General features: G+C 50.0%; 1 protein-coding gene and 1 non-coding gene across 2 annotated transcripts; one reads left to right on the forward strand and one right to left on the reverse strand.

Moving 5' to 3' along the window:
- Positions 1-3,882: 3,882 nt before the first annotated feature.
- LOC120381453 (zinc finger protein 271-like) lies at positions 3,883-44,422 on the forward strand (the record flags this gene model as incomplete). The annotated part of the gene is made up of 2 exons (XM_039499656.1): positions 3,883-4,799; positions 43,858-44,422. Coding segments are annotated over 2 exons (1,482 nt in total), but the record flags the coding sequence as incomplete, so codon positions are not given.
- On the reverse strand, positions 11,192-11,263 carry TRNAA-UGC. Its single transcript has one exon. It is a non-coding gene; the product is annotated as a tRNA-Ala (tRNA).
- Positions 44,423-71,657: the final 27,235 nt, after the last annotated feature.

Raw genomic sequence — 71,657 nt, forward strand, 5'->3', positions numbered from 1 at the left:
TTTCCCTGGTGCTGCTGTTCCGTGAATAGTGGGGTTGTGAGTGGGGCAGCAGGTCCTGAGTGTTGGACTCTTGCTCTTTCAGGGGCCGGTGACCTTCGAGGAGGTGGCTGTGTATTTCACCAAGGAGGAATGGGCTCTGCTGGACCCCACTCAGAGAGCCCTCTACAGGGATGTCATGCAGGAGAACTATGAGACGGTGACCTCGCTGGGTAAGGAGTCCTGTCCCCTGGGTTATTAGAAGCTGTGGGGTCTCTGAAGAACCTGAGCAGTAATAACTTTATACCTTTATTCGTCATACAAGTTTTGACAAGTTTCCTTGCCCCGCCCCTTTTTTTGCCTTATCTCCCACCCACTAGTATCATTTTTGGACATGTGCCTTTTTGGTGCTGTCAGTCATTTTAAAATTGTATTGAATGTATCCTTATTGGCTACATTCATAACTACATTAATCACTGTAGCTTTCATGCCTTTTCCTCATTTTAAGAGGAAAATATGCTTCCTGTAGAATTCTAAATTGAGTAAATAGGTGTGTGACTCATGCCTGGCTTGTGTGACAGTCAGATGAGTTCTTTTAGGAGAGCGTGTAATGTTGCCGTTCAGGATCCCATGGGTGAAGGGATAAGCGAGCCGTGGGAGGGACGGAGATGGGGGGTAGTAGATATGCCAGGACATGGGGCGGGTGTGTGCAGGGTTAGAGCTAAGAAGCAGCAGGGAGGTAGGAGGCTGTGAGAGACGAGGAGAAAATACAAGAAGTTCTCAAGGTGCCGGGAGGTGGTGCTGGCTGAGAGTAATGGGAAGAAGCGGAGGGGAGTGTGGGGGAGGGGCACCCAGGAAGTGGGGTGGGTGGGTCAGTGGGAGGGAGGAGAGGTTTGGGGATTTCGAGCTGTGGGGGATCCCAGACCTTTAACCCCAAATCCCTACCAAAGCCTTATTGCTTTAGAGCCTCCACTCCAGTTTTATTTCTGTTCAGTTTCACTTTATTATACATGTTTTCCCTCAAATATTATTATTTTAACTCTTGACCTCCCTCTCCCACTCATTACCCCCCTCCTCACATAACCTCCCCATCTCCTATGCACAGCGACCCCGGCCACCGATCCTGAGTCCTTGCTGCATCCTCCCTCCCAGAGCAGGGCCCCTACCCAGGCACAAATGGGCACTTTGTTGATGATGTCACAGGATGGTATAGTCTGTACAATTTTTACACCTATAAGATTATATATTCCAAAGCCCTTCACACCAGTCGGGCTTATCTCTATACGCCAATACAGTTTGTTCCCTTCCCAGCTCTGATGCCGCAGAGCCTGGCCTGTGTCCCTGTTCCCGTTCTCCCCCTAACCAACATTCGACATTCATGGGGCCTCATCTGAAGGACTGTGTCCAGTTTTGGGCACAACACTATAAGAATGATGTGGAAAAATTGGAAAGCATCCAGCGGGGGGCAACAAAAATGGTTAGGGGACTGGAACACATGACTTCTGAGGAGAGGCTGAGGGAACTGGGATTGTTTAGTCTGCAGAAGAGAAGAATGAGAGGGGATTTGATAGTTGCTTTCAACTACCTGAAGGGGGGTTCCAAAGAGGATGGATCTAGACTGTTCTCAGTGGTAGCAGATGACAGAACAAAGAGTAATGATTTCAAGTGGCAATGGGGGACGTTTAGGTTGGATATTAGGAAACACTATTTCACTAGGAAGGTGGTGAAGCCCTGGGATGGGTTCCCTAGGGAGGTGGTGGAATCTCCTTCCTTAGAGGTGTTTAAGGTCAGGCTTGACAAAGCCCTGGCTGGGATGATTTAGTTGGGGTTGGTCCTGCTTTGAGCAGGGGTGGGACTAGATGACCTCCTGAGGTCCCTTCCAACCCTGATATTCTATAATTCCAATTTCCTTCCCCCCTCCTGTTTGACCCCATTTATAGAGTAATATTCTCAGCTATACCTGAACCAATCATTGTGCTGAAATTTAACTAACCAATTCTAACATATTGTGACTAATTCTCTAACCCAGGCGTCGGCCCCCTTTCAGAAGTGGTGTGCTGAGTCTTCATTTATTCACTCTAATTTAAGATTTCATGTGCCAATAATACATTTTAACGTTTTTAGAAAGTCTCTTTCTATAAGTCTATAATACATAATTAAACTATTGTATGTTAAGTCAGTAAGGTTTTCAAAATGTTTAAGAAGCTTCATTTAAAATTACATTTAAAATGCAGAGCCTTCTGGACCGGTGGCCAGGACCTGGGCCGTGTGAGTGCCACTGAAAATCAACTCGTGTGCCGCCATAGGTTGCCTACTCCTGCTCTAACCAATTATAAACCAGTACCCTAATTAACTTACACCTGGCAACATTAATTATACAGGAGAGAGAAACAATTAGAGAACCAGACTGATTAACAATGTAAAAGTGGTGGCCATAAAGATAAAGCAATACAGAAATGAGGGTTTCACAACCACAACCATTGATAAGTGATTTCTTGCCAGACACAGTGCTATCAAATTAAGGTTTCTTTAACCATCTTAAGCTCCGGACAGGATTGTCTTCCTAACAGCCCAGTAGCACCTTATTTCAGTGTGACTGGTTTGGGATGTGAGGATGTGACCCTTCACTTCCCAGCTTATGGCTGCCCCTGCTGCTTAGCCAAAGGCCTTAGCCTAAGAACAAGGCCTCAGGCTATCCTAGTGAGAGAAGGCCCAGACACAGGCAGACTGTGATTTTGATTCTTTGTTTTCATACTCCTGTAACTAGCTAAGTGATAAAAATACACCTAAGTTCTTTAAATATAGGCTTTGCAGGCAGGCCTGAATATCGCCATTCTAACAGAGGGTTCTACCCCTTCCCCCATGCTGCGTCTGTCTTGTCTATTTAGACTGTAAATTCTTCAGAGCATGGGCCATCTACTATTCTGCATTTGTACTTTGCCTAGCACAACGGAGACACACTGTTAGTTGGTCCTTAGACACTCAGGTAAAGCATATGATTAATAATAATAATAATTCTTCTGCCACTGGGAGCCAAGGAAGCTGATCTTGGGATGTTACTGCTTAAAAATGATCTGAGCTTAAAACCATGGACTATTCTTTGTGACAAGTATCCCACAAATTCCACTGACCTTCCTGGTTTTCTTTGCCTGGTATAGGGTTTCTAAATTGCAAACCTGATGTGGTCTCACAGCTGGAACAAGGGGAAGAGCCGTGGGTCCCGGACCTCCAGGGTTCTGAGAACGAAGTGCTCCCAAGAGCTGCCTGCAGAGGTGAGGACTTGGTTAAAGCAAGTCAAAAACTGTCCGTGAATACAGGAAACATTTGGGATGCCCTACAAAGACCCTGTGAGCTCTCCAAGTTCAGGATTGTTCCCTGCAGATGTGGAATAATTAGGCAGATGTCACTCATGGCTTCCCACCTATCCTGACTAACAACTGGCAGCAGATCCCTACCTGATCCCACTTTCCCCTGCATGTTCTGGTGAAATGCAGACCAAAACTGATCCCTTCCTCTCTCCTCTGGGGAAAATCAGCTCCTTATAGGTTTGATCTCTCCTGCACATATTTTGGTTTGTTCATCCCTTTTTAAATTCCTGTCTCTGAGATTTCCTTTCTCTCAGGCACAGAGAGTGACCTATGTCTGGATTCTCTCTGTCTCCCATCAGGTGATAGAATGGTGCGTGAGAATGAGGAGCAGAAACCCCAGCAGGAAGATGCTGAGCAACGAGAACCATATGAGACATTATCAGGAAGACCCAAAGGGAATGTTTCCAGGAGTTGTGCACTCCGAGACAAAGTAAAAGCCTCTGAGACTCAGCAGAGGCCAGAGGAGAACTTCAGTAGCCACTCAGACCTTATTACACATGAGAGAATCAACTTGGAAGAGACACACTACACATGTCATGAGTGTGGGAAAAGCTTCAGTCAGCGCTCACACCTTATCAGACATCAGAGAATCCACACAGGAGAGACGCCCTACATGTGCGCTGAGTGCGGGAAAAGCCTCAGTCGGCGCTCATACCTTATCACACATCAGAGAATCCACACAGGGGAGATGCCCTACACGTGCTCTGAGTGCGGGAAAAGCTTCAGTTGGCGCTCAAACCTCATCACACATCAGAGAATCCACACAGGGGAGATGCCCTACACGTGCTCTGAGTGCGGGAAAAGCTTCAGCCGGCGCTCAAACCTTATCGCACATCAGAGAATCCACACAGGGGAGATGCCCTACACGTGCTCTGAGTGCGGGAAAAGCTTCAGTCGGCGCTCACACCTTATCACACATCAGAGAATCCACACAGGAGAGCAGCCCTACACGTGCGCTGAGTGCGGGAAAAGCTTCAGTTGGCGCTCAAACCTTATCACACATCAGAGAATCCACACAGGGGAGACGCCCTACACATGCGCTGAGTGCGGGAAAAGCTTCAGTCGGCGCTCAAACCTTATCACACATCAGAGAATCCACACAGGGGAGACGCCCTACACGTGCTCTGAGTGCGGGAAAAGCTTCAGTTGGCCCTCTGCCCTTATCAGACATCAGAGAACCCACACAGGGGAGACGCCCTTCACGTGCGCTGAGTGCGCGAAAAGCTTCAGTCTGCGCTCAATCCTTATCACACATCAGAGAATCCACACAGGGGAGACGCCCTACACGTGCGCTGAGTGTGGGAAAAGCTTCAGTCGGCGCTCTGCCCTTATCAGACATCAGAGAATCCACACAGGAGAGCAGCCCTACACGTGTGCTGAGTGCGGGAAAAGCTTCAGTCGGCGCTCAAACCTTATCACACACCAGAGAATCCACACAGGAGAGACGCCGTACACATGCTCTGAGTGCAGGAAATGCTTCAGTCAGCGCTCAAGCCTTGTCACACATCAGAGAATCCACACATGAGAGACGCCCTACACATGCTCTGAGTGCGGAAAAGTTTCATTGAGCACTCAGACTTTGTCAGACATCGTAGAATCCACAGTGGAGAGAGACTCACACATGCTCTGCATTTGGGAAAAGCTTCAATCAGATGTCATTCCCTATTAGATATCAGAAAATCCAAATCGGAGAGAACTGTAAGAAATGCCTTTATTAGGGCTTCCCAAAGATTTGTTTTTTAAAAAATCAGATTTGCTAATTCCAATATAGTGATCTTTGCACCATCTTCACTGTGGTCTCTCGGCTCTGCCAGATGAGTTGCCTGCTTCTGCCTTTTGCAGCTCACCCTTCTTTGGGGTCAGTCCTGTGATCTTTTCTATCAGCTCCTTCCCTTTTGACTTGTAAGAGCGTGTGTCCCTCCAGCCAGGAATTTCATCAGCTCCAGGTGGGGGAGAGAGGGTTGATGCCAACAAGCTACCCTGAGGCAAAGTTACCTGTGCCTTACATCCACTAGGACTGTACATGGAATTGGGTGCTCAAGTTAGTGATTTTGGTGTAAAAAGACAATTATAGTTGTAGAGCAGAAGCAGCCCAGGGAGTGAACCTAACAGACAATGATCAAGTGATCTCTCTCCTGCCATCCATCTCCATCCTCTGACAAACAGAGGCTAGGGACACCATTCCTTACCCATCCTGGCTAATAGCCATTAATGGACTTAACCTCCATGAATTTATCCAGTTTTCTTTTAAACCCTGTTATAGTCCTAGCCTTCACAACCTCTTCAGGCAAGGAGTTCCACAAGTTGACTGTGCGCTGTGTGAAGAAGAACTTCCTTTTATTTGTTTTAAACCAGCTGCCTATTAATTTCATTTGGTGGCCCCTAGTTCTTGTATTATGGGAGTAAGTAAATAACTTTTCCTTATCTACATTCTCCACATCACTCATGATTTTATATACCTCTATCATATTCCCTCTTAGTCTCCTCTTTTCCAAGCTGAAAAGCCCTAGCCTCTTTAATCTCTCCTCATATGGGACCCGTTCCAAACCCCTAATCATTTTAATTGCCCTTCTCTGAACCTTTTCTAATGCCAGTATATCTTTTTGAGATGAGGAGACCACATCTGTACATAGAATTCAAGATGTGGGCATACCATGGAGTTATATAAGGGTAATAATATAGTCAGTCTTATTCTCTATCCCTTTTAATGATTCCTAACACCCTGTTTGCTTTTTGACCGCCTCTGCACTGCGTGGGCATCTTCAGAGAACTATCCATGATGACTCCAAGATCTTTTCCTGATTTGTTGTAACTAAATTAGTCGATCATATTTTATGTATAATTGGAGTTATTTTTCCAATATGCAGTACTTTACATTTATCCACATTAAATTTCATGTGCCATTTTGTTGCCCAATCACTTAGTGTTGTGAGATCTTTATTAAGTTCTGCACAGTCTGCTTTGGTCTTAACTATCTTGAGCAGTTTAGTATCATCTGCAAACTTTGCCACCTCACTTTTACCCCTTTCTCCAGATCGTTTATGAATAAGGTGAATAGGATTGGTCCTAGGACTGACCCTTGGGAACACCACTAGTTACCCCTCTCCATTCTGAGAATTTACCATTAATTCCTACCCTTTGTTCCCTGTCTTTTAACCAGTTCTCAATCCTTGAAAGGACCTTCCTTTTATCCCATGACAGCTTAATGTATGTAAGAGCCTTTGGCGAGGGACCTTGTCAAAGGCTTTCTGGAAATCTAAGTACACTATGTCCACTGGATCCCCCTTGTCCACATGTTTGTTGGCCCCCTCAAAGAACTCTAATAGATTAGTAAGACATGATTTCCCTTTACGGAAACCGTGTTGACTTTTGCCCAACAATTTATGTTCTTCTATGTGTCTGACAATTTTATTCTTTACTATTGTTTCAACTAATTTGCCCGGTACCGATGTTAGACTTACTGGTCTGTGATTGCCGGGATCACCTCTAGAGCCCTTTTTAAATATTGGCATTACATTAGCTAACTTCCAGTCATTGGGTACCGAAGCCGATTCAAAGGACAGGTTACAAACCATAGTTAATAGTTCCGCAACTTCACATTTGAGTTCTTTCAGAACTCTTGGGTGAATGCCATCTGGTCCTGGTGACTTGTTAATGTTGAGTTTATCAATTAATTCCAAAACCTCCTCTAGTGACACTTCAGTCTGTGACAGTTCCTCAGATTTGTCACCTACAATTTGGCAATGTTTATGCTCCTTTCTAGGATTTGACTTCCACTTTTTAAAGGAAGTCTTTTTGTCTCTCACTGCTGCTGTTACATGGTTGTTAAGCCCCGGTGGCTTTTTTTTAGTTCTTTTACTGTGTTTCTTAAATTGGGGTATATATTTAAGTTGGGCCTCTATTATGGTGTCGTTAAAGTGTCCATGCAGCTTACAGGAATTTCACTTTAGTCACTGTACCTTTTAAATTCTGTTTAACTAACCCCCTCATTTTTGTATAGTTCTCCTTTTTGAAATCAAATGCCACAGTGTTGGGCTGTTGAGATGTTCTTCCCACCACAGAGATGTTAAATGTTATTATATTATGCCGTTTATTTCGAGCAACTGCAGTTATTCGGGAGAGTACAGACAGGCAGAGTTTCCCCTCCCGAGGTAGGTCTCAGTTAGATAAACAATTAAGGCAAGCATTTATACCTTTTGTGACATACTGTAAGGAGCAACAACTGCATTTTGTTTGTACATATTCCTTTCTGATAGCTTACTTCTCTCAGCAATTTCTGCTACAATCTGCATTCTATTCTTATCTAACACAAGGTTGAAAACCAGCATCTCTTACAGTTCTTTTCTGCTCGCCCACGCCCTGCTTGGAAGTCTCCCGTTATTAGCTGTTAGTTAGCCTGGTTAATATCAAGTCCCTGAGAAAACACAGTTATACGAAGCAAAACGAAATCACAAACAGAAATGTCATTGGAAATTCAAAAATTAAAAAGGAAAATGCAATTCCCATCACTTCATTGTATCTGGGCCATTCCTGTATCGAGAGTACCCGCTAAGGGCCCTGTGTGCTTAAGGGAAACCTGGAGGAACTCATAGCAGAGCCTGAACATGAAACTCAACTGCTCCCAGGTGCCGCAGTAAAACCCTTTCCCTGCTGTGATGTTGATGATTTTATGAAAATATGCTAATGAGTGTGAATATAATGTAACTGGAACATGCTTCATGCAAAAGGTCTCTTGTGCAGTATAATTACAAAGCTTATTATCTACTGTGTGTGTTCAGCCTATTTGTATGAACCGATCTTTCCTGTATCTGAAGCTAGAAATATGAACTATAACTCTGAGGTCCTGTTGTAATGATGCAAAGTGTGGGCCATTAATAGTGGTTTGGACTCTTGATGGCTCCCATTAACCAGGACAATTGACTGGAGATGGCTCTGTCCTGCACCATCTGTGAGTCAGGCCAGGAACAATGAAGGCTTGGGGTCTCACAGGGCATGTGACCATGTCACCTGGTACAGGAATCCATCTTAAACCTGGGGCTTTTCCCCAGGAGAGAGACAAAAGATTCCTGCCTTGTACCAAAGCTGTTTAAGGGGGTGGAACAGAAGAAAGGTGGCTGCAGTCATGAGAAATCCCCTAGCTACCACCTGAGCTGGAACAAGGACTATACCAGGTGAAAAGATTGGGCCCAGACAAGAAATAAGTCTAGTCTGCAAAAGAAGCTTATTGGAAGATCTGAGGGTGAGATTTTATCTGTATTGAGTTTCATACTGTATTAGTCTTAGACTTGCATGTTTTTGTTTTATTTTGCTCTATGGAGAATACAAACTCCACAGAGAAGGAAAAGTTAATGCCTTAGAAAAATCTGTGTGTGTTAGAGTGTCTAGGAACCACTCTCCTATAGCTTCTTTTGTCTGATTTCCTTTAGAAAATCTGAAGCAGGGAGCAGAAAACCATTGTCTTTTCTGAGGTGTGAGCTCAGGACCTACTGAGTATGAGACTGACATGCTGCCAACTATGCTAAGAAGGCCCAGGAAAATGTTTAGGCTCAGTGCATATAGGATCCTCCTACAGCAGTGACTGGAGCAGGGAAGGAACTGGAAGAAGCAGAGAGATCTGGTGCCCACAGACCTGTCCTGGCCTCTTTCTCAGCAGCAAAGAAATCAATTTGCCCTTCCAGTGAACAATCTGCTGGAACTAATGGCAGCACAGGGGGGATGTTTCTAAAGTATGCACCCACCTCTACATTTTAGAACTTACTCTCCTTTTTCTAGTATAGCACTTTCTATATGAACTGGCAAAACAAACTACACAGGTAAGAGAAACAAGGGCTTGAGAGAAAGCTTGAACTCATAACCCCAACAGATGGCCCCTCTGCACTAACCAGTTGCACCCCTAAAGATGTTTTTTAAACACATTTGGGAAGCAGGCAGTTATCAGTCTCTGTGGTTCACACCTTTGCCTGGTAATTGAAAGGCTGCTGGTTCAAACTTAACTCAAGATGCGGCTTTTCAGCGATGAGACTCCAGTACATTTTAACAGGAAGAAAATCTCCTCTATTCTGGCTTTGCCCCATTAGACTCCTTCTGCCCATCTTCTCCCCCTCCCCCAGTCTCTTTCCTTCCCCACTGGGGCCATGCAGAGAGGAGCCCCAGTCAGTCTCTGTCACAGAGAGTCTGTATCCCATAAAGGGAGGGAGGGGTCTCTCTCAAACACTGATAATGGGGAGGAGAGTGGTGTACGTGGTTAGGGGGAGACAGGATAGAGAACTAACAGTGGGGCACAGAGAAATTCCCCCAGATTGGGGAGATCCCCTGCTGCCCCCCATCAGCCAGCTGTGAGAAGAACAACTGTGGGGGTGGGGGGTCTCCACATGCTGCCCCCGCCCCAACTGCCAACTGTGGCAATGGGAGCTGCGGGGGTGGAGTCTGCGGGCAGCAGTGCGCAGAGACGCCCCTGGCCCTCCAGCTTAGGGGCTGCAGGTTGCTTTCGGGAGATGCCCGAGGTAAATTCTGCACCCCTCAGCCTCTCCTGCAACCCCTGCCCCAGCCCAGACCCCACACCTGCACCCAAACTCCCTCCAAGAGCCTGCCCCCCACACTGCCTCCTTCACCACAACTCCCTGACTGAGCCCAGACCCTGCACCCAAACTCTCCCAGAGCCCAACCCCTCTCTCTCCCACACCCAAACTCCTTCCCAGAGCCTTACACAGGTGTGTGTGGCAGGTGGGGCAGGACTTGGTCCCATTCTGGGCACCACCAAACATTATACAAACCTGCCACCCCTGTCCAGCCCAATCTTCTGCTGATGCACCTCAGCCCACACCCATGCAGGGTTTGAAGCTTTCATTGCTTAAATTCCAGGACACGGAGGGATTTCAGCTCCCCTTTGCCCAGAGGGAACCTTCACCCCACTCCTAACCAGGTTCTTGTCCATGGGATCACTGTAGGGGGGCTGGGTCCCTCGGTGTCTTTTCTCTCTCTAGGACAGGCCGGGGTGCAATAAGTGGGGGCATCTGAGCACCGAAGACCTTCTGTGGGGCTGCCATTCCCCTTCCCCTTCTGTGGTCCCATCTGCCATTGACTCCAGCCTTTTTTCTATCCATCGTCAGCACCATCCCAAGCCAGCAGCACTCGCCTCAAAAAGACAGAGTCCTGTGGCACCTTACAGACTAACAGACGTATTGGAGCACAAGCTTCCGTGGGTGAATCCCACTTCGTCAGATGAATGTAGTGGAAATTTGCAGGGGCAGGTATAAGTATGCAGGCAAGAACCAGTCTAGAGATAAGGAGGTTAGTTCAATCAGGGAGGATGAGACCCTCTTCTAGCAGTTGAGATGTGATCACCAAGGGAGGAGAAACTGCTTTTGTAGTTGGCAAGCCAGGCACAGAATTCCCACTCCATTCATCTGACGAAGTGGGGATTCACCCATGAAAGCTCATGCGCCAATACGTTTGTTAGTCTAGAAGGCGCCACAGGACTCTGTCGCCTTTTACAGATCCAGACTAACACAGCCAGCCCTCTGATACTCAAAAAGACAGTGTCCCCTGCTGGGAGTAAATCACTGACCTCTCAACCCTGCCCCTCTGTTTCCTTGCCTCTCAGTCTGTGCAGATGGGACCTTTCCTCCAGTGCTGGAGGATTCGCCCTTCTAATCTACCATTGTCACAAGCAGCACAGCGGGTGGGAATCTTAAACGTACCGAGGTGACTTAGGGGCAGAACCCCCCCAGACCTTCCATGCAATTGTCACTTGCCCCTCACTGAGCAGGACTGAAACTGATGCAGGGAGACTGGTGGGTCACATCCCCTCTGGGCATGAGCAAAGCAGCAGGGAGAAAAAATGATCATGAAGATGCTGGGGATTGAACCCAGGGCCTCATACATGCAAAGCATGTGCTTAACCACTGAGCTACATCCCCTAGCAGGTTGTGTTTGCTATGGGTTACACTCAGAGCCCTCCTGTTTCCAGAGCATCCAGTGACCTATAAGCTTCACGAGAAGCCCGTTCCCCTCTCTGAGGACCAATCCTGCTCTCCTGGAGGTGACTTGTTCATAGGGGTCACTTTTCAGCAGGGCCAGATTCTATGTGTGGGGCAGAGAGAGTGGTTGCCCTGGTCTCAGGGTGCAGAGATACACTCAGCCCTCTCCCCTGCATTGGGTTGGGGGTGCGGCAATCCCCTGCTGCAAGGTCATAGTGGGGGATGCTGTGAGCAGCTCAACACCTCACCCTGGTGGCAGAAGTGGTGTGCGGAGCTCTAGGTGTTTCTAGGATCTGCTATTTCCACCTGCCTGTAAACTCCAGCTTTCCCCAGCACATTCACTGCGGTGCAATTGGGCCCAGTTTCCCTTCTATCGGCAGCAGGATTAGCCTGTGTCGGTGGTTAATGAGGTGGATCTAGTTGTAGATTGTTATTCGTTCCCCACCTTGACAATTCACACAGTCCCTTTCCCAGGCAGATTCCCAGCACCTCAGTGATCCTGGTAGCAGGGTTGGGTCCTGAGATTTTCAGGGTTCTTTTCCCCTCCACCTGGAGTGAACTCAGCTTTTTTCCCATCCCAGACAATCCATGAAATAACAACAGGGGCATAAAGAAAGAGGGGAGGGAACATCTCACGGCCAGGGCTGGATGTGCCCAGAGCCGTCCATTGTTTCCATGGAATTTGGCCCCCTGCTTTGCACAAGGGACAGAGAAAGATCTTGCTGTTCCTGTGTCTGTGCAAAGAAAATTGTGCTTCTGTATGAAAGAGAGGCGGGAAATGGCCCCATGATGGGGCAATAGCCTCAGGGTTAAGAACAAAGGACAATGATGGGAAGGTTCACAATTGACTCAGTAGTTGCATACAAAGGTGCACGGGGCCCTGGCAGTGAGATATTCATTCTCCTCTTCATGCTGCTGTTGTTATTCCATGAGTTATCAAGGATGGAATAAAAAGCTGAGTTTACTCCAGGGTGAGGAAAGAAAGGAGCCACCAACGCCCTCAAAAATCTCAGTGCCCAGAGAAAACCTGCCCCTGTTATTGGACTCCCAGAGGTGCTGGCGATACAACAGGAAAAGGGACTGTCTGAATTGCCAAGGCAGGGAATGAACAATCTACAGCAACATCATTAACCACAAACACACTCTAATCATGCTCCAGCCAGTAGGGAAATGGGCAGGAATTCTTGCTGTTCAGCGATGGCCACACGTACAGAGCTGCACAGCAGCGAGTGGGCTGGGGAAGCTGGTCTGAGCAAACAATTTGTAATGACCCTTCAGTGAGAACAGAACCAGAGTGTAGAAAGGCCCCTCTGTTAAGTGGCTGAGGCCTTAGGTAGCTGGGCTAGAAAACCATGGGGGTCTTTCTGTGAAGGTTTGATCCTTGCCAGCTAGGCAAGGCTGGTGTGTGGTGTCTCCATGGCTGTACTTCCAGGGTCTGATCACCCACGGTGCCATAGGGAGCCAAGCCTAGACATATTCAGAGGCTAAGGCCAGGTCAATGTTTCAAACAGCGAGTCTATGCTGCTGCAGCTCAGTAATGGAGAGGCTCTATGCCAGGGTTTCTCAAACGTCCTTTCACTGCAACCTCCTTCTGCCAAAATAACTTAATACGTAGCCCTGGAAAGAGGACCAAGCCCTCCACTTCGGGGAGGGCCACCGACTGAGCCTCAGTGGGGGGAGGACAAAACCAAAGCCTGAGGGATTCAGCCCTGGGTGGGGGGGTTCAGACTTTTGGCTTCAGGACCCAACAAGTCTAATGCCAGCCCTGGTGACCCCATTAAAACAGGGTTACGACCCACTTTGCATCCTGACCCACAGCTTGAGAACCACTGCTCCATGCTGAGGGGGGAGAGTTTTCCCGTTGGTGTAGTCAATCCACTTCCCCAGGAGGTGGCAGCTCTGTCATGGGGAGAAGCTATATCGGTGGGTGTGCAAGCTGTGGTGTTTACCACATTTAAGAAGTTTAATCAAACCCCATTTTTAAAACCACCTGTGGTCTGGGAATGGCAAAGGAGCTCGATGAAGCAGGGTCTGTCCTTCAAAGTCCTGGAGACCACGATTCCATATTCCTGTTGTAATGGGGGTATAGCTCAGTGGTAGCATGTTTAATTGCAGATCAAATGGTCCTTGGTTCAATCCCAGATACCCTGGTAACAAAAAGAAACACAGTTGCATGTCCCTTCTCCATGATGTACAGGAGCTCCACCTTACGAGGATGCTTGAAATGAATGTGAGCACTCAACATTTCACTGTCCAAATGCATAAAAACCTAGCACACCTGTCCATCAGCTGAAATCAGTTCCAATCCTCTAAGTGTCTAGTTTATGTTTTCATCAATTAAACAAAGGTATCATTCCCTGAAGCAGAGCACAAGTTTGAAATACAGGCAGCATAGAGCCAATATTCATAATGTCAACTACAAAAAATGATACACATCTAGAGATAGCATCATTATAATCAACCAATCAGAACCTCTCCATAGACCCCTTACATGACCACTTCTCTGTAATATTGGCTGCAAATATAGAACAGTGGTCGCAGAGGTGATCTATACAGTTACAGATTATGTCAACGTCACAGGAGGTGACAGCATCAGTGAGACTGATACTGGAATACTGCCTCCAATTTTGGTGTCCTCGTTTGAAAAAGATGTTGTGAAATTGGAGCTGGGGCAGCAAAGAGCCACCTAATGTTGTGAGGACTGGAAAAAATACCTTCTAGTGAGCTATTGAAAGAGCTCAACCTGATTAGCTGATCAAAAGAAGATTGAAAGGTGACTTCATTGAAGTGCCTTAATGGAGAGAAAAGATTGGGTATTTAAGGGCTCTTTAATCTAGCAAAGAAAGGCATAAGAAGACCCAATGGCTGGAAGGTGAAGAGAGACAAATTCATATTACAACTAAGGCACAAAAATTCAACAGTGAGGATGATTCACCACAAGAACAAGCTACCAAGGAAAGTGGTGGATTCGCCATCTCCTGATGTCATTTAATGAAGACTAGATGCCTTTCTGGAATGTGTTTGCCTCAAAAGTAGCTCTTGTGTCCTACAGGAGGCCTGTGATATGCAGGGGGTCAGATTAGATGCTCTAATGGTCTCTTCTGGCCATAAAGTCGACTCATTTCTGAAAAACTGAGTGTAGCATTGGGAGCAGCGCCTGATGTTTCCCTGTCTAGCCGGCTTGCTGCCTAGAACGAACGCTCCTTGAGTGGGGTGATCCACAGGGAGTAGCTCAAACCTGCAAAGTGCCTGGCCAGGGGCAGGACATTAGCACAGCAAGGGAGGGGTGTGGCAGTGACATCACAAAGGCCTTTGGCAGGACCTCAGCCTATTTGTCAGAGGTGGTGACCTCACAGAGAGATGCTGACATCAGGGAGACAGGATAGAGGCGAGGGGCCAGGGAAACCTCAGAGACCCTGTGGCTTTGCTCCAGCAAGTCTCCTTCTCCAGGTCTCTCTTTGAGGACTGAGAGAGTATTCGGGTTCACGGACGTGAGCACCAGGAGGAACCTCTTTCGAGTTTTCTCCTTCCCTTGTAGTGATTTTACTAGAAAACAGCTGTCCCCGTTTAGAAGGTAAGAGCCTCCTGGAGGTTTGAAACCTGTTCAGTCTGATCCATGTGGTGACAGTTGAATTCTAGGCATGGAAAACACGAGCTTAAGGAGGCAGAACTTTATTCTGCACTTGGGATTTTGTCCCTTAGAATCACTGGGGACATTAGGGTTTGTTCTTTTGCTTCCCCTCTTCCTCCCTCCTCTTTTTCTCTTGCTTCCTTTGTCCTTTTACCTGTTCCCCTCCAACACCAGGAGGGTGTGTGTGTGTGTGTGTGTGTGTGTGTGTTATGGGGAGTGCTCTGCAGCTCCCACTGTGGGAGGTCCACCCAAAAATGTGGGGCTTAAATAGTGCTCGGGCAGTGATCCCCACCAGTGAGCGGGGCCATCCTTTGGGCTCTCTGGTGAGAACCCTCAGCCTCCCATCCTCAGTCTCTACCCTGATTGGCTGAGCAGGGGATTACTGACAGGGAGGAGACTCAGGTCCTTGATGTTCTCTTTTAATACCAAGGAAATAAGTCAGAACCAGTTCTGTGTTTGATGAATTTTGCTGCTTCTCTGCATTAATGGTCTCTGAGCAGCTCATGATTCTCTCTAACACTGCAGTTCTCCTCAAATACTTGCTAAATAATTACTGTCACTGTTGGTCTGGAGCTCATCTGAGAGCACTTTATTCAGGTCATTCAGTGTCTGAAATTCAAGATCCGATGGTTAGTTTTAAAATCAGGGCTCTTGGATTCTATTCCCAACTCTGCCACTGGCTGGGTGTATGACCTAAGACAAGTCAATTCTCCTTTCTCAACCTTAGCTTCTCCCTCTTTCAAGTAGGGATAATAATGATCCGCTCATACCTACCTCACGGTGCGTGGAGGCAGGGTCGGCTCTAGGATTTTTGCTGCCCCAAGCAAAAAAAATTTTGGCTGCCCCCACCTCAGCCCTGGGGTACCCCACCACATGCTCCTGCTGACCGAGCCCTGGGCTTCCCCCCATCCCAGGCCTGGGCTCTACCCTCCCTCCCCCGACACCCTGTGCCAACAACATAGATTTGTTCTCCCCAGTCCGCCCAGGCTGAGCTGCTCCCGTTTATACTCCGTCTCCAGTCGGCACATGCCCAGAGAGGGTGAGGGGGTGTGGCCTCTTCAGCCCACAGGGTGCGGTTAACCCTAGCAGTGCCAGGTCAGGGTTGATACACCTCATCCCAGACAGCATTTCCCAAATTTGGGGATTAGCTAGGAGATCTCTTCAGGGAGTAACCTCCTGTAGGGACTGGGTCACAAATACCTTGGGAACCAAATACCTGGGCGTTTTCCTAGTTCCGAATCACTTGCTGTGGAATTCTATCCCTGGATCGTCTGAGACAATATTGACTTAAACAACTGAACTACCCTGCGACCATGTGCACTTACTTCGGTCAGTTGCACCCATTTGGGGTCTGCTGCTGTTCACCTTTTCAGAGTGGAGAGTTAAACATATGACTGTTTCTTTGATAATATGTCCAACAGCTTGGACTATTCTCTCCTGTTGACTCAACTTCATTTGAATTTTCTCCATATCATCATGCAGGGATGGGGGGAAAACTAACCTGAAGTAAAAAAATGGTAATTTGTCGGAAATTTCCCAAAAAATCTGAGCTGCATTCTGTCAAACAAAACTAACATGCAGTTATATGACCAAGGAGCCTTCATGAAAGATAGAAAACCCATATCACAGAGAGGTAGAAGACACTTTCATTTTAATTTAAAGTGAAATTCCAGACTAGGTTACATCTGATGACTCAGAATCAGGATGAGAGATTCTCCCATGATCCACTGAAACCTGCTTCTCCCAGCGCTTTCTCACGCATCCGACGAAGCGGGTATTCACCCACGAAAGCTCATGCTCCAAAAGTCTGATAGTCTACAAGATGCCACAGGATTCTTTGCTGCTTTTACAGATTCAGACTAACACCGCTACCCCTCTGATACCTCTCTCATTAGTGTTATTTACAGGAGTTATAGCACTTTCATAACGGGAGAAAAAACAACCAACCTTCCCAGAAGCAGCTTTGCCATTGAGGAAAAAGGGGATTTGAACGGTGCTTGGGATCCATTTGAAATCCCCTTCCAAGTCTGACACTTTCATCTCCTGCCAGACTGACTCTGATTTAGGATCAAAGACGTACAAGCACCATTCCCAAGCATGGACAGCCAAGAACATGACCCCACCAGACACGTTGGGAAGCGAAGGAATACGAAGGGGTGAACTGTGCATGGCTCAGGCACAAGGTAACAGTTCTGGGGTGATGGGGAAGGATGGAATGTCTGAGTCGCCCCATCTCCTTCCAGGGTCACAGAGCCTAAAATGACCCTTATTTCCCTGACACTGCTCCAGCTCTTCATCATATTTAAATATATTTTAAATGAGGAAAAAAAAAGTCAACAAAATAACTGCTGTTCTGCACAATCCAGGGTAATGTGAGAACAACTGGGAATGAGACAATCTCTCCTCAAAGAGGAACTTGACGTCTCTAACAGTAACTTTGCACTGGGAGGAGGAGTACAAATGTGAATCTCCAGGTTTGTTTAGAAAAGGAAATGTGGTGATGGTTAGCCAGACAGGAGGAAATGTGCACGGTAACTCCACCGACTATCCATGGCCCATGTCTTTACTGCAAGAATAGCTGTCTTATTACATCAGGAAAGTGAACTCAAGCGAGCTAACTCCATGGCAACCACAGTGATGAGACCCAGGTAGATTTTATCTCAACGTAGCTGGTTGAAGACACCCCCCATCTCCCCCACCTGGGGTGATGACATTCCTGGTAGAAAAGACACCCACTCCCATGACTCGCAGGACAATGGAGTTGATACAAAGGACCACAGGATCCATCCCAAAGACGGGCGAGCTTCAAAAGTGGGCAACTCATGTGTGGGAGCTGAGGGACTACAATGTGCAAAAGATGCAAACAGCCTTAACACTCACTACCTGGGAACTGTCAAAAGAATTAAAGAAAAAAATCTCCTGACAGCTCTAGAGAAGGTTTTTATGAAGCTTATCTCCTTTACGGATTCTCTGATGTTTAGAAAGGCCTGAGCTATGAGTGAAGCTTTTCCCGCTCTCACTGCATTCATAGGGTTTCTCTCCGGTGTGGACTGTGTAATGTGTGACAAGGGTTGAGCTCCGAGAGAAGCTTTTCCCGCACTCACTGCATTCATAGGGTTTCTCTCCTGTGTGGATCCTCTGATGCATAGTAAGGTTTGAGCTCCGAGAGAAGCTTTTTCCACACTCACTGCATTCATGGGGTCTCTCTCCTGTGTGGACTCTCTGGTGAGAGATAAGAGAGAAGAGGTGACTGAAACTTTTCCCGCACTCACGGCATTCATAAGGTCTCTCTCCTGTGTGGACCCTCTGATGCCTAGTAAGGTTTGAGCTTCGGGTGAAGTTTTTCCCGCACTCACAGCATTCGTAGGGTCGCTCTCCCGTGTGCATTGTCTGATGAGAGATAAGGGCTGATCTCTGAGTGAAGCTTTTCCCGCACTTGCAGCATTCGTAGGGTCGCTCTTCTGTGTGGATTCTCTGATGAGAGTTAAGGGTATATCTCTGAGTGAAGCTTTTCCCGCACTCACAGCATTCATAAGGTCTTTCTCCTCTGTGTATTCGCTGATGCCTACTAAGGGCTGAGGTACGATTGAAGCTTTTTCCACACTCACAGCATTTGTAAGGTGTCTCTTTCGTGTGGATTATCTCATGTCGAATAAGGGCTGAGCGGTAATGGAAGTTTTTCCCACACTCACTACACGTAGTCTCTCGCTTTTCCGTGAGGATTTTCTCCTGGGACGTAGTTTCCTTGAGGTCCCTATGAGTTCCCTGACAATTAATGGGTTCATCCACTCTCTCCTCTGAGTGGTTTCCCTGCTCTCTCTCTGGTCTGGGGTAATTTTCACCAGCTTTTCCCTGCTCATGGGGCTGGACACACCCTTTGGCTCTTCGCAGTAATTCCCCATGCGCTTCGGCGAGCTCAGCATCTTCCTGGTGAGGATTCTGCTCCTCGCTCTCCCTCACCACCCCATCACCTGCTAGAAGAGAGGAGAAATCTCAGAATTGGGGATGGAAAGGCAGAGAACAAACCCAAGTAAGTGCTGGAGAGACAGAAAATAAAAATCAGGGACTGACCCCCCCCCAAACTCTTCCCCACAGGGGACAGTGGAGGGGATCAATTCTGCTCCCCACCCAGGACCGGCCTTTAGGGGGGGCCGTACGGGTGCCCCACCCAAGGGGGTGTCAGGCCAGGGTTTGGATTCCCACCAGGTAGACGCATATTCGTTCACCTAAAGGTGGCGTGTCAGGTGTCTGTCGAGGAACTAGTTAGGTAGGTCTTAGGTAGCTCTTAAAAGCTTTGCCAGTCCAGCTCTATTGTTTAAGGCTGTGAAAAAGTGCACACACACATGCGCACACACACACACCATCCAACATGGCTCTGCTGGCCAAAGCTCAATTACAGATACAGCTATAGCGGCAAAAGCATCCATTTTTTAAAACAGGAAACTAAATGCTCATAAGCTACATTAATGCAGAGTTAAGGTTGCCCAGTGCTGTCTCCTGCCTTGCACCATATGGACGGTGAGTAAACTTAAACCTCTGCAGACCAGGAAAAGTTAATGTAAACTTTCCCCCAACCCTTAACCCTGTAGCTGGCCAGAACCAGTGAGAATGGTTCTGTGTGGGCCGTGCAAAGGTTAACCAACTGCCCAGGGACTCAGGTATTCAGCTCAATGCAGCAGTAACGGGATGAATTCTATGGTCTGTGGTATAAAGGACGTCAGAGTAGACGACCTAATAGTCACATCTGGCCTTAAAATCTATGAACCTATAATCGACCCGAGGAAAGACTAAGACTAAGACATTGTCTGTGCTGTGCTCACAGGTGTGAATCCCAGCACCTATCCACATGCCTCCAGCTGTGCGCACCGGGCCAGCTGTAGCTGTGCGCACCGGGCCAGCTGTAGCTGTGCGCACCGGGCCAGCTGTAGCTGTGCGCACCGGGCCAGCTGTAGCTGTGACTGGCTGATGGAGGGATTGGTTGCAGCAGCTGGGCAGAGCTGTGCCTGTGCTATGCAGAGAGGTGCATGTGAAACTTGGGGGGCAATTCTGCCTCATTTCCGTGCTGAGTCTTGTAGGCTTGGTCAGCAAAGGTGTCCAAGGGTGTGTTCTTGCCATAGGGGTTGTCAGCACCCTGGTGGCGTATGTTCGAGTGAACTCTGGGGCTTAGTGAGGGGTAAGTGAAGGCAGTGACTCAAAAGGAAAACTCAGGTTGAGGGCAAGGGGGTAGTAACACTGTGCAAGTCTCAGATGGCCTGGGTGCAGGAGGTTCAGTACTGGAGAGCAGGCCAGAGGGAGGAAGCTTCTGTTTGCTATGATGGAGTTGAACCCGAATATTATCTTAGCAAAGAGAAGAACATGTTAGACATTCTGCTGTACTGCTCTGTTCCCAGAGCGCTCTGTAACAGGGGAGGGGAGAGGGCTAGTGTGGGTGTCTCTGGCATGTCGGGGTGATGCTGAAACAGGGCAGAGCAGAGGTGGCATTGGGGGAGTGGCATGAACCTTAACGCTGCATTTCTCTTTCTAAAAACCGAGGGGACAGGAACCCTTACACAGCGAGGTCACATTCTCACAGTTCTCCTGCATGACTTCCCTGTAGAGGGCTCTCTGAGTGGGGTCCAGCAGAGCCCCCTCTCCCCTGGTGAAATACACAGCCACCTCCTCGATGGTCACCGGCCCCTGAAAGAGCAAGAGCCCCACACTCAGTACCTGCTGCCCCACTCACAGCCCCACTATTCACGGAGGAAAGGAGCCAATCAAATGGAAGCTCTGAGAGAGTCAGCAGAGTCCTATCCCCACACTGCTGAGAGCAGCCAGGAGACATCTGGGTGAGGGGACGAAGTGAGAGCCCCTTGTCTCTCCCAGCAGATCCACCACAGACCTACTAGCCAGAGGCTGATACAGGAGATGGAGCCCCCAGTAGGATCCAGGCGCAGCCCCATGGTAGGGAACCCAACACCCTCCCCACTGCCAGCAGCTGGATGTGAGGGGCCGGGACATCTTCCCTACACCTCCCTGCTGGGTGCCCCCTTTCCATGTCACACCAGCCCCTGGCTAGCAGGCTGAGGGTTCAGCACTGGAAATCTGGTCAGTTTTCCCAGCCCGCCCAGGGAGTTGCTTTGTCTGTTTCCTGTTTCACAAATTAGGGAATTTTCTCCCCCAACACCCAAGTGTTTGTTCTGAGGATCTAGGCCCATGTTAACAAGTCCCAGCAGGTTTGTCACACTCTGTCCCCAATCCTATCCTCACCCAGGATATTCCCTGCCCCCCTCCAGCCCTAACTCCCCAGAAGTTGCCACCTCTTCAGTATTTCCTGCCCCTCCCCCTCCAGCAGGAACCCACCAGCAACCATCCAATAACCCCTACCTGAGCTGGCTCCACTACAGCCATTTCTCCTGTCCCATGGGAGGCTGGGACGAGCTGGAGCGAGAGGTGGGCATCATTCTGCAGCCTGGCAGGGCGAGAAGGACAGTTATGGAGGTTTCAGAACAGGCTTCAGTTCAGTTCACATCACGATTCCCCCAGGCCCTTTCCCTGGGGACAGAGATTGTAGATTCTGCCAGGCTGGGAACATGCTCAGTCCCCACAGTGCAGCACAGACCTGGCCCCCGGCCCCTCCTGTCCCCCTTGTGCTCCCCCCAGCAGCAGTAACCAACCAAGACATTTTGAAGCCCTCCCAGCAACAGGGTGTGAACCAAACCCTGGACCAGACCAGACCCAAAGGAGCCCCCTTGGGGGGGTCCCCCTGACCCTGCCCCCAGGGCAGCGCACTCCTGCCGCAGGGGGAGCAGGGAGAGTCCGGGGCTGGTTCTTCCTCTCTCTGCCCCTCACCTCGGTCACAGGGCAGTGACCCTGGGCAGGGACGCTGCAGTGAGTGTGCCGGGGGGGGGGGGGGAAGAGCGGGTCAGAGATCTGGGAACCTGCCCCCTCTAATTTCTCCTCACACCCTCTCCGTCCCTCCCCCTTCCCTAGCGCCCTGCCCCAGGCTGGGAGCCGGGGTCACCGCCTGTTCCCGGGGTCTCTCCCGCGGCTGCCCCGCTCCGCCCGTGCGGGAAGGGGGCACCGGGCGGGGGACCTGCTTCACCCCGGTACCGGGCACAGCAGAGCCGGGGGCGGCTCAGACTCGCTGCGGAAGGATCCTCCCGGCCTCAGCGCGGCAGCAGCTCCGGGCCCCCGGGGGGGGGGGCCGCGATGGGGGGGGGGGGCACCGCGCAGAGCCGGGCCCGGCCCCGCCCCCCGGGCGCCGTCACCGGGAGCCTCAGCAGAGCCCCGGGCGGGGCCCAGCTGGAGAAAGCTCCGCCCCCCCCGCACAGACCCTCCCCCGGGGAGCAACAGCGGCTCAGCCCGGGCCCGGCTCAGAGCTGCTGAAACCCTCCCTTACATGTGCTGCGGAAACGGCCCCGGGGCAGGCTGGGAGATGTAGTTCCTGACTCTCCAGGAAGCGTAAGTGACGTCGGCAGAGGAGACTGAGCCGGGCTGCAAAGGAACGTTGGGCGCCGCGGCTCTGCCTGCCTCGCGCGGGGCCGTTGGAGCCTCTCCCGGGCCGGAGAAGGGTTGGTGCCGTTGGAGCTCTGGGCATGCGCAGATCGCGGCGTGAGAGCCCTTCATTAACCCCGTGCCCGGCCGCCTGGGCTCCGCCCGCCTCGCTGCGGAGCTGCAGCCTCCAGGCCCCGGAGCGAGCCCTGGGGCGGGCCGGGCCGGGCGGTGACTCTGCCCCAGTGTCCGGGGAGGGGGGAACCCGGCATCTCGCAGGGCTGGGGGGTGAGACCAGGCTGGGGGGGGAGGGGCGGGCGGGAAATGTCGGTGCAGCCCGGACATGGCCGGGGGGGGGCAGGTGACCCCCGAGGAGCGAGGAGAGAAAGGGGGGGCTGAGATCCCCTCGGATTTACCGCTGCCCCCTCCCGTGGGGACCCCCGTCCTGCCCCCATTATCCCTAGAGAGCAACGAGCATCGCCCAGGGTGACCCCCTCCCCAACCCCTGAGAAGTTCCCTGTCCCCCGATTGTGCCCCATTTTCTCTCCCCTTCGCCAGTGGCCAGTTCAGGTCTCAGGTTTGGGGGGTTTCCCCCATTTCCACCTGCAGGGATTTGTCCTTGTGCGGGTGGGAAATGGTTCCCCCGAGGGATTTCTGAGCTGGGCAGAGGTGAATGGGCAGAGGCTGGGGGCCCTGAGACAGGGACACCTCTGGGCTGGGCTGGGGGGGCCACTGTCTGCTGGCAACGGGGCCTGGGAAGGGCCAGGAAGGGGAGGGAGGAGCAAGTGTCCCCCATGGAGACGGCCCAGCCCCAGGTTTCCCAGTCCAGCTACTCCCAGCACCTGCTGGTCCTGTGAGTGTGAGGCAAGAAGAATCCATCTCATTCTGTTGGTGATTGAATATCCCTGTATAATCCCCTCCAATTTCCCCTCCTTTCTCTTGAACTGTTAAATGCTGACGTAAAATCTCCCAGATGTTGGTGCTTCTGTCTCACATTAGCAAATATTTAGTTTGTGCCCCATTTTCTCCTCAGTTCTGCAATACTGATATTGAATTCTCAAAAATCTTCCCGCTTTTCTCTCCAGATGTGTGACTGAGATCAGGGCTCTTATCGTACTGAGCGTGGCCCTGTTCTGCCAGGTGCTGCAAAGACCCCAACTGAGATCTGGGCCCTGTTCTGCCAGGCGCTGAAGAGACCCCAGGTGAGATCAGACCCCACTGTTGTGCCAGGTAAAACTGAGACCTGGACCGAGATCACGGCCCCCCTTGTCGCAGGCAGCGAACAACTGCAACCCAAACCGCTGCCTCCATAGTGCTGGGCACTTCAGAGACCTTGACTGAGATCTGTGTCCCGTTGAGTCTGGCACTGCACTGACCCCGACCCAGATCACGCCCCACCACTGTACTGGGCACTGCACAGACCCTGACAGAGATCCTGGCCCCACATTTTGCCAGATGCTGCAGGGGCCCTAAACAAAATCCGCACCCTGTAATGCCAGGAGTTGCAGAGTCCCCAACTGAGGTCAGGCCCCTGTTGTGCAGGGCTCTGCACAGACACTGAACAAGATCAGGGTCCCCATTGTGACAGGTGCTGCACAGACACCAAGGGTATCTCTACCCTGCCATTAAAACCCCCAGCTGGCCCATGCCAGGTGACTCAGGCTCACAGGGCTCAGGCGAAGGGGCTGTTGAATTGCAGTGTAGATGTCTGGGCTCGGGCTGGAGCCAGGCTGTAGGACCCTGCGAGGTGGGAGGGTGCCAGACTTTGGGCTGCAGCCCCAGCTGGAACATGGACACCACAATTAAACTGCCCCACAGCCTGAGCCATGTGAGCCCAAGTCAGCGGGCACGGGCCAGCCGCCGGTGTCTGACTGCAGTGTGGACATGCCCACAGGGACAGAGAGACCTTGCCACAAAAAGCTCAAAGGCTAAATAGGCAATTATTCACAGCAATAAGATTTACAGATCCATTTGTGCACCAAAGTCCAGATAGCAGCGTGTGGATGTGTGTAGTTTGGTTGGGGCTGGTGTAATTGTGCCCCCAGAAATATGTACATTTCCAGCAAAACCCCTCCTACACAGTACACCCAATTGTCCACCCCTTGCCATAGGCCATGGATCCTGCTCCTGCATAGTCATAGGAGAGGGGCACAGCCAAACATTTCCTTTGATGTGCACCATTTTTCATCACCCTCCATTGATTCCCAGTGAGCTCCTCCTTCTCATTATTCCCATAGGGCTTGTGGGGCCCACCTTAGTTGCCGTTCTATTTCCAGGCACCATAGTAGCCATTACCCAGGTGCTGGCCTCCCAGTTGAGCATTTTGCATTCCCACACACATCTTCCTCTCCCCCCAGGTCAGCCTTTGAAGCCATCCCCACCCACCTCATGCTAGCAGCAAGACCAACACCACAGACAAACATCACAAAACATAGATCCATTTTATTCTGTGTTATTCTTCCGCTGGCGCCAGCATGGTTGTAGAGTGTCTGAAAAACGAAAGAAACAATTTCCACCCCCCTGATGGGATCAGATTATTTCTTAATAATAATACCAATTCCTTTTACAAATGTCCTTGCTAATTGCAGGAAGAACAGAAGAATTACCTTCAGGCTGGCCTTATTTTGTTCTATAGTCAGGCTAGTGAATTACCCCACTCACTGACCATTTATGAAATTTATGAGGTGGCGTGCCTCAGTTTCCCACAGCTTCAGATTTCTGCTCTGTACACACACACACACGCTCCTTAGGGTTAACCTGTCCCCCTTATTTTCAGGCTTGACTTGTTTTTTCACCTCCCTTTTCTGGAGGGCCATAATCTGAGTCTTCTAGTAGCTTGTTTGCTGACCAGATGCATTCATTATTCTCAGGTTCTTTGTGCTGCAAATGGCAGTTTCCTCCTTCCTCCATCAGCTGGGTATTGCATCCACACAGAGTCTTTCTTGGCTTGCCTCTGGATTCAAAGCTATCAGCAGCTCAGAGACTGTTTCAAAAGGGACACATTTCACTTCCACCAGGGTTCTTATTACTGTTCACTTTCATCTTCTGCTCCAAAACACTGCTCCAAAGATCTGAAAAAGCAAGCACAATCTACTATGCTCCTTTTGGAGCCCTAACAGGATTTTAAATAAGTACCATGTTTTGTTTGTATTTCTTTTACCCTTTTCCAATATACACTGCACCCCCCACCACTTGCTAGTCACATTCCCAGACCCCACTGCCAGGCCCTCCCCAGTGATAGTGACTTTCTCACTCCAGCCCCACTCCTTTCTCCTGTGAAAAGACATCACCCAGGGCTCCCTGCCGGCCATGTGAGTGTGGGGCAAGAAGAATCCTTCCCATTCTGTTGTTGATTCAATGTCCTTGTATAATCCCCTCAAATTTCCCATCTTTTCTCTTGAGCCTTTAAATGGTGACACAAAATCTCCCAGCTGTTGGTGCTTCTCTTTTATATTGGCAAATATTTAGTTTGTGCCCCATTTTCTCCTCAGTTCTGAAATACTGATATCTAATGCTCAAAAATCTTCCCACTTTTCTCTCCAGGTGTGTGACTGAGATCAGGGCTCTTATCATACTGAGTGTGGCCCTGTTCTGACAGCTGCTGCAGAGACCCCAACTGAGATCTGGGCCCTGTTCTGCCAGGCACTGAAGAGACCCCAGGTGAGATCAGACCCCACTGTTGTGCCAGGTAAAACTGAGACCTGGACCGAGATCACGGACCCCCTTGTCGCAGGCAGCGAACGACTGCGACCCAAACCGCTGCCTCCATAGTGGTGGGCACTTCAGAGACCTCGACTGAGATCTGTGTCCCCGTTGGGTCTGGCACTGCACTGACCCCGACCCAGATCACGTCGCACCACTGTACTGGCTGAAGGCCTTAGCCTGTCACAGTAAGAGAAGGCCATTCCACAGACAGTGATCTTTGATTCCTTCTTTTATACCTCTATAACTAGCTAAGTGATAAGAATACACCTACATTCTTAAAGTACAGGCCTTTGCAGACAGGCCTGAATAGCTATAGCCTAACACTTGGTTCTGCCTCAGCACAGGGGGCTGGAGTAGACGCCCTCTCAAGATCCCTTCCAGGCGTACATTGAAATAATTCTCTTTTGTGCTGTGTCCTGTTCTACGCTGAGCTGTTTTGCATGGGGCCATTTGGAACTGTGATCGCACCATGTTGTGTTGCATAGTTTTATGGTGCATTGTTTTGCCTCAGCTTGTTTGGTGTCTTTGTTGTGTTGGATTGAGTTGAGCTCCTTTGCATTGTGTACTTTTATCCTAAGGTGTGTCAGTTTGCTTTGCGTTGCTTTCTTCTCCTTAGTACTGTGTCATTTTATGCTGTGCAGTGTAGTTTTTTGTTGTTGTTTTTTGAATGGCCTGACACCATGTTTTTATTTGGTTTCATCTTGTTGTTTTTTATGTATCTATATTGCTTAACATCATAGACATGTAGGGCTAGACAGGACCTCAAGATGTTGTCATGTCCAGCTCTCTCTGCCAAGGCAGGACCAAGTATATGTAGATTGTCTCTGACAGAGCTTTGTCCTACTTGTTCTTAAAAACTTCCAGGGAAAGAGACTCCCTAGCCCCCTTGTAAGACTATTCCAGAGCTGACCTGCCTTAGCTCTGGGGACACCCACACAGACTGTAGTGGTGAGCAGCTCTGGAGAGAGAGAGAGGAGACCCCAGTGAGTGGCAGCTGGGTAAAGAGACTAAAGTTGGGAGGAGAAACATTGACGTGTCCAAGGTCACCCAGGCTGTCCGTGACCGAGCTAGAACTAGATTCCAGTTCTAGTGCCACCGTATTGCTGTTTTGGGCACTGAAGGTCTCTGCCACCCTGGTGTTTTAGGCACTTGTGCAAACCCTTAGTACAGACAGAATTTACACTAGTGCACTCTGATTGGTACTGGTGCACCATGTCCCTGTTTGAAGGCTTGCAGGAGATGGGGGACGGGGAGCAGTGACCTCCCTGAGTCCTGGGGCTGGCTGACTAGTGCAGCTGGTAAGGGAGGGGCAGCAGTGAGTGCTGGAGGTATGAGCCAGGAGCACAGCCCCACAGGGCTGGACACTGACTTCTCCTGACCCAGGGGACACCCCAGCTGTGTGCAGGGACCGCAGCTGAGCTGCCCTGCCAAGACAGCCTGTTCATCCATGGACAAACCACCTCTTCCTGCAGCCTAATACAATGGGGTCTGGGGACCTTTCCAAGCTGCGGGTGACGGGACTCTGGCGTTACCGGGTCTGTTCCTGGCTCTGTCCCTGACCTGCTTGGTGACCTGGGGGAAGTCACAGCCCCTCTCTGTTTTCCTCCTCCCTGTTGTCTACTTGGATTGTGATCTCTTTGGGGCAAGGACTGTCCCTCTCTGTCTGTGCAGTGCCCAGCACAATGGGGGTGCTGATCTCAGTCAGGTTCTCTGCCATGTGCTGCACGATGGGGCCCTGATCTCCATCAGTGTCTGTGCAACGCAAGGCACAGTTGATAGACTCACAGACTTGAAGGGCAGAAGGTAGAGGTGTATTTCAGATGAGGTCTCATCAGTGCCTTGTATAACAGCGCTAACCCTTTCATGTGTCTGCTGGAAATACCTCACCTGATGTATCCTAGGACTGCATTAACCTATTTCACGGCTGCATCACACTGGCAGCTCATAATTATCCTGCGATCAACCAATACACCCAGGTCTTTCTCCTCCTCTGTCACTTCCAATTGACAAATCACCGGCCAGGGCCTGCAGTCTGTCAGGAGAGGTGCGCTGGGTTGTATTTAGGAATCTGAAAATAAAAGGTGAAGACGGCAGGTTCACAATATCCAATGAAATCTTGCAAACAATTATATAAATGGACCCTACTTCTGTTAAAACAACATGGTATTAATACTGATTCAAAACTGAGATTAAAATTAGGAGAGAAACGCATGAGAAATGAACTGACACCTACTTACCATTTCTTAATGCCTAAAATTTTGACACTCCTCACAGCATCTTTTTTCAAAGCGATGCACAGCACACAGTCCAGTTAATGAATGAAAGCACACCCATTATTGACTGCTTTGTGCTGCATGAGCATCTGATTAAGCACCTAATTACAACTGTACCGCTGTAAGTGGAAATGCATCAACCCAGCTTAGCTCCAAGGTGTTTAGATGTGAATGAAAAGTTTCCAAGGCTTTGGCTACACTTAGCACTTCAAAGCGCTGCCGTACTCCACCTCCCTGTGGGGATTAATGTACAGCGCTGGGGCTCTGATCACACTGGTGCTTTGTAGCGCAGCAATTTGCAGCGCTGGAGAGGGTGTTTTTCACACCCTGCTGCAGCGCTGCAAATTTGCAAGTGTAGCCAAAGCCCAAATGGGTCACTTGCTGGAGGATTCTCTGCAGCTTGAGGGCTTCAAACCACAATTTGAAGACTTCAGTAACTCAGACGTAGGTTAGGGGTTTGTTATAGAAGTGGATGGGTAGGATTCTATGGCCTGCTTTGTGCAGGAGGTCAGACTAGATGATCATAATGGTCCCTTATGACCTTTAAAGTCTGAGTCTACATGGCAGAATGGTTAATGAAGAAAATACACTGAAATGCCTCTACGCAGTCCTGTTGACTTCTTCTCCCAACCCACCCCCCTCATGAGTTCTGGCCTCTTGGTCAACTCAGCTCCCAGACCCCCATCAGCTGTGCCCTCTCCCAACCTAACCCATTTCTACTGCAATTCTTCACCCTCCTCATCCAGGCAGGGGGTTGGTGCTGCAGCCCCTAAGGTACCTGCGTTAATCACTGTCTCTCATACTGGGGCTATTTAGATTTCAGGAACGATTCAGAATTACTGACTCTGGGAGGTGGGAGAGAGGAGAGGCTGAGAGAGCGTGTGCTCTTAAGGCCACGTTCAACTCTGGTAGCCTCCATGTTACCTCATCCTCCCCCATGTGTCTCTGCTCATGTCAGTGTCACCTGATCATAATGCCACTGGCTTCAGCAGAGCTCCTAGACAGGAGCTACATCACAAGAGGGTTACGGTACTGAGAGTAAAATACATCACAAGGAGGATGTAATTATCCTGAAGTGAAACATTCCAGTCTAGGAAGTGAAAGAATTCAAGTACTTCATTACTTAAAATTATGCTTGACAGGATTGGATTTTTATGAATAAATTGCAGTAAATGTTAATTTCACTGTACACACACACACAGATGAAAAATATTGATATAGGTAATATACAGAAATGCTTCTGGAGAAAGTGGAGTTTGATTTAAGGATATTTACACTGTATATTTTGGGTGTGACATTGACAATTTCTCTTTGAACAGTTCTGTGATTTGGCTTTTGGACTCTCAACAGTTACTGTTATTAAATAATTGTTGTCTGACGACCCCCATAACTTCCCACAGCTCTGAACATTGAAATTGTAAACATTGAAAAAAGGGCTTAAAAATAAATATCACTATCTATTGAAATTAAAAGAAAGAAATAGACACAATCAATTCTGTCAAACCCACTTAGCAGCAATTGCAATATGCTAGGGGATGGAAATTCACAACTAAGGCACCAACCTTAATTCTGCCCTGTAGTGACACCAGGCAATTGCCGTAGGGCTACGAATTAGGCATTTTAGTGTATATCGTTCCAGGTTACAAATTGATATGATCTAAAGACACATGAGACCTTTTCCTCAGGATAGCACCGTCACTGGGTTGTTTCTCTTAGTGGTAATTCCCAGAAGTGAACAGATTAATAAGATTATCAGTTATGAAGTGGCCATTTCAGATTCCTGGGAGTGTCTTATTTTGCACTAGGGGCCAGGTCCTCGGAGAGACGGAACCTTGGTTTCATTTAACTTCTCCATGTTCAGCAGCTCCTGGAATTTGGTTCAAAATATTTACATGTTTCCCTGCCCTGTTCTTAAAAGTGCTGCTTTAGAAAGTGGGAAAGGGCAGGAACTGACTGCAGGATCAGTAGCTGAGTCCCTTAGATATTTATAGTTCATCAGAAGGAGGACGGGGATTGGTGGGTGTCTGGGGATTTAATAATAAACACACAAATATCATTGTTCTTAGTGAATTTTCATCTTCTAATTCCCATAACCCACTAATTATCCCTGGCTGCCCCGGCAGTCTGGGGAGGAGAACTAGTAAACTCCTGTGGCCAGTGTGGAACTGAAGGCACAAGGATCTTTCAGTGGCTGGCTCAAAGTCACCCAGAGTGAAATTCACTTCACTGGATAAAGCCCTAGTTGCTGAGCTCTGCAGAGGGGTTGGGAGGTGAATTCTACCCCATTCTTGGGCATAGACCCCACTCCAATTCTCACCCTGATCTCAGACATGACCCCAACCTTCCCCTGCAGCGATGGACCCACTTGATGCTGCCAGAGCCATCTGCCATGGGAGCTAGAGAGGACAGAGGCCCAGCTCCAGAACTGCTCCCACAGCCCCAAGCTGTGCTAGAGTTGCCCTGACTTTCCAATCTGCAGATCAGTCCAGGTGTCCCCAGCCCGTGCACCCACCACACACAAACTTTGTCACAACAAACATCCCAGGATTGGGAAAGACCATCTGGGGCTGGCTGCAGTCTCCGTTGCTGCTGTGAGGGGAATGGGGTGGTCCTCATAGAGGATACAAACATACCCAGGGGCAGAAGGAAATGTAGTTTCTTCCAGGGTTTGAAATGTTTGGTTTAGAGTCCTGAGCTCTGTCTTCCTGTTTGTCTCCTCCTGCCACTTTCAGATCTCTTGGAGAGACAAGGTGGGTGAGGTAATTGTTTTAGAACCAATTAAAAATACCTCTTTGCTATCCTGGGACCAACATGGGTACAACAACTTTCCCCGTTGTACCCCTCCCCATCTCACCTCCCCCTCAGCTGAGACTGTCCCATGTGATAGGAAAATAAGGGTTCAGTCCTGTTGCTGGATTGGGTCTTGCCAGCACTAACGGGAGTGAAAGCCTGTGTGCATTAATGACAGCAGCAGCTCTGGGACTCGACACATAGGGAGAAGAGATGGGAGGGAGCAGGTTGTGTTTGTGCCAAGTGTGAGTTACTCGTGTGGGAATTCTGCACCGCTGCGTATGCACAGAATTCACGTCCAGCGCAGAATTTCTTTTTTTTTTTTGGCTTGAAGAAGATACGTTCTGCCTGAGAAGTGCTACAGTTCTGCCTTTCACCCACCAGAGGCCCCGGGGGCACCAGACCAGGCAGCATCCAGCTGGGTTCATCTTGGTGGGAATTTGTTGCCCCGAGCTATACCCCAAATGGGAGGAGAGTTAGTGGGTGCAACTGGGGAGAGTCCTGAGACACGGCTGCCGCTAGGGGTGGGGACAGGGTGGTCATTCTCGCCTCGCAAGAGGATGTGGAAAGGGCACAGGAGGAGCAAGTGTCCCCTATGGAGACTGCCCTGCCCCAGGTTATCCAGTCCCAGATTCTTCTTCCCCCACCATGCCCCAAACCTCTTCACCCCTCCAGCCATCAGTTACCAGGCTTCCCTCGCTGCGAGCCCTTCCTGACTGCAGAGACCCTCAGAGCCAGTCGTGTGTCAGGGCTCAGCCCTCTGGCTGCGTCCTCAGGGCACTTTCTTCCTCTCTCGGGGCACCATGCCACAGGGGCCCCACAAATTTACATTGCTCAGGCTTTGGCTTCAGCCCCGGGTGGTGGGGCTCAGGGCCCTGGACTTCAGCCTCATGCGCTGGGACTGGAGCTTTCTGCCCTGGGCCTCAGTGAGTCTAATGCTGCCCTTGCTTGGCCCCTGCCCTGAAACCTGCTAGAGGCCCCCAGGGGGCCCAGGACCCCTAGTTGAGAACCACTGCCTTACCCCACGAATCACAGCAATGTTCCGGTTACTGCCAGTCATAGAATATCAGGGTTGGAAGGAACCTCAGGAGGTATCTAGTCCAACCACCTGCTCAAAGCAGGACCAATCCTCAACTAAATCATCCCAGCCAGGGCTTAGTCAAGTCTGACCTCATGCCAAAGGACCAGTCACTTACTGAGGTCAATTGAATCTTAGATCTCACAACAAAGACAATACTTGTAGCCAGTCCTGTAATAACCTGTATTAAGACTTATTTAAAAGGAAAGGAGAGTTGTTTACAAAGTCAAAGCAGGTAATCCTATAGATGCAGATGAGTTACAGTCTTAAATTTCAAAAGGTAATAGAAGCTTCTATAATAAGCAAGCTCTGCATATTCTTTAGGACTAACCCCGGCTAATCAGCTGGGGATCTCGTGCTTATGCCTAGGAACTTTGCCCCCCAGAGTCCAAGCAGCATACAGATAATCAGTTCCTTCTGTATGGGGCTTTTATCCCCTTCCTGCCATGTGCTCTGAGCTGCAAAGTCAGCTAATGGGAAGTGAAGAGCACAACAACAGTCTTTTGTTGTCTTTCACATCGCATAATAGTGTATCTGGTGTTGATGAACCTTTCCTGCCAGGCAGGGTGTAATGCATTCAGCTGTCAATCAGCACGTCATCTAGGTAAAGTCTCTCTCCTGTCTGGTGATTTACAGAGCCACGGAGGCTCACAATGCAACTAGTCAGATATTAACCCAGGCAGCAACTCACAAGCATTCAATAAAGTGTAAGCGCATTCTTATAATCCTAATACCTAATACTAACACAGGTGAGTCAGACTGATTCCAGCGATGCGTTTGTCCCTGTTCAATGAAGACATGGGGCTTTTGCAAGAGCAACACCTCATCTGCCAGTGTCACAGGCAGGCTGGGCAGGGATGGTGTCTCTAGCCTCTGTTTGCCAGAAGCTGGGAATGGGTGATGGGGTGGATCATTTGAGGATTCCCTGTTCTGGTCATTCCTCTGAAGCACCTGGCATTGGCCACTGAGCTAGACGGACCATTGGTCTGATGCAGTGGGCAGCTCTTATGTTCTTATGTCCACAGTCTGTATGAGGAGTATCTACTCATTGGGACTCACTGGGGAGCCACAGAAAGAAACAAGATGTGCTGAGGCAAGAAGGCCCAGTCTCAGAGCCCCGGGTCACGCTTGTCAAAAGCTAAAACTAGGCCCAGCCCATGAAAGGGGCACTCCCAGGAGAGACTCTACAAAGGCTAAAGCATAAAACAACTTAGTTAACCTGATACCTTGGGGACAGTGACAGGAGAATCCCCAGAGTGACTCCTTTGATTTTGCTCTTCACTGGCCTTTGGTTCATAGAATCATAGAACTGGAAGTGACTTTGGAAGGTCATCTAGTCCAGTCCCCTGCACTCAAGGCAGGACTCAGTATTATCTAGACCATCCCTGAGGTGTTTGTCCAGCCTCCTCTTAAAAATCCCCAATGATGGAGATTCCACAACTTCCCTACGCTATTTGTTCTGGAGTTTAACCACTCTGACAGTTAGGAAGTGTTTTCCTAATCTCCATCCTAAATTGCCCTTGCTGCAATTTAAGGCCATTACTTCTTGTCCTATCTTCAGAGGTTAAGAACAATTTTTTCTTCCACATCCCTGTAACAACCTTTTATGTACTTGAAAACTATTATCATGACCTCTCTACTCCAGACTAAACTAACCCAATTTTTCAATCTTCCCTCATAGGTCATGTTTTCTAGACCTTTAATCATTTTTGTTGCTCTTCTCTGAACTTTCTCCAATTTGTCCACATCTTTCCTCATATGTGGCACCCACAAATGGACACAGTACTCCAGTTATGGCCTAATCCACACAGGGTGGAGTGGAAGAATTACTGCTTGTGTCTTGCTTACAGTACTCCCTCAAATACATCCCAGAATGATGTTTGCCTTTGCACTGTTGACTTATACTTAGCTTGTGATCCACTATGGCCCCCAGCTCCCTTTCCGCAGTGCTCTTTCCTGGGCAGGAATTTCCCATTTTGTACGTGTGCACCTGATTGTTCCTTCCTAAATGAAGCACTTTGCATTTGTCCTAATTGAATTTCATCCTATTTACTTCAGGCCTTTTCTCCAGATCATTTTGAATTTTAATCATAGAATATCAGGGTTGGAGTATCTAGTCCAATCCTCTGCTCAAAGCAGGACAAATCCCCAGACAGATTTTTCCCAAATCCCTAAATGGCCCCTCAAAGATTGAACTCACAGCCTTGGTTTTAGCAGGCCGATGCTCAAACCACTGAGCTCTCCCTCCTGGTCTATCCTCTAAAGCACTTGCAACCCCTCCCAGCTTGGTATTGTCTGCAAACTTGGTAAGTATAACAGAGGATGTTACTGGGAGGGTTTCACCGTGTCTCAGAGGGTTACACCATGGTGGGAGGGGGCTAGGCCTGTACTGGAATAAGGTCACTCTGTGCTTCACAGTGTGGCAGAACCTAGAGTGTCCATTAACAGGGAAAAATCAGGGGGAGATCAGTACGTGGAATGGACAAAAGCCCCCTCTGCATTCTCTCACATTGCCCTTCTCGTCCTGGCAGGCTACAGATTAACGTCCACGTTTTGCTCCAGATCATTTCATCCTCCCAAAGGGAAGGAAATGGCTGCAATGGAGCTGGCTCAGGTAAGGGATTCTCAGGGAGCTGGTGGTGGGATCTGCTTGGAGGGAGAGGAGCAGTAAATGCATAGGAGGGTAGGAGTTGCTGGAGGTGGTGGGAGGCAGGAAATATCTTGGGTGGAGAAAGGGAGGGGACAGGATGTGACAAACCTGCTGAAACTTATGTAATTTAGGGTGTGATGGGTTGTCACCCTGGGTGCAGTCTGGGATGGTTCTGGGAACCGCTGTGCCCTCTAACCTCAAGCTGGGCTGGCCCTTTTCACACTGCTTTGCTGGAGATTCAGCCAGCCTCTCCAGGGCCTGTTATCACCCAACACGACAGCAGGTGGCGCCATGCATCCAACTGAGCTACCTGAGTGCTTTGCCTGAGCCACTCAAGGACAGACAGACGACAACAGCCAATTTCCCAGCTCCCCAACCTTGCACACCTGCTGTAGTATAAATTTAGAATTATACCATCTTATAGTGCACAGGGATCTGTATAATGTAAGCTCATTCATATAGTTCGCCTTCCTCGATATGGGAAAGATGTGCACAACAAGCCTGTGCTAACCAAGCTCAGCTTTTCCCAAACACTTCATTCAAAATGCACTGATTAAGATAAAGCATAAAACAAGTTTATAAATGGCAGAAAGGTAGATTTTAAGTAATTATTGTTAGAACAAAAAAGGAGCCGGTTGATCCAGAGGCGGATATGAATACAGGCTTCTTTATTGTGTTACTTGTTCCTTGACCCAACTATCGAGTAAGTACTGGATAAGTTACATCACACGCCTTTTATCTAAGTTTGTATGTAAACACCTACATCCGTTACAACACCCCAAAACCCCTTATTAAGTAGTAGAAACACTCATACAATTAGTATACCCACCCCTATCCACTGTCACAGTATTACACATATCATAGAGGCATTTTTACCTTGAAAATACTGTTCTTTGCAATAACGTGTTGCTACAAATTTCCCTAAACAGCAGTTCTCAGGGTATGGAGGAAGGGTCAATGAGCAGTTCTCGGGGAGGGAGGAAGGGGCCATAAGCCAGGGCTTGTTTATGTAGCTGGGAAAGGAAGGGGAAGGGGGAGATAACATTTCTTTTACTTTCTTTCACACAAAGGACATTCATTCCAGCAACTACACTTCATGCAGCTGCATCAATGTCAATTCTTACAAGCAACAGAGAGAGGAAAAATATGGCAACTTATTTGTCAAGCAAAGAATTACTGCCTGCTTATGCCTTTGTCCCCAATGCATGTCAGCACATTAGCAGCTTCCCAGCTGTTTTACTGAACCCTAACGTATCCCAACAATTCTAAGTGATAGCAAACAGATCAAAGCAGATTACTTAGCAGATAACCAAAAACTCAAACTAAGCCTAACATACTAGATGGATAGAATTTGAATTAGCAATTTCTCACCCTGACTGATGGTACAAGCAGTCCCCCAAGTTTCCATACACAAGCTAGAAATCCCTTTACCCTGGGACCAGCAGTTCCCCCAGTTCAGTCTTTGTTCCTCAAGTGTTTCCAGGAGTTCTCTTGTGTGGGGTGTGACATCATCTCTTGGCCTCATTCCCCACCTTATGTAGCTTTTCCATATGGCAGGAACCATTTGTTCCAAACTCAGTTCCCAGTCCAGTTTGTGGAAAAATACAGGTACCAAAATGGAGTTCGTTGTCATGTGGTCTAGTCACATGTCCTAGCATGTCCTGCTGAGTCATAGTAGCCATGACTCATAGGCTGGCTGAAACATTCACAGGAAGGCTAAGCTCTTCCACGATCCATTCTCTTTGTTGATAAGCCATCAGCTCTGTCTGGCTTCTTCATTGTTGTACCTGAAAGGCTCGTTGTGGGTGTTACCCAGAGTAAGCACCTTTGAAATACAGATACAGAGTCAATATCCATAACTTCAAATACAAACATGATCCATGCACACAAATAGGATAATCATATTCAGCACATGACACATCTTGCACAAAATGCATCATAATTATGTCCTAATCATATTATAACCATACCACTATGATGAATATGGGGTGTAGTGTCAGATAGGGCCTAATTTCAAGGGATTTGGGAATGGAACTTCTCCTCTTTGTGGAACAGGAAATAACCCTCCAGCCAGGGCTGGGACAACTTCTCTGACTCCCAGTGCTGGAGCCTGAATCTACTGCCACTTCATTAGTTACCACCACCCGCAATCTTTGTGGTACTGCAAACTTCATCCGTGATGATTTTATATTCTGTTCTAGGTCATTGATAAGAATGTTAAATAGCACACGGGCAAAAAGCAATCCTTGTGGGAACCCGCTAGAAAGAAATCCACTTGACCATGGTTCCCATTTACAATCCCAGTTTTTATTCTATTTAATGTATGCCGTGTTTATTGTGTATCATTCTAGTTTTTTAGTCAAAATATTGTGCTGAATCAAGTCATATGCCTTACAGAAGTCTAGATATATTACATCAATAATATTAACTGCAACCAAACTTTTGATCTCATCTAATAAGGATATCCTTATTTTCTCTAAACCTTTGTTAACAGGTACTAATTATATTACCTTCCTTTAATTCTTTATTAACAAAATCCAGTATCGACTGCTCCATTATTTTGCTCAGTATTGATATCAGACTGACACTCTTGTAATTAGCTGGGTCATCTCTTTTACACTTTTTAGTATTGGCACAGCATTAGCTTAATTCCAGTCTTCTGGAATTTTCCTGTGTTCCAAGTCCTAATTACAATCAACATTAATAGTCCACCACGCTCCTCCACCAGGTCTTTCAAAACTCTTGGATACAAGTTATCTGGACCTGCTTATTTAAACATGTCTAACTGTAATAGCTGCTGTTTAATGTCCTTGTGAGTTCTTGTTGGAATGGAAGGAGTGTCGTCAACATCTTATGATACAAGTACAGCATCTGTTTTTCTCCAAATCCAGGAGAGAACACTTATTGAACACTTTTACCTCTTCTGCATTATTTTTGATAATTCTGCCATTTCCGTCTAGTAATTTATCACTACCATTGTTAGGATTAATATACTTTTCAAAACTTCCTTCTTATTTTCATTGATTGGTCATTGATTTCTGATAGCTTCCTTGACGAGGCGGTTCTGGCGGGACCCAACTGAGAGTGCCAATTCAGGACCACTTGCTCAAACAGGGCAGTCACAGCCCTAGGCTGGGGTTTTTCCACCTCTAAGGCAAACCAAACCAGCCAGACAAAGAGGACTTCGGTTTCACCCCACTGGCTAACCACAAGTCACACGAGCAATTTCCTTAGACACTCCAGTCTCCCAGTATCACCACCCGTGCCACCTGTCCCGGGAGGAATGGTTATGAAAACCAACACCCCAATAAAAGAAAAAGGTTCTCTCGATTCCAAAGAATCAAGCCCCAGACCCAGGTCAATATACACATCAGATCTTACCCACAAATCACGCTGTTGCCAATCCTTTAAAATCTAAAGGTTTATTCATAAAAGGAAAAAGGTAGAGATGAGAGGTAGCATTGGTTAAATGGAATTAATTACATCCAGTAATGGCAAAGTTCTTAGTTCAGGCTTGTAGCAGTGGTGGCATAAACTGCAGGTTCAAATCAAGTCTCTGGAGAACATCCCCCGCTGGAATGGGTCATCAGTCCCTTGTGTAGAGCTTCAGCATGTAGCAAAGTCCTCCAGAGGTAGAAGCAGGATTGAAGAAAAGATGGAGATGAGGCATTAGCCTTATATAGGCTTTTCCAGGTGTAAGAACCTCTTTGTCCTTACTGTGGAAAATTACAGCAAAATGGAGTCTGAGGTCACATGGGCCAGTCCCTGCATACTTTGCTGAGTCACAAGGGTGTCTGCCTTCTCTCCATGGGTCAGTTGTGTAGCTGATGGTCCTTAATGGGCCATCAAGCAGGCTAGGCAGAGCTAACACCAACTTGTCTGGGATGTCTCCCAGAAGCACAGCACCAGCTTGAAATACAGACAGTATGGAGCTAATATTCATAACTTCAACTACAAAATGATACATACATACAGACAGCATAATCATAACCAGCAACCCATAACCTGGTCTTAGACACCTCATATTGACCCCTTTACATCAGATTTGGTGCCACTACAGGACCTTGGTTGCAACCCATGTTCTATATGGTCCCAATTTATATCAGTAACGTCACACTTCCCTTACCAATTTTCTACAATTCTGACCTTCGAACTCAGGGGTGAGCAACCTTTCAGAAGTCTTCATTTATTCACTCTAATTTAAGGTTTTGAGTGCCAGTAATACATTTTAACATTTTTAGAAGATCTTTCTCTGTCTATAATATATAACTAAACTATTGTTGTATGTAAAGTAAATAAGGCTTTTAAAATGTTTAAGAAACTTCATTTAAAATTAAATTAAAATGCAGAGCCCCCCGGACTGGTGGCCAGGACCCGGGCATTGTGAGTGCCACTTAAAATCAGCTTGCGTGCTGCCTTCAGCACCCGTGCCATAGGTTGCCTACCCCTGTTCTAACTAATATTCTTTACTACTGACTTCCTTTTCTTTCTTATATTTTATTTGGGGAGTGTTTCCTACCAGGAGCCATTAGTAGGGTCCAGAGCCAGCCCCATCTCCTATATCAAGCTCTGGCTAGTAGGTATGTGATAAACGTGAAGACCCTGCCTCTGTCTGTCAGCTGGGAGACACAAAGGTTCTCTTTCTACCCTCTGATGCCGCCTGTTTGTTCTAGGCAAGGTGGGGTGGGACTCTGTTAACATGTGCCTCCCGAGCTTCCATTTCCTGGTGCTGCTGTTCCGTGAATAGTGGGGTTGTGAGTGGAGCAGCAGGTACTGAGTGTTGGACTCTTGCTCTTTCAGGGGCCAGTGACCTTCGAGGAGGTGGCTGTGTATTTCACCAAGGGGGAATGGGCACTACTGGACCCTGTTCAGAGAGCCCTCTACAGGGATGTCATGCAGGAGAACTATGAGACGGTGACCTCGCTGGGTAAGGAGTCCTGTCCCCTGGGTTATTAGAAGCTGTGGGGTCTCTGAAGAACCTGAGTAGTAATAACTGTATACATTTGTTCGTCATACAAGTTTTGACAAGTTTCCTTGCCCCCCCTGTTTTTGCCTTATCTCCCACCCACTAGTATCATTTTTGGATATGTGCCTTTTGGTGCCGTCAGTCATTTTAAATTGCATTGAATGTATCCTTATTGAATACATTCATAACGACATTAATACCTGCAGCTGTCAGGCCTTTTCCTCATTTTTAGAGTAAAATATGCTGCCTGTAGAATTCTCCATTGAGTATATTGGTGTGTGCCTCATGCCTGGCTTGTGTTACAGTCAGATGAGCTCTTTGAGGAGAGCGTGTAATGTTGCCGTTCAGGATCCCCTGGGTGAAGGGATAAGCGAGCCATGGGAGGAACGGAGACGGGGGGTAGTAGATATGCCAGGACATGGGGCGGGTGTGTGCAGGCTTAGAGCTAAGAAGCAGCAGGGAGGTAGGAGGCTGTGAGAGACGAGGCGAAAATACACGCAGTTCGCATGGTGCGGGGAGGTGGTGCGGGCTGAGCGTACTGGGACGACGGGGAGGGTAGTGGGGAGTAAGGGCACCAAGTATGTGGGGTGGGTGGGTCAGTGGGAGGGAGGAGAGGTTTGGGGATCTGAGCTGTGGGGATCCCAGACCTTTAACCCCAAATCCCTACCGAAGCCTTGTTGCTTTAGAGCCTCCACTCCAGTTTTATTTCTGTTCAGTTTCACTTTATTATACATTTTTCCCCAAATATTATTATTTTAACACTTGACCTCCTCTCCCACTCATTACCCCCTCCTCACATAACCTCCCATCTCTGTGCACAGAGACCCCGGCCACCGATCCTGAGTCCTTGCTGCATCCTCCTCCCAGAGCAGGGCCCCTACCCAGGCACAAATGGGCACTTCGTTGATGATGTCACAGGCTGGTATAGTCTGTACAATTTTACACCTATAAGATTACATATTCAAGCCCTTCACACCAGTCGGGCTTATCTCTATACGCCGATACAGTCTGTTCCCTTCCCAGCTCTGATGCTGCAGAGCCTTGCCTGTGTCCCTGTTCCTGTTCGCCCCTAACCAACATTCATGGGGCCTCATCTGAGCACTGTGTCCAGTTTTGGGCCCAACACTATAAGAAGGATGTGGAAAAATTGGAAAGCATCCAGCGGGGGGCCATCAAAATGGTGAGGGGCCTGAAACACCTGACTTCTGATGAGAGGCTGAGGGGACTGGGATTATTTAGGCGGCCGAAGAGAAGAATGAGGGGGGATTTGATAGCTGCTTTCAACTATCTGAAAGGGGTTCCAAAGAGGATGGATCTAGAGGTACGTCTTCACTACCCGCCGGATCGGGCGGGTAGCATCGATTTCTCGGAGTTCGATATATCGCGCCTCATCTAGACGTGATATATTGAACTCCGAACGCGCCTCCTGTCGACTCGAACTCCACCACCGCGAACGGCGGTGGCGGAGTCGACGGGGAGCCGCAGACGCCGATCCCGCGCCGTGAGGACGGGTGGTAATTCGAACTAGCAGTATTCGACTTCAGCTACGCTATTCGCGTAGCTGAAGTTGCGCACTTAGATCGAACTCCCCCCCCAGTGTAGACCCGGCCTAGACTGTTCTCAGTGGTAGCAGATGACAGAATAAAGAGTAATGATTTCAAGTTGCAATGGGAGAGGTTTAGGTTGGATATTAGGAAACACTATTTCACTAGGAGGGTGGTGAAGCCCTGGGATGAGTTCCCACGGAGGAGGTTGAATCTACTACCTTAGATGTTTTTAAGGTCAGGCTTGACAAAGCCTTGGCTGGGATGATATAGTTGGGGATTGTCCTGCTTTGAGCAGGGGTGGGACTAGATGACCTCCTGAGGTCCCTTCCAACCCTGATATTCTATTATTCCAATTTCCTTCCCCCCTCCAGTTTGACCCCATTTATAGAGTAATAGTCTCAGCTATACCTTAACCAATAATTGTGCTGAAATTTAACTAACAAATTCTAACATATTGTGACATAATTCTCTAACCCAGGCGTCGGCCACCTTCAGAATTGGTGTGCTGAGTCTTCATTTATTCACTCTAATTTAAGATTTCATGTGCCAATAATACATTTTAACGTTTTTAGAAAGTCTCTTTCTATAAGTCTATAATACATAATTGAACTATTGTATGTAAAGTCAGTAAGGTTTTTAAAATGTTTAAGAAGCTTCATTTAAAATTAATTAAAAATGCAGAGCCTTCTGGACCGGTGGCCAGGACCTGGGCAGTGTGAGTGCCACTGAAAATCAGCTTGTGTGCCGCCATAGGTTGCCTACTCCTGCTCTAACCAATTATAAACCACTACCCTAATTAACTTACACCTGGCAACATTAATTATACAGGAGAGAGAAACAATTAGAGAACCAGACCGATTAACAATGTAAAAGTGGTGGCCATAAAGATAAAGCAATACAGAAATGAGGGTTTCACAACCACAACCATAGATAAGTGATTTCTTGCCAGACAGAATGCTATCAAATTAAGGTTTCTTTAACCATCTTAAGATCCAGACAGGACTGTCTTCCTAACAGCCCAATAGCACCTTATTTCAGTGTGACTGGTTTGGGATGTGAGGATGTGACCCTTCGCTTCCCAGCTTATGGCTGCCCCTGCTGCTTAGCCAAAGGCCTTAGCCTAAGAACAAGGCCTCAGGCTGTCCTAGTGAGAGAAGGCCCAGACACAGGCACACTGTGATTTTGATTCTTTGTTTTCATACTCCTGTAACTAGCTAACTGATAAAAATACACCTAAGTGTGTGGGAAGGCTTTGCAGGCAGGCCTGAATATCGCCATTCTAACAGAGGGTTCTACCCTTCCCCATGCTGTGTCTGTCTTGTCTATTTAGACTGTAAATTCTTCAGAGCACGGGCCATCTACTATTCTGCATTTGTACTGTGCCTAGCACAATGGAGACACACTGTTAGTTGGTCCTTAGGCACTTAGGTAATGCGATGATTAATAATAATAATAACTCTCCTGCCACTTGGAGCCAAGGAAGCTGGTCTTGGGATGTTACTGCTTAAAAATGATCTGAGCTTAAAACCATGGACTATTCTTTGTGACAAGTATCCCACAAATTCCACCGACCTCCCTTGTTTTCTTTGTCTGGCATAGGGTTTCTAAATTCCAAACCTGATGTGGTCTCACAGCTTGAACGAGGGGAAGAGCCGTGGGTCCTGGACCTCCAGGGTTCTGAGAAAGAAGTGCTTCCAAGAGCTGCCTGCACAGGTGAGGACTTGGTTAAAGCAAGTCAAAAACTGTCCGTGAATACAGGAAACATTCGGGATGCCCTACAAAGACTTTGTGAGCTCTCCAAGTTCAGGATTGTTCCCTGCAGATGTGGAATAATTAGGCAGATGTCACTCATGGCTTCCCACCTATCCTGACTAACAACTGGCAGCAGATCCCTATCTGATCCCAGTTTCCCCTGCATGTTCTGGTGAAATGCAGACCAAAACTGATCCCTTGCTCTCTCCTTTGGGGAAAATCAGCTCCTGATAGGTTTGATCTCTCCTGCACATATTTTGGTTTGTTCATCCCTTTTGAAATTCCTGTCTCTGACATTTCCTTTCTCTCAGGCACAGGGAGTGACCTATGCCTGGATTCTCTCTGTCTCCCATCAGGTGATAGGATGGTGCGTGAGACTGAGGAGCAGAAACCCCAGCAGGAAGATGCTGAGCAAGGAGAACCATATGAGACATTATCAGGAAGACCCAAAAGGAATGTTTCCAGGAGTTGTGCACTCCAAGAAAAAGTAAAAGCCTCTGAGACTCAGCAGAGGCCAGAGGAGAACTTCAGTAGCCACTCAGCCCTTATTACACATGAGAGAATCAACTTGGAAGAGACACACTACATATGCCACGAGTGCAGGGAAAGCTTCAATCAGCGCTCACACCTTATCACACATCAGAGAATCCACACAGGGGAGCTGCCCTACACGTGCTCTGAGTGCGGGAAAAGCTTCAATCGGCGCTCACACCTTATCACACATCAGAGAATCCACACAGGGGAGCTGCCCTACACGTGCTCTGAGTGCGGGAAAAGCTTCAATCAGCGCTCAAGCCTTATTAGACATCAGATAATCCACACAGGGGAGAAACCCTACACGTGCTCTGAGTGCGGGAAAAGCTTCAATCGGCGCTCACACCTTTTCAGACATCAGAGAATCCACACAGGAGGGATGCCCTACACATGCGCTGAGTGCAGGAAAAGCTTCAATCAGCGCTCAATCCTTATCAGACATCAGAGAATCCACACAGGGGAGCTGCCCTACACATGCTCTGAGTGTGGGAAAAGCTTCAGTCTGCGCTTACGCCTTATCACGCATCAGAGAATCCACACAGGGGAGAATCCCTTCACGTGCTCTGAGTGTGGGAAAAGCTTCAATCGGCGCTCACACCTTATCACGCATCAGAGAATCCACACAGGGGAGAAGCCCTACACATGTTCTGAGTGTGGGAAAAGCTTCAATCAGTGCTCAATCCTTATCACACATCAGAGAATCCACACAGGAGAGAAGCCCTACACATGCACTGAGTGCGGGAAAAGCTTCAGTCACCGCTCTTCCTTATCACACATCAGAGAATCCACACAGGAGAGAAGCCCTACACATGCGCTGAGTGCGGGAAAAGCTTCAGTCAGCGCTCAACCCTTATCACACATCAGAGAATCCACACATGAGAGACGCCCTACACGTGCTCTGAGTGCGGGAAAAGCTTCAGTCGGCGCTCAAACCTTATCACACATCGGAGAATCCACACATGAGAGATCCTACACATGCTCTGAGTGCGGGAAAGTTTCATTGAGCACTCAGACTTTGTCCGACATCGTAGAATCCACAGTGGAGAGAGACCCTACACATGCTCTGCATTTGGGAAAAGCTTCAATCAGATGTCATTCCTATTAGATATCAGAAAATCCAAATGGGAGAGAACTGTAAGAAATGCCTTTATTAGGGCTTCCCAAAGATTTGTTTTTTAAAAAAATCACATTTGCTAATTCCAGTATAGTGATCTTTGCACCATCTTCACTGTGGTCTCTCAGCTCTGCCAGATGAGTTGCCTGCTTCTGCCTTTTGCAGCTCACCCTCCTTTGGGGTCAGTCCTGTGATCTTTTCTATCAGCTCCTTTCCTTTTGACTTGTAGGAGCGTGTGTCCCTCCAGCCAGGAATTTCATTAGCTCCAGGTGCGGGAGAGAGGGTTGATGCCAACAAGCTACCCTGAGGCAAAAGTTACCTGTGCCTTACATCCACTAGGACTGTACATGGAATTGGGTGCTCAAGTTAGTGATTCTGGTATAAAAAGACAATTATAGTTGTAGAGCAGAAGCAGCCCAGGGAGTGAACCTAACAGACAATGATCAAGTGATCTCTCTCCTGCCATCCATCTCCATCCTCTGACAAACAGAGGCTAGGGACACCATTCCTTACCCATCCTGGCTAATAGCCATTAATGGACTTAACCTCCATGAATTTATCCAGTTTTCTTTTAAACCCTATTATAGTCCTAGCCTTCACAACCTCCTCAGGCAAGGAGTTCCACAAGTTGACTATGCGCTGTGTGAAGAAAAACTTCCTTTTATTTGTTTTAAACCTGCTGCCTATTAATTCCATTTGGTGGCCCCTAGTTCTTGTATTATGGGAGTAAGTAAATAACTTTTCCTTATCTACTTTCTCAACATCACTCATGATTTTATATACCTCTATCACAGGCCTGCACAACATGCGGCCCGCGGAGCCTCACTGTGCGGCCCGCCGGGAGATTCTAAATCCCCCCGCCGGCGCTCTGCGGGCAGTCCAGAGCCCTTTGAATCCCAGCCACGGCAGGGAATCAAAGGACTCTGGGCTGCCTGCAGGAACAAGGATCCCAGAGCCTTTTAAATCCTAGCCGCGGCCGGGAATCAGAGGGCTCTGCACTGCCCGCAGGGGCAGGGAGCCCGGAGCCCTTTAAATCCCAGCCGCGGCCAGGAGTCAGAGGGCTCTGGGCTCCCCGCGGCTGCCAGCAGCCCAGAGCCCTTTGAATTCCAGCCCCTGGTCGCTGATTGCCACCTCCCCACACCCCTATCTAAGCACCACTGGTCTTTGTCCCCTGATTACCCTCCCGAGACCCCTGCCCCTTGGGACCCCAGCCCCTATCTAAGCCTCCCTTCTCCTTGTCCCCAACTGCCCCTCCTGAGACCCCACCCAACTTCCCCAGGACCCCACCCCCTACCTGTCCCCTGATAAACCTCCTGGATTCCCATGCCTAGCCTATTGCTGCCTGTCCCCTGACTGCCCCTCTGAACCTCTGCCCCATCCAAGCCCCCTTGCTCCTTGTCCCGTGACTGCCCCCGAACCTCCTACCCCTTCTCCAACCCCAAACTGCTTACTGTGCCACTCAGACCAGCGTGTCTGGCTCCATGCAGCTCCAGACACTTTGCTGCTATGCTCCCCATGGAGCCCACAGGCCCTCCCCAGCACCTGCTTTCCAGATATGAACACCTCAAAATTCAGGAGTGCTCAAGCTCGGTTTGGGCAGCTGTTACTTCATTTCTCCCAAATCAAATATACTGATCCACTGTAACTTGCTGTAGAAAAAGTAGGATAAAATTGAGCAAGAAATGCTTATTAGGACTGGAATTGCTATTTTCAACAGCCATTGCCTTTTTGTTCCTTTGAAAGGAAGACAGTGATATTGCATTGGCAAATTCCCCATAGAAAGAAAGAGTGGAACAAAAGAATAATAAAGGCACCTCAACTTTTCCTCATTTATGGAGGACAGTCTTATAATATGCATCCAGATATCTTCCAATCACACAAGCTGAAAATTGTTCCACTTTACTGCAGCTCTGTAACCATATGGGAACCAATCCTGTCTGTGTTTTGTGCACATCCAAAATTCCGGCTGAATGACCCACCCTGGGAGCGTGTTACCCGTGACCCCGGGCTGGGGCCGCGGGGGCACTGGTGAGGGGAGCCCAGGGCTGGGGCAGCAGCAGGGTGGAGGAGGGCACTGGTGGGGAGAAAGGGGAAGCCCAGCGCTGGGGTGGCTGGGTGGGTGGGGTTGGGGGGCTTGCCCTGGACTGGGGCTGCTGTAGGGTATGGGGGGAGCCCAGAGCTGGGAAGGGGGACCGCCACAATTTTTTTTGCTTGGGACAGCAAAAAACCTAGAGCTGGCCCTGCTGGGTTCCCCCAGCCGCCGGAGCCCCGGGCTCTTTAATTTGACCCTGAGGGCTCCCAGCCACCTCTTTAGCTGGGAGCCCTGGTTGATTTAAAATAAAGTATCACCTCCCCATCCCCAACCTTCCTTTTTGGCCCACAGCTGTTTTGGTGGGGCGGCACTGGGGAAGGAGGGTTTGTTTCCGCAGGGCTGGGCGGCCCTGGGGTGGGGTGTTTCCTCGGGCTGGGAGATTTCAGCCCTCGGCTGTTTTCTTTGGAGGAATGTGGCCCTCGCCGCTTTACGAGTTGTGCAGGCCTGATTTATTGTCTCTCTGTTCTCTCCTTCTTCTCCCCAATTCCTCCCCCAATGTCTCTGCCTTTCTCCTCTTGCTCCTCTCCCCTGCCCTTTCCAGGAACTCTCAGTCTACAGCATTTAGGACAAGCCAGAGCTCCCATGTTCTGCACATGAGCCTGTGTCAGAGGACGTGTGACCCCGGTCAGAACCAGTAACCACATCAATATGACCCTTTATGGGCGACTTCTCTGCCTGCTCTGCAATTTACATCTCTCCCCCCGCTTCCTCCCCCCCCCCCCGCAAACAGGGTGGGTACAGCTCTGACTGAGAGGCCTAACAGGAGAAATTTCAGCCCAAAGACAAATTGGTGTGAAATGCGGAGAAGGGAAGAGCCCCTTCCTCTCCCCCAAATCCCCAGAACTCTAGTGTCACCCCCATGGCATCAGCACAGGGAACCCAGTGAAATGGGGTTACAGAATACAAGGGGGAGGGAGCAGGGGAGAGAGGTGAGAGGGACACTCTCGCTCTCCTTCTCTCTTAGACTCTTTCCTTCCAGGAGCTGCAGTCACAGCAGGGAGGGGTTTGTCTCTTTATTAGGGATCCCTCTGTGTCACGGAGGCTGCACAAGTCATAGATTCTGTGACTTCTGCAGTGGCCACTGCAGCTGACTCCGTGGCTGCCCCAGCAGCTGGCCTGGGGACAGCCTGAGCAGTGGTTTCAAGGGTGGCAGGAGCAGCCACAGCTCAGTGGCTCCTGGCACCTGTCCCGAGGTGGCCGGAGCAGGGCTGGCCTCTGGGGCTCCCCTCACCAGGCAGCATCTGGAGCGGCAGTGGGTCCCCGGGGCTTCTCCCCCAGTACATGGTGCCACGGGCCCCCTGGACTCCCTGCGCCCACAGCTGGTGCCACGGACCCCTGGGCCTCCCTCCCCACGATTCAATGCGGGGTATTTATGGTATAAGTCATGGCCGGGTCATGGGCAATGAGCTTTTGGGTTTTGCCCGTGATCTGTCCATGACATTTACTAAAAATACCCGTGATTAAATCTTCACCTTCCTCATTATCGATCAAATAAATCGAAACGCCTCCACCTGCAAGTGGATTTTGCCCAGGACCCTCAGAGTCAGCAGCTGTTACGCCCCCACTGAGCTCTCTGGTCAGGTGTCCTAGCGCTGGAAGCCGCCTGTTTAGATCCTAAAATAGTGTTTTTGCACCGGGGGGGCTGAAATTTTGGACCGGACATTGTAGCTCCACCGTTATTTTACTGAATTGCTTCAAAACAGCAAGTCAAGAAAGTCTCCTAAGTGCCAGGCTCTCTGCCATGGAAACAGCTGCCCCTGCTCTGCAGGAGTCTGTGCGTTCCACCCAGCAACGCACACACCTGCTCCGCACTGAAGGGGGGTCAGACAGTGACAGGGTTGGTAACACAAATACTTCAGACTATTAACTCCAGGTCCCTTCCTTTCTTTAACCCAGGATGTGCCAGTCAACTGGTAACCATGCTGTTATCTTCACCTTAAAATACCTCTCAGTACATTTTCAGCAGCCCTCCACCCCCTGCCCTCCCTGCAGCCAGCCCCTGTCTCCAGCCAGCCCCAGCCAACCCCTGCTGCACCCCCCTGCCCTGCCTCCAGCCAGCCCCGCACCACCTGCCCTGCCTGCAGCCAGCTCTGCAACCCTGCCCTGCCCGCAGCCAGCCCCGCACCCCATGCCCTGCCTGCAGCCAGCCCCTGTCTGCGGCCAGCCCTGCACCCCCTGCCCTGCCTGCATCCAGCCCCACACCCCCTGCCCTGCCCGCAGCCAGCCCCGTCTGCTGCCAGCCCCGCACCCCCTGCCCTGCCTGCAGCCAGCCCCTGTCTGCCGCCAGCCCCACACCCCTGCCCTGCCCGCAGCCAGCCCCTGTCTGCCGCCAGCCCCGCACCCCTGCCCTGCACGCAGCCAGCCCCACACCCCTGCCCTGCCCGCAGCCAGCCCCTGTCTGCAGCTAGCCCCGCACCCCCTGCCCTGCCTGCAGCCAGCCCCTGTCTGCAGCCAGCCCTGCACCCCTGCCCTGCCGGCAGCCAGCCCCTGTCTGCAGCCAGCCCCGCACCCCATGCCCTGCCCGCAGCCAGACCCTGTCAGCGGGCAGCCCGGGACCCCCGGCCCTGCCCGCACCCGCCCCTGTCTCCAGCCCGCCACGCATGCCCCGGCTCCAGCCAACCCCTGCTGCACCCCCCTGCCCTGTCTGCAGCCAGCCCCAGACCCCCAGCCCGCAGCCAGCCCCTGTCTGCAACCAGCCCCGCACCCCTGCCCTGACCGCAGCCAGCCCCTGCCTCCGGCCAGCCCGCACTCCACGCCCTGCCTGCAGCCCTGCACCTCTGCCCTGCCCGCACCAGCCACATCCTCCCTGCCCTGCCTGCAGCCAGCTCTACACCCCCTGCCCACAGCCAGCCCCTTCCACACCCCCTGCCCTGTCTCCAGCCAACTCCTGCCACACCCCCTGCCACTCACTCCTGCCTGAAGCCAGCCAGTCCCGCACTCCTCTGTCTCCCGCCCAGGAACCCCCTGGTGCAACCGCACTGCCTCCCGGCCAGAAGCCAGGCAGCCCCACACACCCCTGTCTCCAGCCAGCCCCGCACCCCTTGCCTGCAGCCAGACCCTACCTCCAGCCAGCTCCTGCCCTGCCTGCAGCCAGCCCCATGGCCACTGGTGCCCTGCACGTCCCAGGGCAGTAACCCTGCACACCTGCTTCAATGAGGGGGGCAGGGAGCAGCTGAGACCCACACATGTGCACACCCGAGGGTGACCAGACAGCAAGTGTGAAAAATCAGGACAGGGAGTGGGGGTTAATAGGATCCTAGATAAGAAAAAGACCCCAAAATTGGGACAGCTGGTCACCCTAGCACACCCCCAGGGCTCCTGAGTTCCATTGCTGGGTTTCCTATTGGTTCCACTGCTGGTTGTTTTCCTTTTCCTGGGGGACTCTGGGCTCCGTCCCCAGCAGGCAAATGGGGATTTTGTACCTTCCCGCTATTGGAAAGTGCTGGGAGAATCCCCCAGCCAAAGCTGCTCTGACAGTGCTAAGCAGCATCTGACCATTCGAGGTCGGAGCGCACTGCCCAGGAGGAGGAGTGTTTGGCTCTGGGGTTTCACTTCAGCCCAGTCTAGAGAGCGGGGCCCAGCCATGGGGTTTGGCTCAAGAAGACCAAGTCTCCAATTTGTTACGGGTGTTTTGAATTCCAGTCCTGAGCTCCAAAGTGCTTGGTGTCAGTTGCACGTTTTAGAAGCAGGCTCTCCATTCCATTTTCTAAATCATTAATGAAACTATTGAATAGTACCGACCCCAGACTGATCCCTGCAGGACCCACTAGGTGCACCCTCTCCGTTGGGCAGCCAAACCTGGAGAAGGGCCCTTGGAGTCTGGGCTTTCAACCAGCTCTGCACCCACATGACACTTATTGCATCTAGACTGCATTTCCCTCATTTGCTTGTGAGAATGTCCTGCGGGACTGTGTCAAAAGCCTTAGTAACCCCGAGATAGATCCCATCTACTGTTTACCCACCTCCACTAGGCCCGGAACCCTGCCAAAGAAGGAAAGAGGCTTGGTTTGGGATGATTTGTTCTTGACAAATCCATGCTCCTCGTCCTAAGAACCAAATTATCCTGTAGGTGCTGCTGGAAAACTGATTGTTTAAGAATATATTCCAGTATCTCTCTAGCTATGGAAGTGAGGCTAGCTAGTCTGTAAGTCCCAGGGGTCTCTTTGTACCCCTTTGAAAGATAGGTCCTGTCTTGTTCATGGATGGGAAGATGTTCTTTTTCAGGGATCTCAGACAAGAACTGGGGCACAACACATGGTTTGTTAATGCCACAAAAATGGAGGCAGGAACCTCTTCTCTCCTGCTGGCAAAGAACCCCAGGTACCTAAAAGACAGGGACTCACATCCCTGAATGGGCTTTAAAAAAGCAGTGATTAAAAAGTTTGGCCCCAACCATTTCTTGTTTCCATAGACTAGACATTTTAGCAAACTTTAGAATTCCTTGGTGCAAACACCAAGAAACTCCCCTTTATCCTTCACAGAGGGCTTTAACGCCCCTTCTCTCACTCAGGCTCACGACTGCCCAGAGCTTGAGAATTGTCCCTGTTCCCATTGGACAGATGGGGAGGAGCCTGAGGCACAGAGAAGGGAAGTGACCTACCCAAGGGCCAGCAAGGCAGTGGCAGAGCCAGAAAGAGAAGCCACCAGTCCTTACTCCTGTTCTAACAAACAGCAAACCCCCAGAGGCAGGGATGGAGCCCAGGAATCGAGATGGTGGGGAAATTTCATTGAAACCGTTTGTCAGAAAATCCCATTTAGACTAAACCAGTTTGTTTCTCGAAATCATAACAAGTGGGATGAAAGTTCTTTGCAAAAATATTTTGTTGCAAAACAAAAGCATCTCCTGTTTGTCACAGTGCGTTAAATTGTCTCGTCACACACAAAGAGGAGACACTTGATCTCAAACATTAGATAAGATGCTTCAGTCTGAGCTAAGTCGTTGCTGCTCTTAACAATTTCAAAATTAAAAAAAACCAAATCAATTAGAGTATTTCAGCTATTCTATTATGTCATAATCTGCTCTGAGTAAATGTGATAGGACACCTCATATTATGCACTACTCCTAGTGACACTCCAATGGATCCCCATCCTCCACCTACCGTGAGGTAGGTAGGAGCGATCATTATTATCCCTCGTTGAAAGAGGGAGAAGCTACATGTGAGAAAGAAGTATTGACTTGTCTTAGGTCACACGCCCAGGCAGGGGCAGAGTTGGGAATAGGACCCAAGAGCTCTGATTTTCAAACTAACCATCGGATCTTGAATTTCAGACATTGAATAACCTGAATAAAGTGCTCTCAGATGAGCTCCAGACCAACAACAGTGCACAGGAATTATTCAGCAAGTATTTGAGGAGAACTGCAATGTTAGAGAGAATCATGAACTGCTCAGAGACCATTAATATAGAGAAGCAGCAAAATTCATCAAACATAGAACTGGTTCTGACTTATTTCCTTGGTCTTAAAAGAGACCAACAAGGACCTGAGTCTCCTCCCTGTCAATAACCCCCTGCTCAGCCAATCAGGGTAGAGACTGAGGAAGGGAGGCTGAGGGTTCTCACCAGAGAGCCCAAAGGATGGCCCAGGTCACTGGTGGGGGTCAAATACAATTCAGAATAAAATTCGGCCTCCTTAAGCTTGTGTTTTCCATGCCTAGAATTCAACTCTCACCAGATGGATCAGACTGAACAGGTTTCAAACCTCGAGGAGGCTCTTACCTTCTAAACAGGGACGGCTGTTTTCTAGTAAAATCACTAAAAGGGAAGGAGAAAACTTGAAAGAGGTTCCTCGTGGCGCTCACGTCCGTGAACCCGAATACTCTCTCAGTCCTCAAAGAGAGACCTGGAGAAGGAGACTTGCTGGAGCAAAGCCACAGGGGTCCATGTGGTTTCCCTGGACCCTTGCCCTTGTCCTGCCTGGCTGATGTCAGCATCTCTCTGTGAGGTCACCACCTCCCACCACCTTGGACCAATAGTCTGAGGTCCTGCAAAAGGCCTTTGTGATGTCACTGCCACACCCTCCCTTGCTGGGCTAATGTCCTGCCCTGGCCAGGCACTTTGCAGGTTTGAGCTACTCCCTGTGGATCACCCCACTCACGGAGCGTTCGTTCTAGGCAGAACTGACACCAACTTGTCTGGCTGGGGTGTTCCCTGGAAGCAGAGCACAAGTTTGAAATACGGGCAGCATAGCGCCAATATTCATAACGTCAACTACAAAAATGATACACATCTAGAGATAGCATCATTATAATCAGCCAATCAGAACCTCTCCATAGACCCCCTTACATGACAAGCTTTCGACAATATTGGCTGCAAATATAGAACCGTGGTCGCAGCAGTGATCTATACAGTTACAGATTATGTCAATAACATTACAAGAAGTGACACGGCATCAGTGAGACTGATACTGGAATACTGCCTCCAGTTTTGGTGTCCTCATGTGAAAAAGATGTTGTGAAATTGGAGCTCGGGCAGCAAAAAGCCACCAGATGTTCTGAGGGCTGGAGAAAAATGCCTTCTAGTGAGCTATTGAAAGAGCTCAACCTGCTTAGCTTATCAAAAGAAGATTGAAAGGTGACTTCATTGAAATGCTGAAGTGCCTTAATGGAGAGAAAGGACTGGGTATTAAAGGGCTCTTTAATCTAGCAGAGAAAGGCTTAACAAGACCCAATGGCTGGAAGATGAAAAGAGACAAATTCATATTACAACTAAGGCACAAATATTCAACAGCGAGGATGATTCACCACAGGAACAAGATACCAAGGAAAGTGGTGGATTCACCATCTCCTGATGTCATTTCATGAAGACTAGATGCCTTTCTGGAATGTGTTTGCCCCAAAAGTAGCTCTTGTGTCATACAGGAGGCCTGTGATATGCAGGGGGTCAGATTAGATGCTCTAATGGTCTCATCTGGCCATAAAGTCAACTCATTTCTGAAAAACTGAGTGTAGCATTGGGAGCAGCGTCTGCTGTTTCCCTGTCTAGCCGGCTTGCTGCCTAGAACGAACGCTCCTTGGGTGGGGTGATCCCCAGGGACTAGCTCAAACCTGCAAAGTGCCTGGTCAGGGGCAGGACATTAGCCCAGCAAGGGAGGGGTGCGGCAGTGACATCACAAAGGCCTTTTGCAGGACCTCAGCCTATTGGTCCAAGGTGGTGGGGAGGTGGTGACCTCACAGAGAGATGCTGACATCAGCCAGGCAGGACAGGGGCGAGGGGCCAGGGAAACCTCAGAGACCCCTGTGGCTTTGCTTCAGCAAGTCTCCTTCTCCAGGTCTCTCTTTGAGGACTGAGAGAGTATTCGGGTTCACGGACGTGAGCGCCAGGAGGAACCTCTTTCGAGTTTTCTCCTTCCCTCTTAGTGATTTTACTAGAAAACAGCCGTCCCTGTTTAGAAGGTAAGAGCCTCCTGGAGGTTTGAAACCAGTTCAGTCTGATCCATCTGGTGAGAGTTGAATTCTAGGCATGAAAACACGAGCTTAAAGAGGCAGAATTTTATTGTGCACCTGGGATCTTGTCCCTTAGAATCACTGGGGCCATTAGGGTTTGTCCTTTTTGTTTCCCCTTTTCCTCCATCCCTCCCTCCCTCCTTTCTCTTCTTCTCTTGCTTATTTTGTCCTTTCTCCTGTTCTACTCCCAACACAGGGAAGAGGGGTGTGTGTGTGTGTGTGTGTGTGTGTGTGTGTGTTGCGGGGGAGGGCTAGGCAGCTCCCACTGTGGGAGGTCCACCCAAAAATGTGGGGCTGAAATAGTGCTCAGGCCATCAGGGCCGGATTAACCTTCTGTGGGTCCTGGTACCAAACATATTTGTAGGCCCCTATATAGTCACTGTGGGCTCCGAGTGTGGGCCTGGTGGGGCAGTGCCATTGGTACCATAGCAAACCCGGTACTGAAGCTCAGAGACATTTTTCATTTTGATCACACACTCCTACATGACTCTATGCATTGCCCTACACAGCTCCTTCAGCCCCCGGGTTTTCTCATTGAGCTGTACACCCATGTGGGTTTACCAGTGTCCACAGTGAGCAGAACTTTCATAGTGATCAAGGAAACTCCCCACAGATTTATCTCCTTTCTCATTCAGACCTTCTCTAGCCATGTCTCCAGTACCCCCCATGTCACCAGTCACGGCATGTGGTCCTAGTCTCAGCTCAGTTCTAAAGCCAGCAGACACCTGGTCAGTTCTGACAGATCCCTCCCTCAGCCCCCATCCTGCCATGTGAGCCAGCCACCTGCAAACACCATCTCCCCAAGGTCAGGACTTAGCCCTTGGGAATCTGAAGCCACCAGCCTCTCTCCCTCTGCTCCCATCTACATGCTAGTCTGCTACCTCGTCACCACCACCTCTCCCCATGCTTTTTTCCTTTCCACTTTGGACATGCTCCCACCCAGCTGGAAGCTCCCTCTGCCAGCCTGACCTGCTCCCTCTTTCCCTACTGGTGACCTCTGTTCCTTGAGGTGAACTCCAGTGTCTTTAGCTGCTCTAGCTTAATGGCCCCAGTAGTCACAGAGCCACCTGCAGCTTCTCTGGCTACAGCCATGGGGCCAGTTCCCAGAGGCCAGCCTTAGCCAGCTGCAGCTACTAGCCGCAGGAGGGGTGGCAATGCCAGGGCTGAGCCTGCTTCAACCTTGCAATGGCAGCACTAGGGACTCTAAATCCTCAGCCCTGGCCCTAGGCAGCTGCAGACTCTGGAGTTAGGCATTTCCCTCCTCTAGGCCATGGCTTTAAATACCCGCGATTCCATCACCTGCAGCAGAGGCCACCAATTCCCACGCCCCCCTCAGCCAGCACCTAGTCATGCAGAAAGTTCAGCCTGAGTGATTTTGGAGGCTGGGGTGGCAGGAGGTTCCCGTCCCTGAGCACCAGCTCTGCAACAAGCCCACGTGCTTCCCAGTTAGGACATTAGCCGTTACTGACAAGGCTTGTCTGTGTTCTTTTTTTTATCTCATTGTGAGGTGTGAGAAGTATGAACTGTTCAATAGGTTCCATTAGTTGGTTAATAAGATGTTTATGAAGTAAATCACTGGCTTTAAAATAAGATCCAATCTGGAGCATATGAACTATTGACCCCTGGACTCCATCTCTGAGAGGGGACTTGTTTACCATCAGGGGACAGGCTCAAACCAGTCCAAACCGGTTTTTCCCGCCAAAACCAGCCCTCAGCGTTCCATCTCCTCAGCACTTTTCCCGCCACAGAAGTGATATAAGGACGTGCTCAGGGCCTGCGCGGGGCCGCCCTCCCCCAGCGACGCCCCCTCCACGGTCGGGTCTTCCCAGCGCTCCCGAGCCGGAGAGTGACGAGCCCCCTGGGTCCCGCCGTGAGACTGAGGAACAGGAGGCCTGTCACCCCCATTCCTGCCGTCCTGCATCCCTGGTGTCCAGCCTCACGGAGCCCCCGGGAGTGAGAGACCCCGGGGGCACTGGGGCTGGGCAGGAAAGTGACTCTGCCCTGGGGAACCTGGGAGAAGCCTCAGAGCTGCCTCAGCCCCAGTGGGATTTGGGGGGCAGAGACTGGGGCCTGGTGGGGGGGATCCCCTGTGGTGTGGGGGGAGATGGGGGGTGTCAGGCAGGGAGGGGAGAAGCTGGAGTTGTAGGAGGGGAAGGTCAGTGGGACGCAGGGGGGGGGGGTTGAACTGTCTCTGGGCAGCCAGGAAATTCCCGGGGGGGGAAGTGGCGGGCGGGCGAAGGGGGGAGGTGAGTTAATTGGATCCTGTCCCTGTTTGTGCCACTTGCCTCTCGCCCGATACAAATTCTCTCTAGTTCTGCCCCTTTCTCGCTCAGTGTCTCACACGGGGCTATAAAATCTGGGGCGATTCCCCATCCTCCAATGATCAGCTCTCCTGTCTCCCCAATTTCCCCGTTCTCCCCATGAGTCTCAAACGTCAGTTTAAAATCGTCTCTAGTGAGGGGCATTTTCCCACCCGTTTCATCTGCAGCGATTTGTCCTTGTGTAGGTGGGAAATTGTTGCCCTGAGTCATTCCCCAGCACATGGCTGCCCCTGGAGTGGGGGTGGGATGGCTCAGTGGTTGGAGCACTGGCCTGCTAAACCCAGGGCTGGGAGCTGTCTCCTTGCGGGGGCCATTTGGGGATTTAGTTGGGGTTGGTCCTGCTTTGAGCAGGGGTTGACTAGACACCTCCTGAGGTCCCTTCCAGCCCTGATCTTCTAGGAGGTGCCGGGTCTCTGCCAGGGCAGGGAAGGGGGCAGGGGGAGCTGGAGCCGGGTCGCTTGGATGGGCTCTGCCCTTCCACCCCCATTGCACCCCCTGCCTGCAGCCCCTGTCTGCACCCCTGCCCTGCCACCCCATTGCACCCCTGCCCGGCCCCCAGCCCCTGTGTGCACCCCCTGCCCTGCCACTCCCCATTGCACCCGCTGCCCTGCCCCCAGCCCCCTGTCTGCACCCCCTGCCCTGCCACTCCCCATTGCACCCCCTGCCCTGCCCCCAGCCCCTGTCTGCACCCCTGCCCTGCCCCATTGCACCCCTCGCCGCAGCCAGCCCCTGTCACCTCCCCAGCCCCTGGCTGCACCCCTACCCCTATTGCACCCCTGCCCCCAGCCCCTGTCTGCACCCCTGCCCTGCCACCTCATTGCACCCCTGCACCCAGCCAGCCCCTGTCTGTACCCCTGCCCTGCCACCTCCCCTGCCCCCAGGCCCCTGTCTGCACCCCTGCCCTGCCACCTCCCTGCCCCGCCCCTGTCTGCACCCCTGCCCTGGTACCCCCATTACACCCCTACCTGCAGCCAGCCCCTGCCACCGTGCCCCCAGCCCTGCCGCACCCCTGCCCTGCCACCCCTGCCCCAGCCAGCCCCTTTCTGCACCCCTGCCCTGCCACCCCATTGCACCCATCGCCCGCAGCCCCTGCCTACAGCCACCTCCTGCTCCCAGCTGCTCCCCTTGTGTGAGTGTCTGCGCCCCCGCTCCTCCCTGCCCACAGCTGCCCCCTGCCACCCTCCCCACCCGCAGCCTCTGCCACCCCCTGCCTCCAGCCAGCCCCTGTCTGCACCCCCTGGCCAGAGCCAGCCCCTGCCATCCGTCCTGCCACAGCCCCTGCCACCCCCCTTACCTCCTGCCACAGTCCCTGCCCGAAGCCCCTGCCATCCCCCGACCCCTGACACAGCCCCTTTCCCCGCCACAGCCTGTCTGCACCACCTGCCCACAGCCAGCTCCTGTTGCAGCCAGCCCGTGTCACACTCCCTGCCTCCAGCTAGCCCTGCCCCACGCCCCTGTCTGCAGCCAGCCCCATGGCCACAGGTGCCCTGCAGTTCCCAGGGCACTAACCCTGCACACCTGCTTCAATGAGGGGGCAGGAGCAGCTGGGACCCACACCTGTGCACACCCGAGGGTGACCAGACAGTGAGTGTGAAAAATCAGGACAGAGGGTGAGGGGTAATAGGATCCTATATAACCCCAAAATGAGACTGTCCCAATAAAATTGGGACATGTGGTCACCCTAGCACACCCCAGGGAGTGGCGGGGACCCACACATGGGAAACGGAGCTCAGTTCTAGTTCAGGCCCATCTTTGTAAAAAAGAACTGTAGGTCGGGTTAACATACATCTGTATTTTCCCAGAGATGTCAGGCTTTTAGGTTCTTAAATCGCTGTCTGGGTGGTAAATTTTAAAAATTCCTCCCGGGAAAATACGGACGTATGGTAACCCTATTGGAACAAAAAATCCATACTGTGGCACATCTCTTAAATCAGAACTTTTTATAGGGAACCGGTTGTTAAGATTTTAGCAGCTCATCACTGGAAGGGAGGCGCACGTGTCCCCCGTGGGGACTGCCCAGACCCCGTTTCCCAATCCCAGTTGTTGCCCCCTAACTACCAACACAGTTGCCCCCAACCATCAGTTGCCAGTCACCTGTCCATCCCCCACTGCTGCCCCCTTCCTTTATCCAGGGACCTTTCAGCTACCCGTCCCCTCCCTTTAATCAGCTCCTCACAGGGCTCCGTGCTGCCCATGGGAATGGTGAGGGTGGGGCAACCATCACTTTGTGTTTATGTATTGGACAGTCGTATAAAATCCAGTCCAACAGTCCTCCTTTTCCACTAGTTCGTTAACAGCAATATAAAATCCCTCAGATCTTGGTGTTTTTCTCTCATGTTATCAAATACGCAGTTTGTGACACATTTTCTTTGCAAATCTCAAAGATTCATATAAAATAACCTAAACGTTTGCCCCACTGCTCTCTAGTTGTCTGTTTCTAATTGAATATGCCCTGAGATTTCCCCCTGTCTCTCTAATTATAAAATACCAAGAAAATCTCAGATTTACACCTTTTCAGATTCTTGAACCTGGATATAAAATGTTTGCAAATGTTGCCCATTTCCTCTTTATTCATTTATCAGATATTGATGTGAAACACTCAGATTTTGCCTCCTATCAACAACTGATATAAAATCCCTCTGATTTTCCACTTTCCTCTCTATAATTTGCAAAATGGATCCAAAATCTCTCAGATTTCCACCCTTTCTCTTTCATTTCTGATCGTTGGTCTCAAAACTCAGGTTTTGCCTCTTTCTATGTCAGTTAAAAATCCTCTCTGGTTTGGGGCTGTTCCCCGTGTTTCTAAATCCCAGCAGCTTCTTCCTTCGAGGGAACCTGTTGCCCTGAGTGCTTCTCCATCCTGGAGGTCCAGGGCTGCCCAGAGGGGGGGGCAAGAGGGGCAATTTGACCCAGAACCCGAGCCCCACAGGGGCCCCCACCAGAGTTTTTTGGGGCCCCTGGAGCGGGGTCCCTCACTCGCTCCGGGGGGCCCGGAAAACTCTTGTGCGGCCGGGCGCAGGAGCTTCTGCCGCTCCCGGTCTTCGCCGGCGGGGGTTCCTTCCGCTCCAGGGCGGAAGGACCCCCCGCTGGCGAATTACCGCCGAAGACGGAGCGGGACCCGCCCCCGAAGTTCAGCTCGGTCTTCGGTGGTAATTCGGCAGCGGGGGGCCCTTCTGTTCCGGGACCCGCTGCCGAAGTGCCCCGAAGACCCGCGGCGGGGCCCCCCTCCGCTGAATTACCGCCGAAGACCGGGCAGCACTTCGGCGGCGGGTCCAGCGTTGGCAGTAATTCGGCGGAGGTCTCCACCGCGGGTCTTGGGGCACAACGGCGGCAGGTCCAGGAACGGAAGGGCCCCCCCGCCGCCGAAGACCCCGGGCCCCCGGAATCCTCTGGGTGGCCCTGTGGAGATCATCTTTCCCGTCTCCTTTGTGAATCATTTGTTCCCCCCTTTATCTCTGTTAAATGTTTGCTGAAGAAAGAGACCAGCCACATCTTTAATACACATCAAAGCCAGAGGCCTCCCCCTGTTTGGGGATCAGTGGTTCCCAGCTGGTAACGGGAGAGTTGGCTGGACCCTTTTCTTTTCTCCAGCTGGCACAGGATGAGGAGGTCACTCTGAGTGCAGTGTGGGTCCAGAAGTATCCTAAACCCCATGACAAATGGCCTCTGTGAGGGGTTGCTTCCCACAGTGCTAAGATGCAGCCACCTCTGGGGTGAATCCAGGGTGGCCATTATTTGCTAGTGACAGGCATGGACATTTCTTACCTATTTTGTCCCTCCAGGCCTTCCAGTCTCCTGTTCAAGAGACATCCCCCAGGGCTCCCCTGCCTGTGTGACTGGCCAGCAAGGGGCGGTGGTCACTTTCTATCCACTTCTCAGGCACTGTGAGGTAACAGTGTTGCTGGGTGGGGGTGGGGCTGTGGGGGGAGATAGCAGCTGAAGGGGATTGTGGTGGGGAGGCCTCTGGGTGGCGGGGCAGGGGGTACCCTAGTGAGGTTGGTGGGTTCTGGAGATTTGGGGTTTCAGGGGGTGGGTGTGATGTGCCCAGCCCTGAGGCTGTGGGTCCTGGAGGTGGGTATCGCTGGGGCCTGTGGGCTGCTGAACAGCCGGTGGGGGCGTCGCTGGGGGAGTCGGGACAGGGGGGTAGAGGGAGCCTGGTGCTGTGCCAGGGGCTCTGTCGGGGCTTCCCGCGCGGACTCCGGGGCTCGCGGCCCTGCCCAGTGCACAGAGTGTGTGTGGGAGAATCCCCGGTGCTAGGTCGGGGGGTGCCCCTGTAAAGCGTCAGGGGATCCCGCAGGGGGGAGGAGGGGGTGCCAGGCAAAGGGCAGGGCAGATCCTGCTGGAGGGCGGGGAGGGGGGGATCCTAGGCAGTCAGTGAGGGACTGAGTTCCCAGTGGGGGTCCCTTTTGGGGGCTCTCTGGCTGTTGGGGTCTCTTGGTGGGGGGAACCCTTTGGGATTCCCAACCTGTCAATGAAGGTCTGGTGGGGGTTCTCTGGCTGGTGGGGCTCTGAGGGGTATCTGAGGTCCCTGGCCAGGGATTCTGGGGGCTGGGTCCCAGGGAATATCTGGGGGGGAGGCTGGCTGGGGCTCTGGGGGCTGCTCCTGACCTCGCTTCTTCTCCCTGATTAGCTTATGCCAGAATCCTGGCTCCAAGCACTGCCCGACATTCCCCGGCCAGGCCCAGTCACTGTGATAACTTTCTAGGCACTTATCAGTGGGCGGGGCATTCACTCAGGCCAGGCCAGGGCTTTATAAAGCCGCGCACAAGCGACCAGGGAGCTGTGCGAACAGGGGCTGCTAACAGGGAGTTTCAAAGGGAGTTGGGAAGGAGCGGAGTCCCTTGCCAGCCGTAACCCCTTCCCTGTGGCCCCCCCCTAAAATCCTAAAACCTATAAACCGAACCACATTCCAAAACTACTTTCCTTAAACCACCCTTTCACTAACTAGGAGACAATGCAGGCAGAAGCCCAGCAGCAGAGTGGGGGCTATCCAGTTTATTGCACTGACTGTCGCATGTATGATTACCTGCCCTGTGGGCGGGTGGCCTATGTGTGCTGTCGGTGCAAGGAGCTCCTGGCCCTCAGAGACCATGTACGGGCTTTGGAGGCCAGGGTGGCGGAACTGGAGGAGCTGAGAGAGGCAGAGAGGTATGTTGATGAGGCCTTCCGGGACACTGTAGAATTGTCCCACCTCCGCTTAGACAGCACCTGTGCTGTTGAGGAGGAAGAAGGGCCCAGGGAAGCAGAGCAGTCAATGGGAGCAGAGGGAAACCTTCCCGTAGTTGGGACCCTCCTTCCAGATGGTGCTGGGGTTGCCTCTCGCACTGAGGTTGCCTCTCTGGGGGAGGGAACTCCAGTTTCTAGGAAAAGGCAGGTGTTAGTAATGGGAGATGTGAGTATTAGAAATGTAGATAGCTGGGTCTGTGATGACCGGGAGAACCGTATGGTGACTTGCCTGCCTGGTGCGAAGGTTGCGGATCTCCCGAGGCATCTAGACAGACTTATGTGTAGTGCTGGGGAGGAGCCGGTGGTCGTGGTACATGTAGGTACCAATGACATAGGGAAGGGTAGGAGAGATGTCCTGGAAGCCAAATTTAGGCTGCTAGGGAAGAGACTGAAATCCAGGACGTCTATGGTGGCATTTTCAGAAATGCTCCCGGTTCCACGCGCAGGGCCAGGTAGGCAGGCAGAGCTTCAGAGTCTCAATGCGTGGATGAGACGATGGTGTAGAGAGGAGGGTTCACGTTCATTAGGAACTGGGAAACTTCTGGGATGGGAGGAGCCTATACAGGAGAGATGGGCTCCACCTAAACCAAAGTGGAACCAGACTGCTGGCACTAAACATTAAAAAGGTTGTAGAGCAGTTTTTAAACTAGGAGATGGGGGAAAGCCGACTGCTGCAGAGGAGCGTGTGGATCGGACACAGACTTCTCTTAGGAGAGAGTCTGATGATAGAGAATCTCCAGGTTATAGTCAGGAGCAGAGGAATGAGAAGTATAATGTAAGGGCCGGATCAGATGATAAACAGTCACATAAAAAAGAATCTGGCACATCAGAAAAAGGCAGGCTAATAAACAGGGACAAGTTTTTCAAGTGCTTGTACACAAATGCCAGAAGTCTAAATAATAAGATGGGTGAACTAGAGTGCCTTGTGATAAAGGAGGATATAGATATAATAGGCATCACAGAAACCTGGTGGACTGAGAGCAATCAATGGGACACAATCATTCCGGGGTACAAAATATATCGGAAGGACAGAACAGGCCGTGCAGGGGGAGGAGTGGCACTATATGTTAAAGTGTAGATTCAAATGAAGTAAAAATCTTAAGCGAATCCACAGGTTCCATAGAGTCTCTATGGATAGAAATTTCATGCTCTAGTAAAAATATAACAGTAGGGATCTATTATCGACCACCTGACCAGGACAGTAATAGTGATGATGAAATGCTAAGGGAAATTAGAGAGGCTATCAAAATTAAGAACCCAATAATAGTGGGGGATTTCAATTATCCCCATATTGACTGGGAACATTTCACTTCAGGACGAAATGCAGAGATAAAATTTCTCGATACTTTAAATGACTGCTTCATGGAGCAGCTGGTATGGGAACCCACAAGGGGAGAGGCGACTCTAGATTTAATCCTGAGTGGAGCGCAGGAGCTGGTCCAAGAGGTAACTATAGCAGGACCGCTTGGAAATAGTGACCATAATACAATAGCATTCAACATCCCTGTGGTGAGAAGAACATCTCAACTGCCCAACACTGTGGCCTTTAATTTCAAAAGGGGGAACTATACAAAAATGAGGGGGTTAGTTAGACAAAAGTTAAAAGGTACAGTGACTAAAGTGAAATCCCTGCAAGTTGCGTGGGCCCTTTTTAAAGACACCATAATAGAGGCCCAACTTCAATGTATACCCCAAATTAAGAAAAACAGTAAAGAACTAAAAAGAGCCACCGTGGCTTAACAACCATGTAAAAGAAGCAGTGAGAGATAAAAAGACTTCCTTTAAAAAGTGGAAGTCAAATCCTAGTGAGGCAAATAGAAAGGAGCACAAACACTGCCAACTTAAGTGCAAGAGTGTAATAAGAAAAGCCAAAGAGGAGTTTGAAGAACGGCTAGCCAAAAACTCCAAAGGTAATAACAAAATGTTTTTTAAGTACATCAGAAGCAGGAAGCCTGCTAAACAACCAGTGGGGCCCCTTGATGATCAAAATTCAATAGGAGCGCTTAAAGACGATAAAGTCATTGCGGAGAAACTAAATGGATTCTTTGCTTCAGTCTTCACGGCTGAGGATGTTAGGGAGATTCCCAAACCTGAGCTGGCTTTTGTAGGTGACAAATCTGAGGAACTGTCACAGATTGAAGTGTCACTAGAGGAGGTTTTGGAATTAATTGATAAACTCAACATTAACAAGTCACCGGGACCAGATGGCATTCACCCAAGAGTTCTGAAAGAACTCAAATGTGAAGTTGTGGAACTATTAACTAAGGTTTGTAACCTGTCCTTTAAATCGGCTTCGGTACCCGATGACTGGAAGTTAGCTAATGTAATGCCAATATTTAAAAAGGGCTCTAGGGGTGATCCCGGCAATTACAGACCGGTAAGTCTAACGTCGGTACCGGGCAAATTAGTTGAAACAATAGTAAAGAATAAAATTGTCAGACACATAGAAAAACATAAACTCTTGAGCAATAGTCAACATGGTTTCTGTAAAGGGAAATCGTGTCTTACTAATCTATTAGAGTTCTCTGAAGGGTCAACAAACATGTGGACAAGGGGATCCGGTGGACATAGTGTACTTAGATTTCCAGAAAGCCTTTGACAAGGTCCTCACCAAAGGCTCTTACGTAAATTAAGCTGTCATGGGATAAAAGGAAAGGTCCTTTCATGGATTGAGAACTGGTTAAAGGACAGGGAACAAAGGGTAGGAATTAATGGTAAATTCTCAGAATGGAGAGGGTAACTAGTGGTGTTCCCCAAGGGTCAGTCCTGGGACCAATCCTATTCAATTTATTCATAAATGATCTGGAGAAAGGGGTAAACAGTGAGGTGGCAAAGTTTGCAGATGATACTAAACTACTCAAGATAGTTAAGACCAAAGCAGATTGTGAAGAACTTCAAAAAGATCTCACAAAACTAAGTGATTGGGCAACAAAATGGCAAATGAAATTTAATGTGGATAAATGTAAAGTAATGCACATTGGAAAAAATAACCCCAACTATACATACAATATGATGGGGGCTAATTTAGCTACATCGAGTCAGGAAAAAGATCTTGGAGTTATCGTGGATAGTTCTCTGAAGATGTCCACGCAGTGTGCAGAGGAGGTCAAAAAGCAAACAGGATGTTAGGAATCATTAAAAAGGGGATAGAGAATAAGACTGAGAATATATTATTGCCCTTATATAAATCCATGGTACGCCCACACCTCGAATACTGTGTACAGATGTGGTCTCCTCACCTCAAAAAAGATATTCTAGCACTAGAAAAGGTTCAGAAAAGAGCAACTAAAATGATTAGGGGGTTAGAGAGGGTCCCATATGAGGAAAGATTAAAGAGGCTAGGACTCTTCAGTTTGGAAAAGAGAAGACTAAGGGGGGACATGATAGAGGTATATAAAATCATGAGTGATGTTGAGAAAGTGGATAAGGAAAAGTTATTTACTTATTCCCATAATACAAGAACTAGGGGTCACCAAATGAAATTAATAGGCAGCAGGTTTAAAACAAATAAAAGGAAGTTCTTCTTCACGCAGCGCACAGTCAACTTGTGGAACTCCTTACCTGAGGAGGTTGTGAAGGCTAGGACAATGTTTAAAAACAATGTTTAAAAGGGGACTGAATAAATTCATGGAGGCTAAGTCCATAAATGGCTATTAGCCAGGATGGGTAAGAATGGTGTCCCTAGCCTCTGTTCGTCAGAGGATGGAGATGGATGGCAGGAGAGAGATCACTTGATCATTGCCTGTTAGATTCACTCCCTCAGGGGCACCTGGCATTGGCCACTGTCGGTAGACAGATACTGGGCTAGATGGACCTTTGGTCTGACCCGGTACGGCCTTTCTTATGTTCTTATCAAACACTGTGAGGTGAAATCACAGATTTTTGCTCTTCTCCCCTCTTGAAAACTGCAGGAACTTCCAGTTCCATTGTCCTAGATTGTCCAGTCCATTGTCCAGTCCTTGTCCTGGATCTGGGGGTGAGGGAGGAGGGAAGGGAGTCAGCGCTGCCACACAATGGTCCCTTCCACAGCATTCTGGACTCATTCTTTCTGAACTCTGGTTTCATTGAGACCATTGTTAATCCAGAGTCACTGTATGGAAAGACAAGGAGTGACTCCAGATGGACAGTGGGGCAAATGAGATCAGCAATTCTCCCTCTGAGGAGGGGCTCTCGTTAGCTGCTCTCCCCAGAGAGCTAAAGGAGGGAAGCTGCTCAAACGCTCTGTCCCTCTCTGCTCAGGATACTGGGGTTCAGCTTCCTGGGTCAGAGGCTGCAGCCTCCATTGTGATCTGGGAGACCAGGCTTAGCAGCTGCTGCTCCCCCAGCGGGGTTCTGTGCTGGGAAGTGACCTGAATTAAAGCTGCTTCTCTGCCTGGCCCAGGGGATGACTTTCTCCAGCTGGTCCTAGCCCCCTAGGGCAGCCCTGGGCCCTGTTAATACTAAATTCTGAGCCAGAGTCTCCAGGTAACTGACAGACCTCAGGGAAAGTGCTGGGGACTGGCAAGAAAGTGACTCTGCACAAACAGCCCCTCCTCATTTCTCCTCCCAGTAGCAATTGCCAGGAGAAAATCCAGCCATGGGAGAGCAAAGCCCCCAGGAATGGGACTGTCCCAGCCGGAGGAGCAGGGAGAGAGGACAGAGGAAGGAAAGACTGAAAGGGGCAGTGGTAGAAATGAATGGAGGGAGAGATTTCCAGCGCTCTAGTCCACCCAGACATATGTATTGCTGCATCCCTGGGGAGAACCACTTTCCAGTGAACAAAACAAGGATCAGACAGAGGAAAAGCCAGTTCCTGACTCCATATTCCCCCTGCTGGGATGTGGCTGCCGTGGGGTCAGTGTCCGAGGGAATCCCCCACAGTGACTCCTTTGGTTCTGCTATTTTCTAGCCTTGTGTTCAGAGACTTTGTTGCGGGGTGAGGGGAGGGAGAAGGGAGGTTAAAAATGTGTCTGGGCTTAGCCTGGCAGGAGGGGCCAGGTCAACATTGTAATAAACAGACTGATCATTTCCCAGCATGGTAGAATCTAGGGTGTCTGTCTGCAGGGAAAGGGCCTGGGGGAATTCTGATGTGAAATTAACTAAAACCGGTTCTGAAACGCCTACAACTGCCCTTCTCCCCCAGACAGGCTGCAGAATGACGTCCATGTTTTGCTCCAGGTCATCCCAGCCTGCCGTGGGACAGGGAAGAGAAATGGCTGCAGTGGAGCCAACTCAGGTAGAGATTATCGGGGGGTTGCTGGTGGGATCCTTCTGGAGGAGAGGGACAGCAAATACATCGGAGATGGGAAGGTTTGCACAGTCTGGTCTGGAGGTTGGAGCGGGGCAGGAAATTCACAGCGTGGGGAAAGGAGGAGGCCAGGGTGTGGCAAACCTGCTGGGAGTTAGGAACAGACCCAGGAGGTTGGGAGGTGGAAATGCCCTAATTTGTGAAGAAAGAAAATAGCCCACCTCCATGGAGCTAGTCAAACTGACCAGACTCCCAGTGCTGGAGCCTGAGCTCACTAACCAGCGGCTGCTGTGAGATATGAAGGGGGCACCCATGAGTCAGGCTTATTGGAGCTGCCTCTCCCTTCATATCCCGCTCCTCACAATGAGGAGGTTATTGGGCTTCCTACCAGGGAGCTCTCCCTGGACCCTGCTAGGGGCTCCATCTCCTGTATCAGTCGGTGGCTAGTAGGTGTGTGATGGATCTGCTGGGAGAGACAAGGGGCTCTCTCTTCGTCTCCTCACCCTGGTATTTGCTGGATACGCTGAGCGGGGTGGGGGTGGGACTCTGTTGACTGCGATCCACCCAGAGCTTCCATTTGATTCGCTCCCTCTCTGCCACAAATGGTGGGGCTGTGAGTGGGGAAAGAGGTCCTGAGTGTTGGACTCTTACTATTTCAGGGGCCGGTGACCTTCGAGGAGGTGGCTGTGCATTTCACCAGGGAAGAGTGGGCTCTGCTGGACCCCACTCAGAGAGCCCTCTACAGGGATGTCATGCAGGAGAACTATGAGACGGTGACCTCGCTGGGTAAGGGTTCCTGTTCCCTCTGTTCTTTCAAATGATACCTCACAAGCCATACTGTGTACAAAATTGATCATAATTTTCTAGAAGAGTGAACACAGGGGTGTAGACAGATACAGTGTCTGTGTGTGTGTGTGTGTGTGTGTTCCCAGCAGATATGTGGGTAAAGCTTCACTCAAAGATCAGCCCTTTCTATTCATCAGAGAATCCACACAGGGGAAAAGCCCTACGAATGCCATGAGTGTGGGAAATGCTTCACTCAAAGATCAGTCCTTTCTAGACATCAGAGAATCCACACAGGGGACAGGCCCTATGAATGCACTGAGTGCGGAAAAACCTTCAATCGCAGTTCGCACCTTATTAGTCATCAAACAATCCACAGAGGAGAGAGGCCCTATGAATGCCGTGAGTGTGGAAAATTCTTCAGAAGCAGCTCAAACCTTAGATTTAATTTACCCTGGTTCCTCAACTGTTGCTACAGCTCTAGTACCCATCAATCCAAAGACTGAGAGAATTGGAGAGTTCCAACCATTGTCCTTTTAGTATCTCATTGTTCCTCTCTCTGTTTTTTGTGCTGGCCTTTCTATTCTATCACTTTCTGCCTTTGTTTAGTTGGTAACAGTTGGTTTCCATCACTCACATTTGTTTGTTTAAATCTCTATCCGTTGTGAAATAAATTTTTTGCTTGTTCGATAACTGTACTCAAGTGCTGTGTGAGATACAGTAGCAATGGTCCACAGTAAAACTAGTAACCTGGGATACTTGGGCAAGAGAGGATCTGGGATTTCACCGAGTATCTGGTGATCCGGGCTGGACCCCAGAGGGGGACACATTGAAGGAACTCAAGGGTTAAGGTGGCTGCTGTAGCTCAGAGGAGGGTCCCTGAGTTCCAGCAGGCTGGTGAGTTTGGTCACTAACATCCAGCTGCCAAATGCAAAACTCCCTCTTCCTTGTGGCAGGTGGCAACAAGGAGACTCACAGTCCTCAGCACCCTGAGAAGGGTCACAATGTGTCTCTATGTTGATCCACCTGTCAAATTCACACAGGGAAAGCTCCCGATAGCACAAAACTCTGCCCTATGAAATCATGGAACATTTGCTCTGTGCTCTGTGAAAGCATGTAAAGAATCCAAGCGCTGGAGGACAGGGTTTGGGTCCAGAGCGACCTAGACAAATTGGAGGATTGGGCCCAAAGAAATCTGAGGAGGTTCAACAAGGAGAAGTGCAGAGTCCTGCACTTAGGATGGAAGAATCCCAGGCACTGCCACAGACTGGGGACTGACGGAGTGAGGGGGGTTTGATAGCAGCCTTCAACTACCTGAAAGAGCAGCAGTGTGGGCTTTCTCCTTGCCACTTTTGCTGGGCTGGGCAGGCAGCCTGGAGGCCTTTCTAGAAGAGCATTGGGAACGGAGTTAGAAAAACCAATGTGAAAACCAGAACCTCAGGTTTAGACTCATTTATTTATAATATTAAATCTTCAATTCTAGTGTCACAGTCAATACAATTGCTTCAGCCTGATAGTTGCCCAAAGGAAACTTAACTTCTCTCAAGGAGTGGAGAGAAAACACTTTTCAGAGTCCAAGAGAGACAAGGCGGGTGAGGGTAAGAGCTTGCAGAGGACCAGCCTCTGTTGGTGAAAGAGACAAGCTGTGGAGCTAACTCAGCACCCTTCTTCAGTTCTGTGTAGCCTGGAAGGTCGTCTCTTCCATAACCAGCAGTTAGAACATAAGAACAGCCACACTGAGTCGGACCAGTTCATCTAGCCCACTCTCCCGAAAGTGGCCAATGCCCGGCACCCCAGGGGACCCCTGGGACCAACATAGATCCACCACCACCACAAACAAGGTTAAAAGTCAATGCACATGGAGAAGGATCTTGTGTTTCATTCCTTGTGTCCATCGTGTGGCCATTTCCTTTTCTTCCTTTCTGTTAAAAGCTTTGGTGTTTTGCACAGAAACATTATTTCCCCAGGAGAGACCCAGGAGTGGGGGCTGCATTCCTGTACCAAACAGTCACTGGAAGGGGGCAGACAAAGGCCTTTAGGATGAGGCGTCTGTCACTCTCAAAAGATCATCTCCCTCCTGCAGGTCACTGGCAGTCTGAATTTGTTCCTTATCCTCCCAGAGTCTGGGGGCTGGAATCAGCACTACCCAGCCCCTCCGTGTGTAGCAGGAACAAACACAAACCTGGTCTTTAAAACAAGCTGTCCCCTTCCTTCTCAGGGAAGAGTTTTCTGTGCTTGAAGTTGAGCTTCAGTTCCCCTCTCCTGGGGCAGGGCTGGTGTGGGGCCAGCTCCCAGTGAGATCTGTTTTCACTTTTGCCCCCTTTCAGTCATTCTGGGATGGTAACTCTGCTCCCAGCTCTCAGGCAGCTTCCAGCCCATCCACCCTGCTCATTAACTCTGTGGTCATGTGTCACTCCCTCTGCCAGCACACACAGCCTGCAGGAAAACTACTCCTGCCAGATGCATTGGTATAGTGGTGTGCATGGGTGCTTTCTAAGCAATTTATCTGGGTTTTATTCCCAGTCAATGCAATAATGGCTTTTCTCTTTTGTTGTTTCCTCATCTGGAAGTGGTTTAATTTCAGTCACATTGTGTTACAATCACATTATCTATAGAATGAAACAATAAATGTGTCAAAGTCCAGCAGGTCATACAGGATGGAGGCACACAAGGGGCTGGAATGTGTCATCTGAGAAAGACAGAACACTTGGAAACCTGCATCTCCCATTCCCTGGCCTTGCGTGTTATGATTCCAGCTCCGTGAGCTGTTTTTAGGATGTTCCGGCATGATGGGGAAATGAAGTTTTGAGTCAGTTTTTGTTCCTGCAGATTCCTTTGCTGTTACAATTATAATGACATGAACAAAAGGGAGCCACATTAAACATAAACCCCAAATTGCAATACAGGTGGGGAAAGAGACAATCACGGTTAAGCCAAACACGTCAAAATAAAAATTAATACTAAAAAAGGGGAGGGGGGAAGAGATCAGGTATGTGGAGATCCCCTTGATATTTCAACGCACATTGTTAGAATCAAAGTTCAGACTTGACACTGGAAAACTACCTGTCTCTCTGAACACCTGTGATGAGCAAGATGGAGTTGGGACACCTGTTCTGCTTCAATCGTTTATTGTCTCTCTGTTCTCTCCTTCTTCTCCCCCCAATTCCTCATCTCCAATGTCTCTGCCTTTCTCCTCTTGCTCCCTCTCCCCTGCCCTTTCCCAGGAACTCACAGTCTACAGCATTTAGGACAAGCCAGAGCTCCCATGTTCTGCACATGAGCCTGTGTCAGAGGATGTGTGACCCCGGTCAGAACCAGTCACCAGTTCAATATGACCCTTTATGGGCGACTTCTCTGCCTGCTCTGCAGTTTACATCTCCCCTCTTCCCCCCACCACCCGCAAACAGGGTGGGGTACAGCTCTGACAGAGGCCTAACAGGAGAAATTTCATCCCAAAGACAAATTTGGGTGAAATGTTGAGAAATGAAGAGCCCCCCAAATCCCCAGAACTCTAGTGTCACCCCCATGGCACCAGCACAGGGAACCCAGTGAAATGGGGTTACAGAATACAAGGGGGGAGGCAGCAGGGAGAGAGGTGACAGGGAATCTCTCTTTTTCTTTCTCTCGTCACTTTCTGTTCTTCTCTTTCCTTCCAGGAACTGCAGTCACAGCAGGGAAGGGTTTGTCTCCATGTTTGTCACGGAGGTGGTGGAAGTGATGGATTCTGTGACTT

Source organism: Mauremys reevesii, linkage group 14 (genome assembly GCF_016161935.1).
Source record: "Mauremys reevesii isolate NIE-2019 linkage group 14, ASM1616193v1, whole genome shotgun sequence".
In the NCBI taxonomy this organism is placed as follows: Eukaryota; Metazoa; Chordata; order Testudines; family Geoemydidae; genus Mauremys; species Mauremys reevesii.